The 58,458-nt window shown below is 54.9% G+C and overlaps 2 protein-coding genes across 10 annotated transcripts in view; both read left to right on the forward strand.

The window, feature by feature from the left end:
- Positions 1 to 9,092: 9,092 nt before the first annotated feature.
- Positions 9,093 to 27,231, forward strand: PCBP3 (poly(rC) binding protein 3; the record flags this gene model as incomplete). Of its 9 annotated transcripts, none has more annotated exons than XM_082763958.1 (13): positions 9,093 to 9,164; positions 9,270 to 9,293; positions 10,025 to 10,057; positions 10,748 to 10,864; positions 11,204 to 11,335; positions 11,644 to 11,772; positions 14,374 to 14,448; positions 16,867 to 16,908; positions 19,550 to 19,628; positions 20,306 to 20,365; positions 22,947 to 22,999; positions 25,483 to 25,652; positions 27,076 to 27,231. In XM_082763958.1, the coding sequence occupies 13 exons, from the start codon at positions 9,096 to 9,098 to the stop codon at positions 27,110 to 27,112; spliced, it is 1,020 nt and encodes a 339-aa protein (XP_082620084.1). In that variant the 3' UTR covers positions 27,113 to 27,231. The 9 variants fall into 9 exon arrangements, with proteins under 9 accessions (XP_082620084.1, XP_082620081.1, XP_082620082.1 ...); XM_082763955.1 differs by having other exon boundaries at positions 9,096 to 9,164; positions 11,644 to 11,793; positions 14,374 to 14,517; XM_082763956.1 differs by having other exon boundaries at positions 9,096 to 9,164; positions 14,374 to 14,517.
- Positions 27,232 to 38,722: 11,491 nt separating this feature from the next.
- Positions 38,723 to 58,458, forward strand: part of COL6A1 (collagen type VI alpha 1 chain) — a 19,979-nt gene continuing 243 nt past the window's right edge. Inside the window, exons 1-34 of the mRNA XM_082763375.1 lie at positions 38,723 to 38,927; positions 39,610 to 39,739; positions 40,546 to 40,746; positions 40,991 to 41,150; positions 41,333 to 41,455; positions 41,547 to 41,567; positions 41,716 to 41,736; positions 41,829 to 41,873; positions 42,121 to 42,174; positions 43,104 to 43,148; positions 43,247 to 43,273; positions 43,610 to 43,636; positions 43,741 to 43,785; positions 43,987 to 44,040; positions 44,337 to 44,399; positions 44,941 to 45,003; positions 45,124 to 45,213; positions 45,334 to 45,396; positions 46,555 to 46,617; positions 48,940 to 49,002; positions 49,212 to 49,274; positions 49,764 to 49,814; positions 49,899 to 49,934; positions 50,355 to 50,417; positions 50,914 to 50,979; positions 51,350 to 51,385; positions 52,000 to 52,036; positions 52,500 to 52,508; positions 53,348 to 53,481; positions 54,369 to 54,478; positions 54,761 to 54,944; positions 55,146 to 55,320; positions 55,835 to 55,864; positions 56,638 to 58,458. The exon at positions 56,638 to 58,458 is cut by the window's right edge and continues 243 nt beyond it. Coding sequence (XP_082619501.1) covers positions 38,822 to 38,927; positions 39,610 to 39,739; positions 40,546 to 40,746; positions 40,991 to 41,150; positions 41,333 to 41,455; positions 41,547 to 41,567; positions 41,716 to 41,736; positions 41,829 to 41,873; positions 42,121 to 42,174; positions 43,104 to 43,148; positions 43,247 to 43,273; positions 43,610 to 43,636; positions 43,741 to 43,785; positions 43,987 to 44,040; positions 44,337 to 44,399; positions 44,941 to 45,003; positions 45,124 to 45,213; positions 45,334 to 45,396; positions 46,555 to 46,617; positions 48,940 to 49,002; positions 49,212 to 49,274; positions 49,764 to 49,814; positions 49,899 to 49,934; positions 50,355 to 50,417; positions 50,914 to 50,979; positions 51,350 to 51,385; positions 52,000 to 52,036; positions 52,500 to 52,508; positions 53,348 to 53,481; positions 54,369 to 54,478; positions 54,761 to 54,944; positions 55,146 to 55,320; positions 55,835 to 55,864; positions 56,638 to 57,248 — 3,069 coding nt within the window. The 5' untranslated portion in view covers positions 38,723 to 38,821 and the 3' untranslated portion in view covers positions 57,249 to 58,458. The remainder of the gene's footprint in view (positions 38,928 to 39,609; positions 39,740 to 40,545; positions 40,747 to 40,990; positions 41,151 to 41,332; positions 41,456 to 41,546; positions 41,568 to 41,715; positions 41,737 to 41,828; positions 41,874 to 42,120; positions 42,175 to 43,103; positions 43,149 to 43,246; positions 43,274 to 43,609; positions 43,637 to 43,740; positions 43,786 to 43,986; positions 44,041 to 44,336; positions 44,400 to 44,940; positions 45,004 to 45,123; positions 45,214 to 45,333; positions 45,397 to 46,554; positions 46,618 to 48,939; positions 49,003 to 49,211; positions 49,275 to 49,763; positions 49,815 to 49,898; positions 49,935 to 50,354; positions 50,418 to 50,913; positions 50,980 to 51,349; positions 51,386 to 51,999; positions 52,037 to 52,499; positions 52,509 to 53,347; positions 53,482 to 54,368; positions 54,479 to 54,760; positions 54,945 to 55,145; positions 55,321 to 55,834; positions 55,865 to 56,637) is intronic.

The raw sequence follows: 58,458 nt of genomic DNA on the forward strand, positions 1-58,458 counted from the left end.
TTAAGTTGATTTAAGATTATTTTATTATCTGTATCTGCCCTTCAATATGTCTTAAAGAGTCCGCGGGATTTTGGTGAGGAGGACCAGAAAATGTGAACACTGCCGCTATCAGCAGTGCTCTTTGTGTGGATCAGACCTAGCAGACCCTGTCCTCTGCTGCGTGCGGAGATTTGGGGTGGAAGCGGAGGGGTTCTGGGTGCCTGTACAGATAAACAGCACTGACACCTTGCAGGAAGCTCCACCGGGTGGTCACCACCAACACTTCTCGTCCTGGTGGTCCTCATCTGTCCCATGGTGGAGATGAGGGACCACTATTGAGGCAATGAGATAATTTTTTCCTCCCTTTTGCTTTTTTGCCTCTCACTGAATGCACCCGTCCTAGTGCTTGTAATCATGCACGCGCTCACTTCTGTCTTAATTTATGTTATTCAGGCTTTGCTAAATGAGTAAATGGTAAGGTGCAGGGCACCAGCCCTGCCACGCCAGGGCCAGGGAGGGACACTTTGGGGACAGGGTGGTCGTGGCCCCCTCCCCAGCAGCCCTGCTCCCCAGCCTATCCAATGCACCGGCTTCCTCAATGTTTGGACCCGAGGTTACAGAGGACCTAGCACGGGGAGAAGGAGAGAGGAAAACACGGCTCTCCTTGATCATAATCGAGGCTGAGGTTTAGCTGAAGTGAAAACAGATCGGGAGTGACAGTTTTGGAGCCTGCTGTCAGGGTCTGAGCACGGCGCGGCAGCGATCCACCCCCGGCTGCCCAGGGCCACCCTCCTCCCTTTCCTCCTCCTCCTCCTCCTCACCGGCGAGCGCAGGATGGAGCCGTGCTGCCGGGCTGCATCCACCACAGTCACGGGCACATCTCATGCCCAGGGCTGGTGGCATGGCTGCCGGCTTTGTCGCATGCCAGGGCAGTGCTGGGTGGGCCCCACACTGAGCACAGCCACGTTCTGCAGCCCCGTGCAAATTGGTGCGGGGGAAAGGATGGGTTCGGGGCTGTGCTGCTTCACCAAGGGCAAGGAGAGAGACTGAGGGCTCTCTGCCCACTCCCAAAGAGCATCTCCTTTGGCCACAAGTCCAGTTCCTTGCCCGGAGGCCAGAGCATCTCTGGCCACCATGGAGGACGTGTGTTTGGGTTTGCTGAGAGCCAGCACCATGGAGGAATTGAAGCTCTGGATTCAGCCCTGACCGTGGTCAGTATGGTCAACATAATCAGCTCCCTGCCTGTGTTGAGCTGCTGCCTCCTGCCACCCCGTGTATTGCAGGTCAGTCTGACTGTCCATCCGTCAGCGCCTGGACAGACAGACCCCTCCAGGGCAGCCCTCGTGCCACAAGCTCTGTCCCTATTTCCAGGGATTAGGGAGAGAAATGGAGCTGGGATGAGATGAGGCAGTAGATTGCTGTGCTAGCAGGATGAAGAGATTTGTGGGCTGCCCCCAGATCAGTAGATTGAAAACGGAGAGAAATTATTGGGATGATGCTGCCTGTGGGATTAAAGCCAGCACGGCCAGCAGGCTGTGGCAGAGGGGAGTGAGGGGAGGCACGGATCAGGGTTGCAGGATGCCTGCTGCTCTGTGTGCAGCTGGGAGCTGCGGGGAGATGCTGCATCATCATCTCTCAGAGGATGCACGGGAAGCAGATGCACCCCATCCCCAATTTTCTGGGATTTTCAGCCCAGCACAGTGGGCTGAGATGGAGAGAGGGGGACAGGAGGTCCCCCTCCTTCTTGGTGGCTAGATCCAGAGAAACACATGATGGGCTTTACTGCGGCTCTGCAGCAGCGGTGTAGAGAAGGTTTTGTGCTGGTTGAGTCCCTTCATCCCATCCAGCTTCGGACTCAGCTATCCCCTTGAGGCTACGTGCACAGCAGTGGGATGAATGTGCCTCTTGCTTTCTGCCGGTGGCTCCAGAGGTGGTCTCCTCTCAGCTGCCCCCATTTGCCTGGCTGCTGGAGGACAAGCTGTGTGTCCTCCGAGCTCTGCGCAGCACCACGTGTCCTCTCCTGATTTGCAATCACCCATCATAGGCCTATGGCCATGAGTGTCCTCTTTTGAGTGTCCCTTGGCCTTCTCCTGAAAAAAAGGCATGTAGAAGATGGCACACAGGGGACTGCAATTTAATAACCTTGCCCTGCAGTCTTTGGATGGTTGCATTTCCAATGTTGGCTGCTCTGGCATCCTTTGTTGAGGAAGGGGCCCTCCCAGAGCATCGCTGTGGTGTCTGCACTGGGCAGCTCTCCTGCATGGAGAAGGAGTGTGCTTGACTGAAGTGAAGTGTGTCCAAAAGCATTGCCATGAATGCCTGCTTCCTAGCATCGCACTGAACATAACCACTAAAATATGCTGTTCTGGGCTGATTTCTGCTTGATGGAGCATAGGCACGAGACAACTCATTCTCCTTGATTGTGAATGTTGACCATATCATCTGTGGGGCAGTGGGGCCCGGTGCAAGGCCCCTGTGGGATGTGTGTGTTGGAGGGACCCTCCAGGATGGGTCAGGTGGATCAAATTGTGTGGCCACTCTCCACAGACCACTATGTAGCCTGGTAATAGCATCTCCCAGCGTGAGGTGGCATCTCCTTGCTTCCTTTCCTTAGCTGGGGCCAAAAAATAGGCTAAATAAGATGCATTTCTGCAGCATGACTCCCTTCCCAGTGGCTCCATCCATGCACCAGTGCAGACGGTCACCTTCCTTATCGCAGGAGATGTTATTTTCTCAGTGTGTGGGGTCTCAAGCCCACCCAGCACCCAGAAGTCTCACAGGATGCTCTTGGTCACTGGGCAGTAATAAAGCCAGCTGGGTAGTGCAAAGAGCCCTGGCTCATCTCCCCATGGGCTGAAATCTCTGGTGTACTTAACAGTTTAACCTTCACCAGAAGTACTTTTTTTTTTTTTTTTTCCTTCTGGCAAATCATTCCAAAAGCAACTACCAGGGGGAATTAGAAGTGACAGAACTAAAGTGCGTTACTCCCACCCACCCACTCCCCCCAGGCTGACAGAGGGCTTTCATTTTGGTCCAAATGAAATGAATTCATCAAAGACCCATTATCATATCATCTCCCAGCTTGTTGAGATGGTGGTTTCACAGGTTCAAGTCTAGCATTTTGCACAGGGCCGCACTATCAATGAGCCCTGAAACCACTGGGGCGTTCTGTGCTGCACGGACACCTCTGGTAGCCTGCTCCCACTACACTGAATTCCCTTCACTGGTGTGTGTCTGGCCTCTGCTTGCAATGCAGGAGCAGCTCACGTGAGTGAATGGAGCTTCTTTATCTTATAGGTGTCTCTGGATAGATTTAAGTTGCTGTACCTGAGTTATTTTCCCTAAAACTGGTAATTCACTTAAACCTGTAAGTTTTATGTCTTCTGTGGATGCATCCAGGCAAAAGGCAGGTGCTACAGTCCTTCTGGCCTGTCGCATGGGATGAAATTATTGTTTCCTCATTTCATGCACGATTTTCATCCTGGGGTGACTGGCAGGGAAAAGCTGATGCTTCCTTCACTGTCCTTCACACCAAAGGTTACTGTAATGGCATAGGCATTGCAGCCAAACCAGTACTTCTCTTTGGATCAGGCTTGCATCAGAGACCATGGATATTAACTCCAACTAGCATGAGGGGGGCCAGTTCTGCTTTTATGTGTGACTTCACATCCACGCACCACCCATGCCAGGGTTACACTTCTGTGGGAAGCTGCTGCTGGTGTGTGTTAACTGCTGAGGTCTGGTGGGGCAGGATGAAGCAGATGGTGTCCAGCAGATAAGCAAGGAGTCCTCCTGGATGTCCCTGCCCAGGTTTCCACTGCCCAATGGCAGGAGCTAGGGTTTGGTGCTGCTCTTAGTGGCAGAGACTCACCAGCTTTCCTCACCTGGGACAGGTCTCTGCTGGGATGTGTGTGGTGCTGCATTCATCTTCCTCTTGGTTTACCAATCAGGTCAGAAATCACTCTGAAATGCATGAAATTTAGAGTAAGAATCATTACAAAAGAGAGGTGATGTGAGCATCCCTGGGGCGGGTTTGCACGTTGTACAGACCGTCTCTTCTATTTCCTTCTCAAAAAAATGGAGGAGGTGGTGTTCAAGAGTCAAGCTCTGCCCCAGGAGCAGGCTCAGCAACACCACCAAAAACATACAGTTTAATGTGGGTTCAGCAGGAGGGAACGCACACGCAGTATAAACAGCCTTGGGGCTGGTCTGAGAGCAGAGAAGTGCCTTTGGTTGGGATGCAGCTGAGCCCACAGCGGGGCTGGGGCCATGGCCATCACCCAGGGGTGTCTGCACCAGATGGTTCTGGGCTTTGGCTAACGCCAATGTCTAGAGGCAATATCTACCCCTGGAGGGTCACCCGGTGCGAACAGCCAGCCCTGCTCTCTAGAGGGTGAAGGATATGGGGAGCAAGCTGTGCTGGCTTGAAGGGAGGTAAGAAGTGGTTAGGAAATGGAGAGGAGCTCCCCAGAGTTACAGCTAGCAAAGAATTCGGCGGCAGGAGCAGGAGTTAGAAAGCAACCAGAGGCACTGAGGCTGCAGGAGAAGCTGTTTGCAGTGATGGTGTGGCACCAAATTGACGGGCAGAGGAGCCAGAAGAGGGCAGGGAGCAGTGGGTGCAGAGGAAGGAACATTTGCTTCACTGCAGTAGCAATTGAGGTAATCGACGTAGAGGTGAGTAAGGCTGGAAGAACCCCGTGGTGCACATGTGCAGGGAGGGGAAGGCAGGTTGTAATTGCTCATCAGCAGCCAACGAGTAACACCGTGGGCTGTGAGAAGGCACACATCGCCTGGAGCAGAGCAAGGGAATGAGAGCAGGTGACCAAGAATGAAGTGTCCAGAAATGCCTGCTGTGAGCAGGGAGATTCATCTCCTGTAATGCTCGGTAAGACCAAGGGCAGGTGAGAAGCTGGGAAACTATGGCTGATGTACCAAGCCACAGTGGCAGCATCTTTTTTTTTTCTTCTTTTTTTGGTTAAAATTTTCTAACATAATTTCACTGGAGCTGGTGAGTGGAAGAAACATTAATCAAAATGACTCCTGTTTGTGAAAACTGGCAGCAGCTGTGAATGCAGCTGTACTGCAAACCAATGCCAGTAGCTGATGCATTTACCTTTGGAGCCTGGGTTCAACTGAGTACTAGACTTTGGTTTTCTCCCACATCAATTTTTATCCTTGCTCCTTCCATCCCCAGTCTGATCCGGCCAGACTGTATTGTCGTCATAATCCCAAATTCGCTGCATCGCGCTGCCCCCAGCTGCTAAAACGCAATGCTGAAAATCACCGGATTAGGTCTTAATGGGAGGATCAAGCTGCAGGGAGATGAGTGGGGAGAAAGCTCCTGCTTAAGCAAGTGGACAAGCAGATCTCAGGAAAGCAAGCTAGAAAGCATAAAATGTCAGAAAAACAGCGTATTTCCTGGGCTCCCTTCTGCCTGCTTTTCTCTACAAGTAGGGCTTGGCTTTCAGTTCTCAGGTGTCAGAAAATGCTGCGCTGAGTTTTAGGAAACAGGTATTGAGAATTCAGAGTTCTTTTTAAACATTTCCTCTCTCATGCTGGAAAATGTATTTGAGTTACAGACTTTCTGGCCAAGATGTTAATTCCCAACGTGAAATTTGGCCAGTGCATTGGAAATACGGGCTTTGATGTAGATTATGGTGGTGTGCTGAAGGGCCCTGAGTCTTTAATGCTTGGCGTCCTGTTAGTGGGACTCTTGAAGCACCAAGAGACTGTGAAACACGCTGTATGTTCTTCAGGTTGGCATTGCCTTTGAGCAACCACCAAGATGCTCTAGAGCAGGATCTCCGTGTGGTCCCTGGGCAGGTGGCACCTCTTCCACGTGCAGACCAGTGCCGTGGCCACCCCGTGCTTCGCCTGCATGCATCTGCAAAGGCTCTTGGTCAACGGGGCTCCAAGGCTTTGGAGTTTGGGTGGCAGCCAGGACTGAACAAACCCGTCAGGAAGGGGTGGTTTTCTGGAAGCCATGCAATGGGTGACGGGGATGATAGAGATTTTTTGAGTTTTACTTGGCAGTGCCTGTGAACTTTCCATCCAGACCTTTCATGGAGGGGTTGGGTTGTGCCTGTGGGATGTTTTTGCACCGAATTGTCCTCTCTGTTTGTTTTCAGACAGCTTGAGCAAAACATTGCTCTCCCTCAGAATAAACACCTAGATAAAGCTGGGAAATTTGATCTCTGTAACACTGGTGAGAATATTCCATGATGGACTCTGGAAAAGAAACTCTACCTTATGAATCTGACTTCTGGCAGGACCTGGTCCCAGAGGCACAGAAGTGACTTCAGTGCAGATTACCCGAGCATATTTTCTGTTTGTTCTGTAGTTTTCTCATCTAGCTTGTAAGATGGGTTTGAGAACAGACTTGAAAAAAAGGTGTCTGCTTAGGGCAAGGGTAGTTTTACTTCTTCATAGATCCCTAGAAAAAAAAAAAAAAGAAGAAGAAAAAAAAGAAACACTGCATCAGGGGGTTTGCAGGTGTTTTCTTTTCCCTGCTCCCTCTTTGCAGTGGTACAAAGAGGGTTACTGCTGGGGAGCACAGGCCATAGCCAGAGCAAGGACCCCTTGACCTGAAAGGCTGGGAGGAGAGCCCCCCACCCCAGCCTTGGCCCTGGGCAGCAGTGCCAGTGGCAGGTCTCCACGGGGCCCAGTTTGTGAGAGCCAAATCCACCCCCTCCGACAGGCCGGCTGCTGCTCCTGCACCCCAGGAACAGGGTGCTGCCAGGGGGAGCTGCCCCAGCGCCGGCAGCAGGGGCCAGCTCCCTCTTGGAAGCAGGCTGGAGAATAAATAAAGCCCAGCCCAGGGCTCAGCCACCCCCCCATTCTGCTTCACATGCTGTGTCTGTCCTGCAAGGAGGGCTGGGACGTGAAGCAACCATGAAAAAGGTCGTGGTTCTTAATTAATTAAATTAAATAATTACATTAATACACAGCGTTCAGACTTTTCATAATAATTAGATTTTGCTCGATCTTGAAGAACATCTCTATATTTGCTAGGTATATCAGCAAGCATGAAGGCAAGAACACTAAATTAGGCAATTGATCTGACCTCCAAAAAAACTAGCACGGAGAAAAGTGAGATTGTATCAGGGGGGTGGGCAGGAGGCTTCCTGCTGCTTTAGGCTTCCATTTTCATCCTTTTCTTGCTTGGTCACTGGTGCATGGGCTGTTTTTCAGCCAATGAGAATTCCTGATAGGTTAATAAAAATGCCTGGAATTTAGTAGATTTATTTTCAAAACCAAAGGAGGGGCGAAGGACGAGGTTGTTCCGAGTGTCGATGATGTCTTCTCCAAGCCCTCTTCCAAAACGCAGATGGATTTAAAAACCCTTATTTCATTCTGCAATAGGGTCATCCTTTAGAAAAATGTTCAGGGACAGATCAGCGTTGGGTGTGTCTTCCATTTTGGGGCCAAACTCTGCTCTTTGGTCTCATGGTGCCATGTCCTTGACCCCTGCAGGACTGCACCTACTGTGCGCAGGGCTAGGGCTGGGCTCTTTGTCTGCTTCATCCACCAGGCTGCATGTAATGGTGTCCTCAGGGCTTTTGGGTGGAAGGACAAAGAAACAATTTTGAAGAAATTCTGCCATGAACTAGGCAGAGCTTGTTGGCCCTGTGAAGAGGAAGGGTCCTAGGAGATGAGTCTCTTTGGACTGAGAATACTCTGAAATGCTCAAAATGGCGTTAGGGGGAGATTTTTTTCTCAGCACTTTGTCCATGAAGAATGAATAACGTTGTGGGGGCAAGAAGGGGGGACACACGTACACAATAAATGCCTCTGCTTTATTGTTCCCATCATTTCTACTGCATTTATGAACTCACATATAAAAGACTTACCTTTCACTAGTATGATTAAGAAAAGGCCAATGTAGCTTTCCTGCTCGCTGGAGCATGAAGCGTGTTTAATTTAATAATGCTGATAAATCTTAAAGCCAGGAGCATTTGGCTAACACATGACCCACTTTTTCAATCAATTGGAAACATTTACATAACAGCCAGCTTCGGGGTCCCTCATGTGAGCAAAGGATGGGGAGCAAGGGGCGGCAGACGCAGCAGCAGTAAGTGGCTATGCTGCAGGGCATTTGGTGAAGGCAAAGGGACACGTAAGGGACACTTTTTTGGCCAAATAAGTCCCTGCATGAGCAAAGGAAAATGCCAGATGCTTGTGACAGGGATGAAAAATCTCCCATCTGACATGTACTAAGGGATTAAATAACATGGAGGAGAATTGCTATGAATCTCACAGCATTGCACGTAGGAGGATGCTGGGACTTTCCTCTGACACAGGACCAGTCTCCCCATGCAGTAGGCTGAGGAGACATTTCATGTGCCTGGTCCTTGTGCAGGGATGCCACTGAGGAGCTGTCAGGAAAGGAGAGGGAGGATTTGTTGCCATGCTGTGATTTATTGTCCCCTGCCTCCAAAATTCCAGTGGCATTTTTCCCTCTAGAGGGCAGAGGAGGAAAAGGAGAGAATGTAAGGGGAAAGGAACATGCCAGTGCCTGGGAAACTGGCAGAGGTTTTGTTAGATACATGAAAGGCATGTGTGGCTGGAAATGACACGTATTCCTCAGACACAGTGCCACCCCACAGACCTGGATGTTAAAAGAGAATTTTGGTAATCAAGGCACCATCGTGGTCCTTTCTTCTCCATGCTCTTGGGATCTGATGGGCGTTTCCCAGTAACTGAAGAGCTGGCTTTTACAAAACCCACTGGTCCAGATTTTCTGAGTGTCCATTCATGCTTGGAATGGTGAATTTTGTTTTGCTGGGTTGGTGTCCTGGGTCTTTTAAAGTCCCAACTCTGCAGTTGGTCTTTGGCCAGGCTGCTCCATCGTGGGCCGGGCTGCAGGAGCTCCCTGCTCCTGCATCCACAGGCTCAGCTTCCTTTTAGGCATCTGGCAATGCCACTTCAGTCACTTGGGTCTTTGATCCTGCCATGGCTTTTGTGTGAAGGTGGTGGCGAAGCTGTGAGGAAGGACAGGCCTGTCTGAGCCATACCCATCCTTCCCCCTCTGCCCCCAGGTGATACGGCTGTGCTGCTGCCTCCTCCTGCGCCGGGGCTCCCCTCCCGCTAACGCCGTCTCCTGTCCCCGGTAGGAAATGGAGTCAAAGGTCTCCGAAGGCGGCCTGAACGTCACCCTCACCATCCGGCTGCTGATGCACGGCAAGGTAACAGCTCCCAGGAGGGGTGGCATCCTGCCTTCCTCTCCTGCCCGGGTTATCTTTACATCTTGCAGCGTCATTTATGCCGTGTTTGTTGTTTTTCTTTTGTAGGAAGTCGGAAGCATCATTGGAAAGGTAAGGACACGTTTTAAACATGTATTTAGACACTCTCTGAATTACCTGCAGCATTCACTGCCTCTGACGGGGTATATGCCAGTCACCTCATCCTCTAATGTCCCTTAAACATTGGGTCAGCGTGAAATGCATTTGTATGACAGCAACGGCGAGATACCCACAGAGAGGTCAAAGACTGCTCCCCAAAAAAGGCAGCTTGTCTAGTACAACTCCTGGCTGCTTCACTCTGGTGACGAATAGGTGCTTGTCATCATGTTGCTTGGAAATGTAAATGGAATAGATTCATTAAGGAATGTTAAGAAATTTGATGCAGTTTAAATTTTTCCCTCTGAGGCTTTCCTGTGCAGAAAGCTTCATGAGGTGCTCTGCATCGTGGTGCTTGACATGGTGGTTTGTAAAGTCCTGGCTATGTGGGATGGCTTTCTGGCCAGTTCCTGAGCGTTTCCTTGCAGTTTTCCTCCTAAAAGAAAACGCAGAAAGGAAGGTGGAAGTTGCAGTTGTGCTATTTTGTCTGATTCGTGCCTTACAGACATGAGAGCAGGGCTACGAAGGGGTGGATGTACCTGGAGCATCAGCTCTTCAGCCCACCCATCACATGGGGATGGAGCTCCACAGAGCTGCCCAAATATTTGTGCTGCTGTGTATTTGAGAGATGCGTGTTTGGAAAGGTTGTTTTGAAGGTGAAAGTCATGAATTGCCATGATGACCTGTGTCTCTGCTTCTTGTTTCAGAAAGGAGAGACCGTGAAGAAGATGCGTGAGGAGGTGAGCAGCACGGATCCATAAAATAATTTGTAATGGAGGGATGAGGAGTGGGGAGGGCCAGAGCTGTCCCAAAGGCTCATTGCCCTGTGAGAGACGTGTGGCTGTGACTCCACATTCAGCCTTCTTGCAAGGACACCCAAGCTGGCTGTCCCCTTAAGCTCTTTTGTCCAGCTTTATCCTTCCATACTCAAGCTCCCATCACATTTAATGGGAACTTTCCAGAGCCTAGAGCTTGCTGTCCATGAAACAGTGAAATATAGTCTCTTGTGAGATTCAGTTTATCTAAGGTCTTTGTGCCTTTAGCTACCAAAGAGTCACCAGGTCTGTAAGCAGCACTCCTCTTTTTACAAGCAGTGATGCCACGAGCCAGGCTTGCCTTGATGGTATGGGTTTGTGTTGCTGTAAAAGACCCAAGGTGGGTGCTCAGAAGCCCTTTCTGAGGGTCAGGGTGAGGCAGGGCTGGAAGCACTGTGTCAGGGCATGGGGAGGACTTTCTAAGGTTAGACGGGATGTCTTCAGGTGGTGACCAGGGACCAAGTGAGTCATTACTCCTGGGGCTCTCTGAGTTCCTACGGTTGTGTGCTGAGCAGTGCAGGCAGGGTACAACCCAAAGAAAGGGCCGTGCCTCCAGCACATCCCCCCCAATTTTCCTGGCTGTGGCTGCTCCAGGGCTGCCCTTCTTTTTTGCAGAGCGGGGCAAGAATCAACATCTCGGAGGGAAACTGCCCTGAGCGAATTGTGACCATCACCGGCCCCACCGATGCCATCTTCAAGGCTTTCGCCATGATCGCCTACAAATTTGAGGAGGTGAGAAATGTGAGCCCCTTGCCTCGGGAGGGCAGAGAACAAGGTCCTGCGTCCAGCCGTGGTGACCCACTGGGCAAGCAGAGCCCAGGCGTGCCCACTGCTGGGGCCAGCGGTGCAGCTGGGTACCTCCAACCCACGCTGGACTTGCTCAGCTGGTGCACAGCCTGGTCCCAAAGCCTTTCGGCTGGTCCAGGCAGCTCTAAATGGGCAAGAACTGGGATCAGCCTGGGTCTGGGGGACGTGACCCCTCTTTACTGGCTCAGAGCGTTTGGGTTGGGCTGGATGGCAGGCATCTGGTTGGGGAACAAGGGCTGATGCGTTGTGCTCTTCCTTCCCAAGGACATAACCAACTCAATGAGCAACAGCACTGCTACCAGTAAACCTCCAGTGACGCTGCGACTGGTCGTGCCAGCTAGTCAGTGCGGCTCGCTGATTGGCAAAGGAGGCTCCAAGATCAAGGAAATCAGGGAGGTAAATCAGACCTGCCTTAGTTCCTGCATGTAACCGCAGCTCCTCGGCGCCCATCTGCAGCCAAGGGGGAATGGGAGCAGCCTTGGAAAAAGGGATCCTCATGCTGGCATCGTGTGCCAGGCACTTCCCAGGATGGTCCAGCTGGCACAGGAGCAGCAGCATGGCTTTTGTCCCTCGGGACTTGCCACATCCCCGCTTGCACAGGGCAGCTGCAGCTCTCTGGGGGTGCGTGGCATCGGAGCTGGAGCTGGCTGCAGGGAGAGGGGTTCAGCATCGGGATTGCTCCTTCTCTCTCTTTCTGTCTCCAGTCCACAGGTGCTCAGGTTCAAGTGGCGGGGGACATGCTGCCCAACTCCACGGAGCGGGCAGTGACAATCTCGGGGACACCCGACGCAATTATCCAGTGTGTCAAACAGATCTGTGTGGTGATGCTGGAGGTACAGTCTGTAACAAAGGGGGTAAAGTATATAGGATAAAACCCGACCAGCACCACAACAGCGCTGCCAGCTGTGGAGCGTGTCCTTGTCACTGTTCACCACGCATTAGCAGACCACTCTCATCTCCTGGTACCTTCGTCTGAAACCCACCCAGTGTGTTTTCCCCACCGTGTTCACATGTTATTTCTAGAGTGCCAAGCTGGAAACCAGTTGGGTGCTCGAAGGAGATGGTTTGTGCCACAGCACCAGCTGGTTTCAGGAGAGAGGGCTGCTGGAGGATACCAGGCAGGCTGGGAGGAGGTGGCCAGCGCATCTCCCACACTGGGCAGCTGAGGGGGTGCAGAGGGAAGGGAGCTGTGGGCACGCCTGCCAGCCTGAGCTCCAGTGAGGCAGAGGGGAGGAGGTAGTGAGGAAGGCTGGTGGAGAGCAGGGACCACAGAGCACATGGCCATGTGGTCAGGGTGCAGTTTTCTGGCAGAAATTCTCCTCAAATACTTTCTGCTGTGGAGCTATGCTGCCATACAGATGGCTTACCGGTGGGACTGACTGCAGCCACGTGCCCCACATCCACGCCTGCAGCCTTGGAGAAGCTCCAGGAGGAGCCCACCGCAGCCACAGCACCGTGACAGCCCCGCTCCCGGTGCCTCCGAGCAGCAGACAGGCACAGGCCATCAGCTTTGCTGGGCATCTCACAGACCCATCATGGCAAGGAGGAGCCTGTTTCAAAGAATGCCAGACTGGTTGAGATGAGGAGGGACCACACCCGCCCCAGCCCTGCTCCAGCAGGGCCACCCTGAGCAGGGTGCCCAGCCCCAGGTCCCGGCGCCTCCTGAAGCTCCCCAAGGAGGAGCCCCCCCAGGCTCTGGGCAGCCTGTGCCAGGGCTGCAGCACCCACCCAGCACAGCAGTGCTGCCTGGTGCTCAGAGGGAGCCTCCTGGGCTCCAGGCTGTGCCCAGGGCCTCTCAGCCTGGCTCTGGGTCGTGTTTGCTGCTGCAGGAGTTTCACACGAAGACACCAAGGTCTGGCGGAGACAAGGCAATGCCAAACACAGGCAGCTTCAGTTCAAGAGCAGCAATGGCCATGAGCATGTTACCAACCACTGCTGGTACTGATGCTCTCACGGACACGCTGTGCTGTTAGGGGAGCGTGGGTTTAGCTATGCAGTGGCTACAGGTTATTGTGGTAGAGGTGGGCTCAAGGTGATGCTCTCGGTGTGTGTTGTATGGTCTTGGGTGGCTGCTGTTTTCACCAACCAAAAACAAGGGTTGCAGCTCCTCTACCTGGCTCAGCAATGTGAAAGAGAAAAAAAGCATTTTTTTTTCTTGCAGTCCAAAGTCTGGCAAGTCCCCCAGCTTTAACAGTTTGCAGATATGCTCCTTGTAATGTTTATGTCTTAAGTTATCTTACCACAAGAAATTCTTGCTCATCCCCTCCAAGATTTGTAGTGCGGTAAAAGAAAAAGCAGGTCTGTGGTTATACACTCTGTGCTTTGATCACGCAGCTTTCCTGCAGAATAGGACTGAGCGTGAAGATTTAAATATGATGCTTGGCTACAGATAGACGTACAGAAGAATGTAGAGGAAAATGATGAATTTTCTGCAAGATAGTGTAATTTATATTGCCTTTCCTTACATATTAGTAGCAACTGAGCCATTTCACATGTGGTAGAATCAGAAAGCTTTGATCTGAAATCTCTCATGATCCCCAGAAATCTCCCAAGGTCTCCTCTGTGGACTGTTAGCTGTGTTTAAGAGTAAACCAACGTCGAGAGAACCGTGGTCAGGAGATTCCACGTGTCGTGCCGAGGTCAGCGTGTGGGCTTCACCTGCTGCCCATACTGATGGGGCACAGGTCTTGATCACGATGACAGCGCTCTGCAGTGCCTGCTGCACAGCCAGCCCGGGCAGTGAGAAACCAAAGCAAGCCCTGAAGCAAGAAACACAAGAGGGGTCGGACAGCATCATCTGGGTGGGATGCTCGGTCCCAGCATGCTCACGAGCCATGCTCACGGTGGCACGCAGCAGCTCCAGGTGTCTCGTGGGGCTGGTCAGGCTGCTGATACAAGCATGGAGTTGGACTCAACAGCCCTCCTGGGTCCCTTCAACTTGAGATGTTCTCACCTGTTCATACTCAAAGCATGGAGGAGGCTCGTGGCATCCGGAGACAGAAAGCCCAGCCCTCGTGCGCCTGGCATTGCAGTGACACGCCGTGTTTCTCCCCATCTCCCTGCGTCTTGAGGGTCGTGGTGGGGGATCTGAGGAGGATGTCGCAGACTGGCGTCAGCCTAGACCAGGAGGCTCGGTCTGCGGAGAGCAGAGCAAAGGCGGGGGACGCAGCAGAGGTCCAGGAAGTGTTTGAGAGTGCTGTGCATCAGCAGGGAACTCCCCAGGGTGTCCTCCTCCTCCCATTTAAATGCCCATTTCCCCCATGTCTTCCTGTACAGAAATGCTGTTTGCCTGGTGCGGGTGTTGCTGGCCGTGGCCCCGGAGGCACGGGGCGGAGGCCCGTGCTCCGTCGGGTGCTTTCTAACTCTCTTTTTGCCGCTGTTTCAGGAAAAGCTGTTCTAATGTTCTCTCTCCCTCTCCTTGTCCCTTTTCCTAGTCCCCACCAAAAGGTGCCACCATTCCCTACCGCCCAAAGCCCGCCTCCACCCCTGTCATTTTTGCAGGTGGTCAGGTAAGAGCCGACCCGCTTGCAGCCTCCACTGCCAACCTCAGCCTTTTACTGCAGCACCAGCCGCTGCCCGTTAGTGCACTCAGGTTTCTTGCCTTCTGACTTGCATGGTGTCATCCCATCCGTGTCACGCCACGGCAGCTGGACCAAAAGCTTTCTGCAGGCATGCTGGGGATGGGGATGGGCCAGAGCGTCCTGTTTTCTGGCCTCTCCAGTCAAATTAAAGTGGCTTTGCACGGTGCAAATCACTCCCAGGTGGGCTGGGCTCCTCCCAGCCTCTCCAGGGCAGCCTCCAGGGAGGGTCGTCCCCATTGCTGCCACACGGCTGATCTGGTGCCACCAGCAGGGAACCCATACTGCAAGGACAGGGCTCATCAATGTCCACTGGAGAGTCTGTATTGTGTTGCCTTTGGAGATGTCATGCCATGGTAAACCTGGCTAAATCAGGGCTTGTGGTGGAGATGTGATATTTCTAGCAACCCTTGGAGGTGACAGCAGGTTTCAGTTTGCTCAGTAGCCATCAGCTCCTACGGCACATATGTGCGATATGTGCCGTAAGTCTACATGCAGCACGTCTTCCTGGTTGCTGATGTGTTTCTCAGTTAAGGTAACGAGCATTTAACTTCCTTAAAATGAGTCAGGAATGAGCTTAAATCCTGAAGAGCACCCTCAGGTTGGCCAGTTATCTGACCTGTGTCACCTGGTGCCAGCCATGGTCATCTCCTCCACCTGGCGGCCACCTTTAGTCCAGGAGAGGACTCGAGATGTGCTCGGTGCCTCCAGCCTGCACCCCCTAGCAAGAGAAGTGTGCAAACTGTGTGTGTGAGACAGCACCAACACATTGTTCACTGATCTCCCTATCTCCAGGCACATCTGGCTCCAGCTCTTTCTGCCTGGCTTGGGACCCCCCAGATTTGCTCCCTCTCCCCCACGCCCAAGTACTCTGAGTGCAGACATTGCAGCACTTTTCTCTGCATGAGCTACAGCTGGTGTGCTCTGAGCAGTGCCATGCAAGCTATTTCATGTCCTCCCCATCTGCAATAAGTAGCAGAAGGGCAAGCGCAAAGCAGCGTGCTGAATTAGCATCTCATAGTCACTGGGACGGGTCTCGTGTGGCCTGAGCAGCCACCCAGGGAAAGAGCTTTGGGTCCAGCTGCCTGTGAGTGGTATCCTCTGAAAAGGGAGAGTAAGGGGGCAGCGCCTCTCCTGCTGCTGGGGCTTGGTGTCTCACACAGAGGCGATGCTGCAAGAGGCAGCGAGTGCCTCGGGAAGCAGAGCTCTTCCCTGCCCACCCTGGGCGAGCCCCATGCGTCCTCTGAGCCCTGGCAGCTCCTCATGGTTGGGGCTGGAGTGAGACGCTTGAGATGCATCTGCCGAAGATACCTCCCTGCCTTTTAATTCACTGCTTCTAATCAAGTTTTCTAATCAAAACCTAAAGGCCTAAATGAACTGCCAGGAAGCGCTGAGCTTCCCAGAGCCCCTCTGCCCATCACCATGGGAGTGCCGGTGCCATCCCACAGGGAAGCTGGCTCTGCGCACAGGGCTCTGCCTCCCTCCTCCTCTGGGCTTTTGGGGCTGTTCCTGGCACTAAACACTTCTTTTTTTGCAAAACAATGCAGAAAATTTTCATGAGGTGCAGGGATTTTTTTTTTCTTTTTGTCTTTTTCCTGGCTGTCTTTACTCTCCCTTTATAAAGTGCTGTCCATCTCTTACACCATTTCTTTCAGAATTGTATGAATAATGGGTCAACTAGTGGGATGCACCTTGCTAGCTGGTTAAGTCCTAAACATTGGGTGCTCTCGTGGCTCTTACCCACAGTGGTGCTTACTTTCAGGTTGCTTACAAAAGAGGAGGGATTGCTACAAGCAGTGGTAAAACCAGTGAGCAGTCAGCCTAGCCAGCACCCGCGTGGATCTGCGCATTGCCTTCAGCAGAGTGCTGGAGGAGGTGGGGAGATGGAGAACCCGCTGGGAGCAGTGCACCTTGAAATAGGGCGAGGCTCCCTTCACCGACCTGCTTATTAGGATGCCAAAGTCACGTTTAGGTGCAAAGGGCAGTGGTGAAGCTATTGTGCACCCCTCGCACAGACAGCTCCGACTGATGAGCAGCTTTTGCACAGCGAAGCCTGCCAGAGCCTTGGCTTCCTCCTTGACACAGACCTGGGACCTTTGAAGATTTGTTTGCTTCTTGTGGAAGAGCCAGACCTCTTCCTCAGGGCTGGCCAGGGGAAGGGGGAACGCTCTTTCCTCCCCCCCTCCAGCCCCAGATCCAGCCTGCATTGCTGGTGGCTGCTGACAGCAGCGTGTGCTCTGCGTGCAAGCAGCATTTGCCCCCCGTCAGACAAGGAGCAAAGCCCAGGGCAGGCAGGGCTTCGCCACCACCTCCTTCCAGCTCTACTAACGTCTTGTTTTTCTCTTGCAGGCCTACACAATTCAGGGACAATATGCTATTCCACACCCGGATGTGAGTTTTACCCTCATTTTTCTTACACCCTTTTATGTCACCTGCATGCTACTGTTAATTCACATAATATTAATATTAGACAATAATATTAATAGCATATTCTCGAAGTAACTGGCAGTGTGTAGTATCTGTAATACCTTCAGGAGCCTTTTAACCTGTTAGCACTAAACTTTATCAATTCTGAGGACTTGGCCTGATGCTAAATTGTTTGCAACGTTCAGTGCTATCCCTTTGTTATGAGACAAAACGCACTCTATGCATTTTGTGCCTCAAAATGATCAAAACTAGCAAGGAAAGGAAAAAAAAAAAAAAAACAAAAACAAAAACAAACAAACAAAACATTAAGAGTTTCCCTTCCATTCCCTCCTTGTCCTTAAAACATTGGTCATCCAATGGCTTACGGAGGTGTCTCGGTGGGATGGGGAAAAAGTGAGAGCTCTGTCAGTGCATGGTGGGCAGGGACGTGTGCTTTTTGGGGGGAGTCTTCACTTGGGTGACTCAGTGCCAGGGTTGGGTTTTGCTCGTGCCAAAACCCCCTGCTTACAGCCTGCTCTGGTGCCCTGCGTTTGCTGGGGCACACGTAGGGAAGGGTTGCTGGCACCTCCGCGCGTACAGATAGAAGGTGCAGGTTGGCTGGGCTGGGTCTGACGCGGCTCGGTGTTCCTCCAGCTGGCAGCAGAGTTGGGTCTCGAGTTGGTGCAGTGCTTCTGGCACAGCTGGGCAAGAGGCAGGGCAGGCAGGCTCCGTGCACGCGCGCTCCCCTTGGTGTCGGGGAGTGACTTGGCGCTGCTTTTGCTCTGCAGGCTGGGTTTTGTTCGCAGGAGCGAGGGTTGCACCTGCTCCTAGTGGAGGAGCATGGGTCTTGTCTGGTTTTGATGGAGGGCAGGTTGGCTTTCCACGTGATGCCAGAATACGCATACTTTGAATATCCCCTTGTAACTGTTGCTCAGAAATCCTCTCAATCATGTGCATTTCACTTTATCTTCCAAGCACAGAAGATAAATACAGATGCATATTGCAAGGGTAGCTCACTATATTCCTTGTCCCAGTTTTCCTTTGCAAACAGCAAGCATTTTCCTTGTTATTATACCCCTCTGTTTGACAGGATTAGAAAACCTAATAGTGAACATAGTGCTTTGAAAATATTTAGGCTTTAATCAGCACTGGAAAAACAGTGTCTGTGCTTTGCTGACTGTTCTCTGCCCTGCTCCCGGCAGATTTGCTGAGACTTGGAAAAAGTCGTGCGTGCAAGGGCCGTGCTCACCATCCTTCCTCTTGTAGCCCTCTCGCGAGGATCTGTCATTTTAAATACTTGCTCTGCAAAGAAACTGCTCTTGACTGTGGTTCCAGGGCATTGCCTTTGCTCTCACAGGTCTCTGTGTTTAGTGGCCCCCTTTTGCAGACCCGTGGCAGCATTTCAAATGCCAAAGCTAAAATGTGAGCTCCTGCCTCAATCTTCTCCCTCTGGCAAAACCCACCTGGGTCAGTGGGAGTTTTGCCTCCTGAAGGGCTTCAGCACTGCCCAGGGTACTCACTTGCTAAGCACCACTATCAGCACTATTTCTCAGAAAAGTGCTGCTTCAATTATAGGAAGGATTTGTGTGTCTCTGTCCCAGTAAGGGGAGACGTGACGGGCTCTCCCAGAGCTCCCCAGCACACTCCTCCTCACCCAGTATCAGGAGGGTGGCAAAGACGCAGGAGGTTCCCTGTGGTGTCCTGTCAGGTGGACTCGTTGCAATGAAGAGCTCCACCTGGGTTTAATTTTGCAGAGAATGTGATATTTCTTTAATTAAACAGCAGCGAGTGTGGAAGTGAAACCAGCAAGCGGGAGGTGATGAAGACTGCTCCCTGCTAAAACTGACCTGTTCACCTCCACCCCCTTAGTTTTCTATTGTTTTAAGTTTTGGAGCAGCGAAGCAGAGCACAAAATGTATTCCAGCCAAAATCCCCTATGCAGCCGCTTCCTGGTGGGGCTCAAAAAGATACCCAGCACAACAAGGGATGCAGGGATCTGAAATACCTACTGGCCATGGCTGAAGCCCGCATTTCCCTGTGCTGCTAAGGGCTTGTGCTCGCAGGGCACATCTCCCAGCCAGCATGGAGCCAGATGGTTTGTCCATCTCCTGCGGATGTTCCCCACCAGTAGGGCAGCACCAGAGCGCTGGCTGCTGGGGAGGTGTTCACGGTGCGGCACTGCCAGCGGGGCTCCGTGCTGCTGGCACACGGGCAGTGCCTCCAAGGTGCCCCCTCTGCTCCAAAGCCACGCAGCGGTGAGCAGCAGCTGGCAAAAGCCAGCACGGGAAGGTGGAGGCTGGAAATGCTTTGCACAAAAGCCCCGCCGCTGCTTTAGCAGCTCGTCGTGCGGCAAGGGAACCAAAATGTCTGATGAGCTAAGAATGGGCTTCCTGCTGGTATTGTACTTCAGACCCTGACCAAGCACTTCTGCAAAAGATTTGGGCTCTATTGCGTTTTACCCAGGCCAAGTCCTTCTGTTAGTGTTGTTTTTGCCATGTCTCAACATGGCTTCCTGGTTTCTTTTTTTTTTTTTTTTCCATTATAATTTTGTTCTTGATTTCTGGTGTGACTTGTTGTACTCTATGACAATAACCTTCTTAGCTCTAATGTCCCTCCTACCCCTCAGCAGTTGACCAAGCTCCACCAGTTGGCTATGCAGCAAACCCCCTTTACTCCCCTTGGACAGACCACCCCCGCTTTCCCTGGTACGTACCCACATGCCCTTTCTAGATATCCTTCTCTTCTTACCTGTAGAGTTTCTCTCTCTTTCTGAACTCATTGTATCTAATGGAAACAAATAGGACCAGTAAAACTGCAATGTCCACAGGGATAGGTTAGCAGGGAGACTAGGTGGAAGTGCAGGGCTTGCAGTCCTCACGGGCACGCTGAGCGCGTAACTGTGCACACCAGCTCTGCTTCCAGCCTTGCTGGCTTTCTGAGCAGCAGGATGAGTGCCAGCACCGCTCTTCCCCACCCGGAGGAGGCAGCATCCCTCGCCGTGTGCCCGTCCAGACCCCTGGGACATCCCCACAGCGCCGGCGGGGGATGCTGCCCTCGTGCCCATGGGATGGAGCAGGGCAGGACGGCACTGGGGAGAGCAGTGGGAAGGCGATGCAGTGACAGGAGGACAGCCAGAGCTGGCGTGGCTCACCAGCCTGGCCTGCAAATCCTGCGCTGTGTCCCGTGGTCAGCTAGGAAGCAGATAGAGCACAGGGGATGGCGATGCTGAAAGCGCCTTCATTTGCTCAGTGGTCGAGGTGCCAAATGGAAATGCCTTTTCTGACAGTAAATGTTCATCATATTTTGAGCTTCCTAGATGAAGTGACATTGCTTATCTCCTCGAAGGCAAAAGCATTAAATCTGTTTCTTCTTTGCTCTTCAGGAGAAAAGCTGCCCTTACATTCCTCCGAAGAAGCTCAAAATCTGATGGGCCAATCATCAGGTAAAACACAAAGCTACAGGGAAATCAGTAGGCGGCTGTTGAAAAGTACTTCTGAAGTAGGACTGTGCCGTTGTTGTGATCCTGGATAAATCGTCTTGTTTGTGGAGAAGTGAGCATGCTTTCTGGTGGGCAGGTAGAGACCAGGCAGCACCGTGCCTGCCATCTCCCTCCGTGCAGCACGCCCGAAGAAAAGCACCTCTAGTTCCTTACCTGGTTTTTGATGTTTGTCTATGGCTGCCATCTCCGTAATGGAAAGACATCAGGGTCACCGCCCTTATTCTTCCATTTAATTTTGCATAAACCTCGCCCAGAAACAGTAGAAAAAATGCTTGTGGGAATGGAAATAGCATTTTAGCTGTCTCTCAGCCGTTCAAGGAGAGCTGCATTTTTAGTGGAACAGGACCCCAAGGAGACGAAGCATGGCCATAATCTTGGAAAAATTTCCATTTCAAATGTCCCTGGCAGCTGCACATTCATCCGTATGTGCTGAACATGCTTTTATACCCCGCTGTTGCTCAGGGGGATGATCCAGAGACCTGCAGGCTCGTGAGCGAGGGGAGCCAGACCTCCCGAACATGCCGGGGTGCGCTTCCTGCCTGCCTCGAAAGCATCTAGGGGCATCGCCCAACCGTGAAAGCAAGCATAGACCATGGAAATAGACCCCACCAGGTGGTAGCAAAAACAGATTTCTTGTTGTCTCTGCGCAGCCTTGTTCTCTGTGTGCCCTACTTTACCCCTTGCAATCACCCATGGCATTAATCCTGACCTGGCCGAACACGGTGATTCCCCATGTTGCATCCAGAGGGGTTAGATGTGCATGTCAGAGGCGAGTATCCCAGTATCCCAAAAGGAGCAATCCCCCAGTAACGGAGAAGGATGTTACGGCTGTGGTGACGCAGGGGTTGATGTGATGCCCCAAAATGCAGCTGGGAGAGGCAGTGGGGGGCTGGGGTGGGAAATAGGTGTGGAGGTGACAGCACATGCGTGGAGGACACTGAACATCTGTGGAGGGCTCCAGGGAGCAGGGGGAAGGAGTTTTTCCAGGCTGTGGCTTGGGAACTGGTTCTGCAGGAGCACGTGGAAAGGCTTGGCCCTTTCTGCTCGCTCTGTGCATGAGCACTGCAGAGGGAGGATGAGGCACTGGTGAAGTGCCCCTTCCTGTGCTCTGCAGCCAGCGCTGAGCACTGCCTGCTGCGTGAAATGCAGGCAGGAGCTATTTTGTGCAGGCTTTGGCGCCAGCACGGCAGGTAGGGCTGGGCTTGTGTCCCCATCCCCTGCTTTTCCTTGTGTTCCTGACAAGAAATAGGTCCAAGAGACCTCCTGCGAGGGGTCTGGTGTGCAGCCTGCATGCCAAGGCGCAGTGCTTGGGAACGCGCGGCCGCCAGCAGACACCTTCTGGGGCAGGTCCAGTACCCAGGCAGGCATCGGTTCGCACCCACTGGGTGTCAAACCCAAGGCTGTTGTTGCTCTCAGAACTGATCGGAGCCCCTCTTGTGTAGTGCAGAGGGAAGCACAGACTGCAAAACCCGGCAGTGGCTTGCAGTAGATGCTTGGTGCTCCCAGGGGTTCACAAGCCCCTTGGGGCTTTTGTGAGCAGGGACTTAGTGCAGCTGAGTTATTCCACAGCAGCACAGCAGTTCCAGTCTCCTGCTGCTTTTTTTTTCTCTGCACCCCCTTTATTCCTCCTCTCTTTGCTCAAACACACATTGCAGTCTTTTGGACTCCAGCGCACATTGCTCTTAAAAGTTTATGTTACACAGATAAGGTTTTTCTTGGTAGTTTATGTTATACAGATAAGGTTTTTCTGCTGAGGCTGCAAATTCCTATTAGCTACCAGACAGCTTCTGTCCTACAGATTTGGAATAGGATGTCCCTACTTGAGCAATGAGGTGATTTAATATGGAAACCAGTGGGAAAAGCAGGCTTAAACCCGGCTAGGAGTGCTGTGCCATGCTCTCACGTGGAGCTGCATGTGTGTGATGGTCTGCAGCCTTTCCCACCATGAAGGAGGGAGAAGCTGGGAAGAAACACCCTGCTGCATTCACTCCTTGCTGCTGGCAGTGTGCTTCCACATGGTTTTGTAGGGAAGCAGGCTCTCCACCGGCATGTTGTTTGCCTTGCACTAAGAGGGACCGTCGGTCCCAAGTCCAGTCAGCATGCGTATCTTAGCAAGATCTGGCTTAAGCTCAGCATTTCAGCTGCTGGGCTGCTTTCCTAAGAATGATGTGCTCAGGGAGGGCTGGAGGGTGTGTGGAAACCCTGCCTCCAGGGTTTCTTCCTTCTCCCACCCCCGCCAGCCCTCCGGGGGAGGCTGCAGCCTTGTGCTGCGCAGACCTCCCCAGAGCCAGTCTCACATGGGGACCGAGGGTCGAGGGGCACAGGGGAAGGTGGCAGCCCACTGCAGATGAGGCAGGTAGCAACCGTCTCCCTCCTCCTTGTACCAGAGTGTGTGATCCCCTTCCCCTCCCGGCCCCGGAGCAGGATGCAGCCTTTGCAATGTCGACTGCTGCGGGGAAGTGCCAGCAACCTGCTGCTGCGCTGCTGCTGCAAGCTGTAACCATTTTCCCTTGCATATGCCCAGGTCTGGATGCCAGTCCCCCGGCCAGTACTCATGAACTCACCATTCCCAATGATGTAAGTACAGTGGCGATTCCTCTGCCTGTGTGTCTATGTGTATGCACATATATATACATACACGTATATATATGTACTCTACAAATGTATGAGCTCGTTAAATACATTTAGAGATACCCCTTCACCGGGTTCACTCATGCCTTTTGTGCAGCTCCTCAGTCTGGTTGTCTGGGGTCACGAAGCACCTGCTGGTCTCTACCCTCTTGGTGGCTTTCCTAGGGGGAATCCTCCTCAGTGCTCCGTTTTCCTTCCCAAGTGAACTTAGTGCTCACGAAAGATGCCCACTTGACAGCGATCAGCAGCGGAGGGAGCTCCCAAGCCAGCCCCAGTATAACGGCCTGATACACCACTGGCAGGTCTGAGATGTTTCGGATCTGTCCTTTTGAAAGGCAGCGCGTGGCGTTTGGGTTCTGGTGGCAGTCAGCAGTTGGGTCCTGCAAGCGGAGGCATTGCGGTGAGGTGGATATCGGACTCAGACTTTTGTCAGAAGGAGGCTGGAGGTGTCATGGTCACAGAGAGGGGCAAGGAGAGAGGCTGCTCAGGGTGCTTAGATGGGAGGAGGTGGGATGCAGAGCCCTGGCAGACAGCACCCAGACCCAAGGTCTCACTTCTGGAGTGGCCTTGTGGTCTCCATGGGTTGATAGCCAGCCTGTGCCCGAACCAGGAGCAGGGCGAGTGGAGAAACGGCTCCCAGGCTCCATCTCCACTACCGGCACCCTCAGCCCACCCTTCTCGGGGGGTTCTGGATTGGGTCTGGTGCCTGTTTCCTCTTCTTCCTCCTGTTTACCCAGCTTTTGTTGGCCCAGTGAGGAAGCCCCCCTGGGAGACCACCGGGAGTCCTGCAGGTGCTTCTCAGCTTGCAATGGCCATGGCTGGCCAGCCTGGGGGACCTGGCAGCAATGAGGGCATCTTTGGGAGTGTTGGGGGACCCCTCGAAAGGGGTCTCTCCTGCCTTTTAGCGTGTTGAATGACCTGCCACAGGACACAGGAGTACTGGGAGCATTCACTCGCCAAAAACCTGGCTCACATCAGACCTGCGCTATATTAAATGTCACTGCTTGCGTCTTTTTTTCTGCCTGCTGAAAATACCTCCTGTTGTTTTGAAGGCTCTGAAATTGCCACTGTCACCTTCCCTGGAAAGAGAGCACAGGCTTGGGTGTCTTAAAGGAGGTTTTAGCAGTGCAGAGCAGACCGTGGTCGCACTGCAGAGAAAGGAGAGTTCAAGGAAACCCGGTGGTGAAATCCAGCTTGTCACTTCTGTGACTGTCGGGAGAAACTTGAATGCCGTGCAGAGACACTCAGAAGCCTCTGAATAGGTTTGGCTCCTCTTCTCCCCCGAGCAGGCTCCCAGATGTATGTATTTTTGTTCGCTGAAGCACCTCCAGCCTCTTCAAGCCATTTCTGCTCTGCGAGAACCAGGATGGGTGGCTGTTGGGCTGAACGTCGTGCTGCAGCCCCAGAGATAGTTGATACCTTCCCATTGCTGCAGCGGATGCACATTCGGGTCCTTCAGCCTGCGCTCCAGGCAGGTGAAGGATAAGGTGATGAGATGGACATGGCTGGGACTGGCTCTGGCTTTGTGCAACCAAGAAACCTTCACCGGGGGCTGTCAGTGAAGCTTCCCTTAAGGCTTACAGAGGCACAGCATTGTGCACAACAGCATCGTCATTCCTCTGCTCTTCCTAACCCTCTGCTTTGTTGGGAGCTCTGGTGGCCTAGCAGAGAGAGTTGCAATGAAGAAGTCTACCCAGAAACACGTTGCCATCTGACGTTACGATCTAAGCACCACGTGGGACACAGCACTAAGGCAGCTGTGATCTGACAGCAGGAGGAGTGGCCGTTGGGAGCGGTCTGCACCTCGATGGATAGCGGCAGAAGCCCAGCAGCTGACGAGATGAATGAATATACTGGGTACAAAATTCTCAGTTGTAACCTTGGAAAGGCGCTCAAACGGCCAAGCAGGACATGCAGAAAGACCTCGTACCTGTGCTGGAAATGTTGCTCACCTTCCTGTGCCTCACCCAGCTGTAGTGGTGCGTAAGGGAACTGCAGTCTGATGTATGAATGGGTGACAGCAAAGATCAAGACACCCTCAGGGACCACTGAGGAAATTCACGCCTCTAAGGAAAACTAATTTTTTCAAGAGGGCAAAAGGTGTTTTTCAGTAAAATTCTCCTTTCCTGCCACAGCCTGGACCCTCCTCCCAGGGCAGTGAGGGAGACGCTGGGGGGCAGCAGGGCAGGACGGGGCGAGCGATGTGAAGCTGTTAGCGGCGAGTGTCTGCAGCTGCTGGGGGGCACCTGGGGCCAGGCTGACCCCAGGGAGCCCTGGGCCGTGTTCAGGCGGGATCTCCTGGTTTCGTGAGCACTGAGGTCACGGTCACTCCAGGGCAGGGCGAGGAAGGCTCCGGCCTCGCGGTCGTGCTCGTGTCCCTGAGCCGCGCTTTACGCCGTCCCCCCCCCCTCCCCGCGCTTTCTTTCTAGCTAATAGGCTGCATAATCGGACGCCAAGGGACCAAAATCAATGAAATTCGGCAGATGTCTGGAGCACAGATCAAAATCGCCAACGCCACGGAAGGGTCATCAGAGCGCCAAATCACCATCACGGGAACCCCTGCCAACATCAGCCTCGCTCAGTACCTCATCAACGCCAGGTGAGACCCGGCGGCGGGGCCGCCCGCCGCCCTCACTTCAGGAGGGTTTTGCTTGTAGCCAGGCAAAATCGCTGTCTTCCCCCCGCCGAGGAGGTTGCACTGGGGCAGGGCACGGAGACGGATCTGGTCTGGTGGCAGGAAGGCGTAACTTGGGACCTTGCCGCGCAACCGGCCCTCTCTCGCTGCCTCCTCAGAGCCTCTCCCGCGTGCTTCCAGGCCTCCAAAAATCCTTCCCTCCCACCGAATGAAGTCAACCAAGCAGTCCAATAAACAGCAGACATGGGAACGGCCTGATCGCGTCCTTTTCGTCTCCCGGCGGCGCGTGCCGGGCTCGGGGATGCTGCAAGCCGGGCCGCGCAGCGCCGGCACCACCATGGGGCCATGGGTGCAGGCGGGTGGGCGAGCGGGCAAGCAGCCCAGGGGGAAGGAGGGGAGGGTGGGGGGTCGTCTCACTGGCTTCACGCTGCAAGGCCGTCCGTCTGTCCGTCCGTCCATCCGTCCGTCCGTCCATCCATCCGTGCCAGCGCTGGCAAGAAGGAAGGGGTGAGGGAGCAGCGGCAAGGTGTGCGCGGTCTCTCCCCCCCTAACCCCCCTGCCTTGCACCCGACCCCCTTCTGCCCCAACCTGCAGCCGTCTCTGCCACCCTGCCCTCCCCACTGCCTGGCCCCACGGCACCTCCCCACCACCTTCTGAGGAAGGAGAGAAAAGAAAACCGAGCGGCTCTGTTACCAGGAAGGGCTGGCCAAGCCACAGGCAGAGATGGAGGGTGGCCCAGCACCGGGGTGGATGGGGCACGGCTCAGCCTCTCCCTTGCTTTGGAAAGGCAGAGCAGGACGGGGGAGCTGGGGCAGCTTGCAGGTGACAGGGCAACGGGGCTGGTGGCAAGGACACTGGGAATGCAGCTTGCCCCCCGTAGGAGGGATGCTGGTAGGGGTGAGACCATGTGCTGGGACATCACCCCTTGTGTGTGGCATCTCTGCCAGGAGCAGGCACTAGCTGGCATCATTGAGGGTCTTCAGGTCCACACTTTAGCCCCCTGCACCCTCTACGGGGACCCCCAAGCCCCATGTGCTCAGGCCACCAGGCATCGGGCTGGTGACCCTCTGCCATAAGCTGTGCCCTACCCGAACCTCCTGAGCACCCCTAGTGGGCCAAACGCAGGTGCTGGAGGAACCCGGTGAGACATCGAGATCTGGGGAAAGAAAACGAGCACGTTCCCCCAGTTCAGGATAGATCAGGATAGGTTCAGGACATGGGGAGAGGGGGGATCCATCTGCACAACACCGAGCCTGCAGGTGCATCCTGTGGGACGTAGGCAGGAGGAGCAGCGCTGCCCTGGAGGATCTACGTTTTCTTTTCTTCTCCGTTTATTAAGCGCTTGTTTTTGTCTTCCCCCCCCTCTCTCTGCCCCTGTCTATTCTAGGCTGACGTCTGAGGTCACTGGAATGGGCGCACTCTAATTTCCACCCACCATCCTCCACTCCGCACCACCCGACCCTCTCCAGCCAAGGGCACTCCACCCAGCCTGTACAACCTGTACATTTACCGTCTTCCCCTTACCTCCACAGATACTCTTTTCTTTACTAACAGATATATATATATATATATAAATACACACACATATGCACCCACCGGGACGTTTCTTTATGACCTCCTTACTGTGCTCCTGAGACCGCTCCCGAACTCTTTGGTTATGGTCCTTGTTTTCAGCGTACGGTGTTATTACTCCTTCTGCTTTTGGGGATGGGGGGGAGGGGGGTTTCCACTTGTGAGACTCGAGACGACGAGGACGGGTCTCTAGTGTCAGCCTAGCGTAGCTACCTAAGGGTTTGCGTTGAGCCCGGCGGCTCTCGCTGTAACCTATGGCATGGTGACACCACCCAGAGCTGTGCTCACTTTCCTCCCCGCAGTCCTCCCCCCCCCCCCAGTGCTCCCACTCTGCTCGCTTCGCCCCTCCTGGCTCCCCTCTGCCCCCTCTCCCCCCTGCCCTGAGGATAAGGCGTAGTTTTTTACCCCTGTGTTATTTTGGAAGCCGAACGTGCAGGAGCCAAGCCTACGTGCATGCATGGGTTCACGCACAGACGTCTCTCTTTGCAACATGGCAGGGTCCAGACAAGCCATTTTTAATACTCAAGGAAGGGAATCTCCCTCTCTCTCTCTCACACACACACACTTACACACACACAACCCCCCCTTTTTTAACTAACAAGCAACTGGAAGCGGGAAGAATTCAGCTGTATGGGATTCACACCCCCAGGGGCCCATGAGAGCACTCTGACAATCCCCACGAGCAACCTTTGGACAATAGCTCAGGAAGCTCTGCGAGCCGGCTGTGTTCGTCAGTGTTTGTGTTCAATAAATGTCTGTGCAGCTCTGCTACCACCGGGCTCCGACTGTTCTTCTTCTGGGCCACCCCACTGCCTCCTCCACACCCTTCTCCATCCTAGCAGCTCGGAGGGAAGGTGGGGTGTATGTGCCAAACCTTTCCTTTATTATAATTTTATTTTGGGAAGGGTACCGGTTGGCGACAATGCACTTCCTGAGTGATTCTAGGCTTTCTTTTTTTGCCAGGGAGTGTACTTGGCTTGCACGAGGTGTGGTTTTCCCAAATATTAGTATACAGCCTATGGTAGGACAACAAATAGCTCTCACAACCCCCTTGTCTGGACAGATCTGCCATGTCTGTGCCCCAAGCCCTTCCCCTGCCTTCTGCTTCCAGGCTTTGCATCTCTCTCCTGCCTCTCAAGAGAGGAAACAAATATATTTTCCCTCTGCTAACCTATACCTTACAAAATGTCTGGCACACATTTTCCCTGTACTCCAACCACCGCAAGACATTTCTGCACCCTAAAACATGGGAAATATATTGCCCTTCCCAGTGAGCCCCTGGACTGGATGCCGTTTCCCTCTGTCCCTCCTGCAGAGCTTCCCCCAGTGCAGGGGCAGTCGCAGCGGGTGCGTGTCCCAGTCCCAGCAGTGGCCTGGGGGTAGAGGCAGAAGGAGATGTCCTTGGGGAGGGATGCTTCCCCCTGCCCAGACCTTCCCCGTCAGAAGCCCTGATCTGCCAAAAGTCTGCTCTTTGCTCTGCTACAGGCTGCTTTTTTGTTTTAGCCATCGAGAGAGCACTCACAATGGAAAAAGCCACCTGAGCAACTCCAGCTGGGAAATGCCAGCCGTCCTGCAAATGAAGCCAAGGGGGGTGTTCTCAAGCCGGTCATGCAGAAAGTGATAAACCCAGGCTGGGGCTCTGCAAAGCAAAGGCTTGTCTGCCAGGGACCCATCAGTGCCGGAGAGGGGCACAGCCCCATCCACTGCCCCCTGCACATGCAGGCAAGAGAGAGAAAGTGGGAAGGGGGCTGAGCCCTTCCGAGGTTAGTGTGCAAAGAAAACAAAACAAAACAAAAAAAAAACACCACCACAGTAGAAAAAAAAAATTCAAACCAAAAATCCAGTGGTATGTGGGAATCTACCAATTTATCCATCACTGTCTGGGATTGAACGAGGCCTGGAGGGAGAGCTGATTAAGCAATCACTGCAGTACCTGCTGGGAACATGCTGATGACAGCAACGATAGCAACAAAATCACAAGGAACGTGCCAAATTCAGCTTTGACTTCCCTGGTGCAACTCAGAAGGAGATGGCATGAAGACTGGCAGCTTTCTTTGGAAGAAGCCGTAATGTTTTGCTTTTACTCGTGGTATGTCTTGGTTTTGCATTTAATGTGAGCTAAAAATGCTCCAGCAATGCATCCACAGCCATGTCCCTGGGAGAAATACAAGTACATCTTTAACACAGCAGAGAGTAGTCAAGACAACACGGATGTCACAGTTAATCAACAGAAGAGCTTCAATACGTTGCTTTTCTCTATCAAAGCGATGAATTTTATCCAGAGTGATTCAACATTTTTGGACGTCACTGACTGAGTATTACTCAAACTCTTTGGGAATGGGTTATTTTGTGGGAAAATGGGGTTTTGGCAAGAATTAGTTGGTGCAAAGCCTCAGTCTGCCCCTGTTTGTGGGGTGTGGTGGGGCTGAGGACCACTCTTTGCCCCTTGCACCTCCACTGAAGGTCTCCACTCCCCTCATATCTGTCCCAGGTCATGCTCCCAAAACTGAGTGCTGGGATTATCGCTACGTGCATTTTTTCCTAGGCTGTGTTTAGAGAAAAAAAAAAAAAAAAAAAAAAAAAAAAAAAAAAAAAAAGGCTTTTTAGCAAAAGTGCTACGTAAGTGGTGTTGAAAAAAAATAGGTTGTTTCCCCTACGGGAAAGTGACTTTCACCGGAGAGACTTTAAATTTAAATGCTCTCATTTAGTTGTAATTCAGGGTGTTTTTTTGTTTTTGTTTTTGTTTTTGTTTTCTTCTGCTGTTTTGGCTTTTTTCGTTTGTTTGTTTTAAATATGTAACGTGCCCATGCTAGTCACTTTTAATTATGCTAATTTCAGGCTCACGGCCCATCAGAAAGGCTAATTCCCCGCTCGGGGCCGCAGAGGCAGGATCCCCAGGGCTAGGGCGAGCCCCCGGCCCCCTGTCGCTCCCTCCGCAGTCACTAGATGTCCCCATCGCCCTTCGCAACCCCCTCCCGTCCCCAGCTCCCTCCAAACCCAGCGCCTTGCCCCGCCCTGTGCTGGCCCCGTCCGTCTGTCCATCCCTCCATCCGTCCGTCCGTCCGTCCATGCATTCGATGGGCTGTGCTCGGGGAGTTTTGGGGTACCCTAAACCGGCGAGGAGAGGGTACCCCAAAACCCGAGGCGCGGGCAATGTTTGGGTGTTTCAAGGGGCAATGGTTTTAGACTAAAAAGGGTAGATTCAGGTTACAAATCAGCAAGAAATGATACATTATGTGGGTGGTGAAGCCCTGTCCCAGGCTGCCCCGAGGAGCTGTGGGTGCCCCATCCCTGGCAGTGCCCAAGGCCAGGCTGGGTGGCACTTTGAGTCTGCAGATGCCTTGCAGGAGCCCAGCACCGCGTCCCACTGCAGGGTTGGGTTGTCCCACCAGCATCAAGACCTTCTCGGAGACACCCTGGCCCATTTGGGCACTCGTGCATGGCCAGGCTGGCTACCAGACCCCTGGACCCCTGCCCTCGGTCCCACCACATGCTCTGGTTATGCTGCTTGCACCCGGGGAGGAGGGTCCCAGCACAGCCCAGGCTCAGGCTGCAGCTGGCCTGACCCAGCACATTTGATTGTGCTGGGCTGGCGTTTCGCAACAGGAGGATGTTTTCCAGGGAAAGTCCCCGGTGGCCTCAGACCTCTCCAGTGGCAGCTGGCGCCCGTGCAGAGCTTGGGGTGGAAGGATTTGCAGGAAGGTCAGGGTCTGGGTGCAATTCCCCTGCTCCCTTGTTCAACAGCAGAGCTCTGCTGAGAGGGTTATTTTTGCTTCCACTTCAAAAAGAAAAAAAAAAAAAAAAGGAAAGGAAAGGAAAGAAAAGAAAAGAAGAAGAAGAAAAAAAAAAAAAAGCAGCTGTGGATCTTAATTCACTGTGCTATGCATCAAGCCTGAGGCCTCCATCTGAAGGGTAACGTGGCAGTGACTTTTAGGAAGTACTGAATGTACCAGATGTGCAACTCCTCCAGATCCAGATGTGCGCCCTCCCCCCCACCTCAGCCCCGCGCAGAGGAACAAGCGGCACCGAATCACTCCGAAAGCATCCCGCAGACTAAACCTAGCCAAGTGCGAAACCCGGATGGCTCAGGATTCCCACACCAGTGTTTACGCAGCACAGCCACAGGGATGTCTCTTCCCAGAAAAAGCCCTGGCGTCGGCTCCCCGCGCGGCGAGCGGACCCAGCTGGGTGAAGCGGGACGGGCCTGGTGCTGGCTCCGTGGCTGCGCTGAGAGCTGATCCCCATGCTGAACCTCGGGCTGTTGCTGATTTAAAACCCACATGCTGTTTCTATAAGGAGCTGCTTTGATCCCGAAAGGGAAAGCCGGGCTGCATATGAGGGCTGGAGCACTTGAAACCCTCCCCACGTGCTGCGCTGCGTCTCCCTGCAGGCAGCGTCTCAGCGGCGTTGTTTGTTCCTGGAGGACAGCCTGTGTCTGAGAGCATTTGTGTCTGCACCAACAAGCCAGATAGCTGTGGGGGCAGGGATTTGTGCCACTCAGCTCTGAAGCCCCTGTGGGTTTCAGCCCTCCAGATGAGACCTGGGGTGCAGGATGCTCCGGGGGAATGCAGACATCGTGCCCCAAAGGAGTGGGCTGGAGGGCTGGAGCAGCCATCCCTTGCAGCGGTGCCCAAATCCAGGGCTGCGCCAACTGCTGTGGGTCAAAGCGAGATGGAAATCCAACAGGATTTCCAGGGCGAAGGGGAGCAGGGCAGCTTTCACGATGTGCTCACCCAAAATTTTTCGTTCAGTGGGCTGCTGTTTTTTTTGGGGGGATGGGGTGGAGGGGTCCTTCGTGGAAGAGCTCGCAGCCAGATGCTGCTGTGCTCTTGGAGGCTGCCCCGAGCAGTGCCCTGACACAACCCAGGGCTGCTGCAGCAGGAGGTGCTGTGTCCGCCTGGGGACATCTGTGTGGAGCCGTGCACCTGAGCCCCCCGTGGGAGTGCTGCAGGGGAGCACTGCGCTGTCCAAAGCCAGTTAAAATGGCAAACCTTACACCGCTCAAAAAAAATTACAATCCCTGTTTAAAAAAAGAGATTTAGTTGCATGCAAATGCTGCTACTTCTGTCTGAAATAGCTTTATATTCCAGACTGAAATGCCGTGATTTCAAGACATGCAGGACAGCACAGGGCACCTCTAAATGCAGCAATGCACCCGGGCAGCTGGAGGCCACGTGCACGTGGCTCCTTGCGGTGGGGTGTGCGACACTGAGCACAGAACTGATTCCCCTGTGCCCCTGCTCGAGCTCACCGTTTGGCAACGCCAGCAACAAGCATCAAATGATGCGAAAGATGCGATTGCTGCCTCTTGGGCCGTGGAGAGAGGGGAGATGCTCTGCACGGCGCGTGGCTGGGGAGCGGGGATTTGTGGCAGTGGGGAGAGGTGCGTGTTGGTGCTGCAGCCCCGTGGTGCCGAGCACAGCCCTAGGGGTGCGGGTGTTTTGGCAGGGAGCTGGAGCTGCTCAGGGCGTTGTGTGGAGCTGTGTGTCCATATAGTGTGGCTGGGGAGGGTCTGGGTGGAGGAGATGGCAGCTTGGGACCTTAGCTGAGCTCTCACCATTTCCTTTGGTTGACCCCCAGCTCTCCAGACCCAGAGACCCACGGGAGGAGCACCTTCCCTGCATGACCGGACACAGCAGCTCGCAGCCAGCACCCACGGCACCCCAGCGGTACCTGCTTCTGCAGACCAGCCTTCCTCCTCCACCCTTCGGGCTCCTGCTGCTTTACAATGCATTTCGTGGCTTTTCTGTGTAAACGCAATAAAAGCTCTTGCTGTCAGACCACAGCGAGCGGGTCCCTCCCGGCCGCCTGGCACGGCTGTGGCATTTTGGCAGGAGGATGCCGTGGGGGCAGTGGGGTTCTGTGGGAGGACCTGCAGCCCCTGGAAGGGTTAAGGTGGAAAGTCATCCCACGCAGCCCGCCAGTCAGCCTCAGCCTGCTGGAAAAAGCAGCTCAGCGCCCTGGCTGCGCTCGGCATCAGGAAACAATCACGCGCAGGAGCCGGGCTGCCAGGAGGGGAAGGGGAGTGGGATGAGGAGAAGGGGGGGGGAGTGCCGTGAAGAAAATCCAGAGCCCTCCCAAAAGGCAGCAAAGGCCGGGATTCATTACCCGCCGGGAGATGTGTTTATAGCAAATGTGAGTCAGTGCCCGGGGACGGGCGATTGGGACGGGTGCGTGCTGCCCATCCGGCCCCGCACAATGGCAGCTCTCAAACCCGCCGCCCCGCGCCACGCGCCAGCCCCGGACCTTGGAGCAGCCCCAGCGCTATTTTGGGGCATGCCTCTGCTCCAGGGCGTTCCATTTCTCCACCGAGGGGCCGTGCCAGAGCGCTGCCGCTCCCTGCCTTGCTGGCTGCTGGCCCCAGGGGCCAACCGTGCCCCTTTGGGAAGAGGACACTGCCCATGGGGCGGCTGGCCGGGTCCCCCATGCATTGCCCCAATGCAGTCGGGGTCTCGGCTCCAGCAGGTCCCTGAAACGTGGCCAGCAGAGTCAGCACTGGGGATGGGGAAACAAGGACAAAATGCCTATTCTGACCTTTTCTTGTGCTTGTGGGTGGGAAGCATTCACCCCTTTTGCTGGGGTCCAGCCCCACAGCACATCCCGCCAGCCCCAGAGATTGCCGCCAGCCTGCAGGTCAGCCCAGGGGTCTCAGTCACTTGCAGCCAGCACCACAGGGTGCCCATTCCCAACCCTCCTGCCATCTGAACCCCACAGCATCCCCCTGCCCGGGCTGCCCACCACCAGCGCAGCACCATGCCACCTCCCCGGCCCTCCCAGCCCAAAATGGGTGATCCGGCTGTGGCAAAGCTCCCGGCCCATGGCCACCCTGGGAGGAAAAGCCACCCATGCCAGCTTGTAGAAAACCAGGGAACTTCTGTGGTAAGGAGTCAGCTGGTGCCATCCTTAAAACCACATTTATCTGGCCCAAGGTGGGCATTTGCCTAGAAAAACATCACTCTGCACCTGCTCTCCTCCACAGCCCTCTTTATTTTGGATGAGGTGAGACGGGAAAGCCAACACTTGCCAGGGGCTGGTGATGCACGCTGCTTGCTCTGCCCGGGGCATCTCTGTGCTTCCTGCTTTGAGCCAGGTTTTGGGGCTCCTGTGGGGGGTGATGGCCCAGCAGGAGGGCAGCAACTGAAGCACAAGGCCCCCAGAGGCACCCCCAGCCCCGTGCTGAGGGCTTGCTCCCTCCAGAGCAGGCTGACAGCAGGGTGAGTGTTTGGGGATTGGAAACAGCCTGCTTAAATTCTGCTGTTCCTCTTAAAAATAATAATTAAAAAAAGGCAGTGAAGATGCTTATCTTTATGACCCGCTGGGATTTCCCTGGCTGCAGTGTGTGCTGGTGGCCTCTGGTCTGCTGTCTGCTCCGTAACCCTCTCCGCTCTGGGCTGGAGCTGCTCAGCCTCCCCCAGAGGCTGCTGCCTTCTTGCCTCCCGTTCGGCATCACTGCAGCCACGGCTGAACAGGGAGCAGGGGAAGCGGGAGTGAGGACAGCAAAATGGTTGGATGTTGCACATTTGCTCTTCGTTGTCTGCGTGAGAGCCAAGGACGATGCTTGGCACCTCGCTGGGAAGCCAGCCCTGCCAGGAAGGGTAGCTGCCTTGTTTCGCACTTCTAGGAAAAGGCTGCAGGCTGGATGCTGCTCCGCGGTACGGAGAGCTCAGCTGCAAACCCTGCTGCAAGCAAGGCTTGCTCCCAAAGGGCCCAGCCACCCAGTGGGCTGGGGTGAATAAACACCCCAGGAATTCCCAGGAACAGCCTGGGAATGGGCGTGCAGGGACACAGGAGTCGGACAAGGATCCCTGCGGCAGCACGGCACGGGTCAGGCCGGCTCCAAGGGGTGCTGCAATGTGAACCCAGCCCAGGGAGATCACAGGGGGGGTCTGGGTGTGAAAGCAAGGGAGAGCTCCGTGCCTCTCAGGGCTGGCTGCCCAAGCAGAGGGAAAATGAAGCCATGCTTGGGAGCGTGGGGGCACTCAAAAGCAGGCAGCAAGGAAAGCAGGGGTGAGCTGCTGGCTCCCTGGGAGAGGTGAGACGTGAGGCAGGGGGCTCGCACAGCCTCGGTGAGGGCAGGCTCGGTAGCTCTGTGCCTCAGAGGATGGATCCAGCCCTGTGGAAGTGCCCTTGAGGGACAGCAGTCCCTGGGATGGCCCCTGCGGGGACCGCGTGCGGCTGTGCCCAGGGCACATGGGTGGCTGAGGGGGCCGGAGGCGCGATCCCCTCTCCTCCAGCTCCCACGCCGTGTCCAGCGCCTCCCTTCTTGCTCTTCTCTCTGAAGAAACCCAGCCAAGCTTTCCCGCAGGCTCAGACAGCTATGAGAGAAATATGATTACCAGATGGTTTGTTTTTCCATAGGACCAGAGGCCAGCGTGAGGTAACAGGGAAAAAGTTAACCCGCCCCAAGCCAGCTCGGATGCGGGGCCGTGGCTTTGCTGACGGGGCCGTGCCGTGGCACCAGGGGTCTGCACAGCGTGGCGATGGGGGGCACTCACACCCCGTGCTGGAATCCCCCCGCTGCCAGCCCCCAGCCCTATGGGATGGCCTGGAAAGCCCGCGGTGGGGATGCTCGCCAACAGGCGTGGGCAGTGGAGGACCTCGGAGAATTCACGGAAAGGGGAAGGATTCTCAGAGCTGCGTGCCCAAAGGTTGCTGTGCGTGCTGGGTGCCACCGTCCCTGCTGGAAGGGGAGGTCCCAATCCCTGTGCTGGAAGGGAGGGCAGGGTCCCCCAGGCTGGCTCCAGCCCACGCTGCGAGGAGCAAAGCCCAGCTGGCAAACGGCACGTGGAGGAGTTCGCCTCGGGTCAGGGGAGGCAGTGGCTCAGGCAGAGGGGGAGCACTGTGCTCGGGCTGTCCTGTCCCATACAGCAAGGAGAAGCTGTAAGGGGTGCTCAGGAGGTGCCACACAGCAGGGGCTGGCTCTTCCCTGACCCTCTCTGCACAGCAGGAGTGTGAGACCCTTCCCGGTGTCACCGTGTGGCTCTGTGCCTGCCGGGAGATGCTGGCAGGGTGGCTTCGCCCTCCAAGGGCTCTGTCACTGCTGGAGCCACCGCTGCCACCCTGCTCCCAGGGCTTCTCCTCCTGCAGAGATCCTCTGTGGGAAGCTAAATCACCACGTGTGGAAACACCACAGACCACACGCTTTTCGTAGGGGTTTGTGGTTGGCACCGTGCTCGGCTTGGACCGCAGCTGAGCATAGAGGTGGGACATCGGCACGGGCACAGCTGACCCCTGGGCACGCTGGCTCCTGCAGCCCTGCACCTCCAGGGGCTGGGGTCTTACAGCCACCCGGGGGAGATGCAGCCTGCGACCACCCCGTGGTGACCAGAGCAGAGGAAAATCTCTCCCAGCAGACACCACCACCCAAACCCTTAGCACATCCTTTGGGCATTAATGTCCCCATTAGCCAGGGGAAGGTGACACAGCCAGCTGGGTATCAGTGTGCTTCATGTGGTTGCAGGAGGGGCAATTTCAGCCAATTCTGGCCTCTCCCAGAACTGTGCAAATGGGCAAAGCAGCCCCAGCTGAGGCACATGGAGCTGGTACTCAGCTGTTCCCCACTTTCCAAATGAACCCTTTGGCTATAAGAGCACCAGTGGGGGTGCTGCTAGCTTTTCCTAGGGGGAATTCATGTGAGTCTGCTTTCATATCTCTTTTGGAAAGGGTATTTTACATTTGTTAGTGGGCTTGATTAATGGGAATAAAAGGTTGTGTGAAGGAAGTATTAGCAGGAAAAAAAAAATAGAGCAGCCTGATTATTTTCTCAGAAGAAGAAGAAAAAAATCCAATTACATTCATTTTTCGCACCCTATTTTGGTCTGGAATGGGACCAAGAGTTTGTGATTTGCTTGCTGTGCTCTCACTGGGCTGTGGCAGCCTGAAACCCAGTTGGGTGGCTTGTCCTATGGACAGGAGTGCTGCTCCATGTGGAGGGGGCATTTTGGAGGGGGCTGCACCACGGGGGTGGGTGAGAAGGGTCCCTTTCCTGGGTGGAGAGAGCTGAAGGGCACAGCTCCCCAGCCTCATCTGGAGAAGGGAGCAAAGAGAAACTAGATGTCTTTCACTGGCACGTGTCTGTAGTTTTGGGACGTGACAGCATACTCTTAGGCTCAATGATTGCAACACGCCTTGGGTCAGCTTGCAAGCTGCTGCTCAGCCATCAGCTGGATTCCTGAAAAATTAGCCTGAAGTTTTCCAAGGAAACAGCCGCTCGATGCCCCGGGGACCCCCCTGGCCACTATCCCTGCTTTAGGACTGCGGACCTAGAAAAGGAAAGGGGTTAAAATGCTTCTGAAGTTGGATGCAGATCCAAGCCCATGGCTGGGTCAGGCAGCAGGGGGGGTGCATTTGGGACTTTGGGCAGGGCCCCCCCCCCCGTATTCCCTGGCAGGGTGTGATGGGCTGCAGCTGTGCAGAGCCTTGTGGAGAGGAAAGGGGCTGGGTGGTGCTGGAGGAGGACAGATGAGGTGATGCTGAGGGGAAGGACATGGTCCCAGAGTGGGTCTCCACGTGGTGGGGCAGGAGGAAGAGGATGGCCCTGAACACATGGGCAGAGGGTCCTGGGGAGTGACCTCCAGCACATGCAGGAGCTCCTCTGGAAAGGCTGCCTGGGGGGAGAAGCACACCCCAGATGTGTAAGCAGGAGCGCAAACAGTGCCTTTTGGAAGTCCTTTGTGCACAGATCAGTGGTGCAGGCTGGGTTTGTGCTGGTGACCCTTTGGTGGAGCCTTCCTGTTCCTGAGTGCTTCCACAGGGTGCTCTGGCCCAGATTATGCCCCTCTCTCTGGGTTTCTGTCCACCTTCCAAAGGCAAGGAGCTCCCTTAGCCTGCATAACCTCTTAATTTGCTATTTAATGACAGCTTTTGGTCCCCTCCCGTACCATGGCAGGGTGCAAGTGCCCTGTGGGAGCAGGTTACAGCCAGAGCCAGATATGCCCTACAGCGTTTCACCTGTCTCTCCCCTGTGGCAATTAACACTGCTCTGTGATGAGGTTTTGGCAGCAGCAGCTCCCGCAGCAGTGCTGAGAGCAATGCCATCACCCGGGGGGCAGTGTGGGAGGGCACCCATCACCAGGCACCCCGAAGGGCTTCAGCCCCCATCAGCAGAGTACACCTTGGGGGGGTCTCACCTCACCCCTTGGGGTCCTGACTGGGATGAGCTGAAAGCCCTGACAGCCACAGAAGAAAGTGTTTTTTCCCAAACCGAGCCTGGTGCCCCACGGTGGGTCCCCTCCTTAGCAGGGGGATGCTGGTGGGCACCAAGGACCCCCAGCTCCGGCAGCTGGGGAGCGCTCTGAGGAGGACAGAGCACTCTGCAGAGCCCAAAGAGGGGCCAGGAGAAATGTCTGCTCGCTTCTGAGTCACACTGCTGGCAGCTGCTGGTCCCTCCTCCAGCTGCAGAAGTCTCCTCCTCGCACTTGCCCTCCCTCCTGCTCTTCCTTCGCCGGGACCCAAGCGCTGAAACCACCTCTGGAGCCTGGCCTTTCCCGGCTGCTGACGGCTCCTTGCCTTTCTCTGCCTCCCCCTCGCCCCCAGCTCGATGGGAATCTGAACCCAGCAAGATGAGGCTGCACGACTTGCTCCTCGCGCTGCTGCTGCTGCACGCCTGCCTCCTCCGGGGGGGCTCCTGGGCGCAAGACATCTCCTCCCGGCTCCACAGGGCTCAAGGTAAGCGGGAGCCAAAGTCCCTGGTGCTCCCCCTGTGGTAGTGGAGATGTTTGGGGGCCTCCAGCTTCCCCACAGCCAGCAGATTTTGGAAAGAGTCACGCTCACGGAGCAGGGCAGCCTGTGCCAGGAGAGCACCCACCAGGCGTGCCCACTTGTAGTGTTCATTTTGGGCTGTTTCTCCTCGGCCAGGTGCCATCGGGGAGGGGGGCTCGGGGCAGCTTTGTGCAGGACGTGGGGCTGGGCACTGGCTGCTGAGGCTCGGTTTTAGTTTTGCTCTCCTCCGCGATGATATTTGTGCCGGGACGTGTTGGAAAAGCATTCATTTCTTGTCGTGGTAGTTGCTGTGAGGTCTTGTTTGTTTGCTTGTTTGTTTTGAAATACTTGGGGCAGCCGCTGGTTGTTTTAAACAATAACTAATCCTGGTATTGCATGTTTGAATGCAAATGGAGGGGGGGAAAGAATGCACAAACTGACGTTTTCCGGATACGTGCTCATTTGCAGTCCAGCTCAGCATTAATGCCAAAGCAGAAATGCTGAGGAAAAATGACCGTACCCATACATGCATGCTCATGTGTCTCGTGTGGGGTTAGCACAGCTACACCGTGCTCCCAGGGCACGTCCTGCAGGTGTGCTGGGGGGTAGGGAGGGCAATGCCAAACCACACCGCTCTGCCTGCCCCCAGACTGCCCCGTGGATCTGTTCTTCGTCCTGGACACCTCTGAGAGCGTTGCCCTAAGGGTGAAGCCCTTCGGGGACCTCGTGGCCCAAGTGAAAGATTTCACCAACCGCTTCATCGACAAGCTGACCGAGAGGTACCCAGCAGCTATGAGCTCTCAGGGCTGTGCCAAGCAGAGGGGGCTGGGGATGCTGCAAGTGCTGCAGAGGCAGCAGGGCTGCAGGGGGGGGACGGGGACACCCCAGGGCAGGGGGCTCAGCCCCAGCCCTAGCCCCACCATCAGGTTATTTTGCAGGGCCAGAGCAATTCTCAGAGCCAGGACAATGTGGTCATAGGGCACCCACTGTGCTAAACCTGGCACCTGCAGAGCTCACCCCCTTGCAGCCTCTTTGCATCCCCCAGGTGTTGAACACAGTTTTGGGGGCTCCCTGTGGGGTGCCCCATCTCCACCCCTCTGCCCAGCCCTTTGCCTGGCTCCTCACCCACCAGGCTGCTCTCAGCCCACACCCTCGCAGCCACCAGCCCTTGATCTAACCCTGATTTCCCCAGGGTGAGGGCACCTGGGGGTACACCTACCCCAGAGCAGCAGGGGGCCAGGAAGGGCCACCCCACGTCAGCACCATGTGAACAGGAGCCTTGTGCTTGTGCACATCCTATCGATGCAGCCTGGCTCCTAAACGAGGCTTTGTCCTGAGACCCCCTTCAAGCACACGGATGGATGGATGGGGCTTCCCACGACCCCCAGCATCTCTGTGCCCACCTTGCTGCTCCCTGCAGGGGCAACCCCCTGTGAGCCACCAACCTGCCCATGGTGCCACCAGGTGGTGTGGTGGGCTGGGATGGAGAGGACAGAGATGTTCAGGAGTCCTGGGGAGAGGCCCTCATGGGCAGGGAGAAGATGTCTGAAGGCATGTGTCCCAGTGTCCCCATGTCCCCACGCAGGTACTTTCGCTGCGACCGCTTCCTGGTGTGGAATGCCGGGGCGCTGCACTACAGCGACTCCGTGGTGCTCATCAAGGACCTGACGGCCATGCCCAGCGGCAGGGCCGAGCTGAAGGACAGCGTGTCGGCCATCAGCTACATCGGGAAGGGCACCCACACCGACTGCGCCATAAAGCAGGGCATCGAGCGCCTGCTCATCGGGTACGGCGGCGGGGCTGAGGGCGGTGGCACCGTGGTAGGTGGTGGCTGGGGACGTCCCCGTGCATCCTGTGGAGCTGTCCCCAGCATGGGGGAGGAGGTCACCCGGGCACAAAGCAGGTGTTGGGGTGGCAGGTTGCTATCAGCCTGGCTGTGCTGGGGTGAGGCTCCACCAAATCTGTGGTGGAGGGCGCTCCAGCCCAATCTGTGCAACCCTGCACTGACCCCGGTGTTTAAACCTTTGCAGTGGCTCCCATCTCAAGGAGAATAAATACCTGATCGTGGTGACAGATGGACACCCCTTGGAGGGGTACAAAGAGCCCTGTGGTGGCCTGGATGATGCTGCCAATGAAGCCAAACATTTGGGGATCAAAGTGTTCTCCGTCGCCATCTCTCCCAACCACCTGGTAGGGACCACACAGCAGGGATGCTCCCTGCAGCTGCCCTGGGGATGGGGTCTGGGACAGACAGCGGGCTGGAGGGCTGATGCAGGTCCCCAGGGTGGCCAGTGGACACCTGTCCCCAGCATGTCCCCTGGGCACATCCTACAGGAGTGCCCACAGGTCTTGCTCTGCCCCCCAACCCCTAGGACCAGCGGCTCAACATCATCGCCACGGACCATGCCTACCGCCGCAACTTCACCGCCACCAGCCTGAAGCCGACCCGGGACCTCGATGTTGAGGAGACCATCAACACCATCATCGACATGATTGTGAGCACCGCCTGTCCCCCTGCCCAGCCTGCCCCCACCGTGGGCCCTCTCCTCCCTCACAACCCCCCTCTCTTCACTTTTTGCCTTGCAGAAAGCCAACATGGAGCAGTCGGTGAGTGTTCCCCCGTGTCCCGTGCCCGTCCCCATGCAGCCACCCCCAGCCACACGGGGGCTTGGTGGCACTGCTCTGCCCAGCCTCGGGGCTCCCCCCGAGCCCAGCACAGTGCTGCCACTGACTGTTTTCTCCTTCCCTTGGGCAGTGCTGCTCTTTCGAGTGCCAGGTGAGTCGGGTTTTTGAGGCCTCCACTCCTTCCCCCCATGCTCCCACGCTGTGCCTCAGTGGCTCGGTCTAACCCGTGAATCTCTCCCGCAGCCTCCCCGAGGGCTCCCTGGACCTCCCGGCGATCCAGGCCATGAGGTGAGGGGTCAGCCCCCAGACGCAGGGGGACGGGCTCCGTGGGGATGCTCGGGGACCAGAGGGACACTTGCCTGCTGGGCAAGGTGGTGCAAACCGCTGTCCCACGCAGCCTCTGCCCTCTGCTCCCTGCAGCCATGGGGAACTGCTGCTACCACCCTCCTGCTCTCCTTGCAGTCCTGTTTCACTCCTGGGGGGGGGAGATCAGCTCACTTTGATCCACTAACTGTATTTCTGTCCTGTATTTCAGGGAGAAAGAGGCAAGCCAGGTCTTCCCGGTCCAAAAGGAGATGCTGGAGAGCCCGTAAGTAAAGGACCGGACTTGGTGGCTCCGCTCAGGGGCTTTTTATTGACTTTCAGGCAGAGCTCTCAGGCACATCCTCACTGGCAGGGTAATGGGGACCTGTACCCGATGCCAGCCCCCAGCTTTGCACTCCCCATCCCCACACCATCCCCGATGTCACACTGGGGTCCCGGCCAGCTGTCCCCGGGGAGATGGTGACACAGGGCCATCCCCTTGCATCGGCCAGGGCTCCCAGTGGGCAGTGTCATGGGCAGCACGGGGCAGCCCCTTCTCCTCTGGCACTACAAGGCCTCCTTGTTCCTTGCCCAAAGCAGCTGCCCCTCCTTCAGGACACCTCTCTGACTCACAGGGTGTACCCCGGGCTCCCTCCTGTGTCCAACAACACAAGCACCGCAGTGTTATGGGGAAACCTCCAGTAAATAAGAAGCTAATAGCATAAGGAAACTATTTTCCTCCTCCTCCTCCCTTTTTTACTAGGTACGTTTATTTTGGGAGATGTTTCTCCCACACACATGAGTGTGCAGTTACTCAGCATGTGCATGCCTGGTTTGGAAACCTCATGGCATGCACATGTTTTTTCCTTTCCCAAGGATTTTCTGCCCTTCACCTTCATCCCAAATGACGTGGCCCCAAGCACACTGGGAAGGGCTGGGGATGCTGGAGGTGCCCTGCAGGCATCCCATGCCACCAGACTAGGCAAAGGAGGAGGAGGTCGGGGGTGAGGGCTGGAGGAGGGGGCAGCTTGGCCTTTGGGGCCAAGAAGCACCTCCCATAAGGGGGTCTTGCCAAGAGGTCTTACAAAATCTTGTTTTAAGTGTTGGCGAGTGTGTATGGGACAAGGTGGGTCTGGCCCTGGGTGGAGAGCCCAGGGGAACTGGCCCCCTTGCTGATAGCTTGTGCCTCCATAACTCCATGTTTCTGTCCTCCAGGGCAGGCCAGGGGACATGGGACCTGTTGGCTACCAAGGAATGAAGGTATGTGGGGCTGCAGGTTGGTGGGCATGGCTTCTGGATGGGCCACGTGCTGCCAGCATCTTCATCCTCTGTTTTTTTCTCTCTTCTTTCATTGCTAGGGTGACAAAGGAAGTCGAGGAGAAAAGGTGAGTGCAGCAAGGACATGGGGGGGCTCAGTGCCCCCCTCCTCATCTGGCTGTGCACTGGGGCTGCCTGGCATTGGGGCTGGGTGTGCAACCATGTCCGTGCATCCATGCATCCCCCCTGGAAGCGCCAGTATCCAGCCAAGACAACCGGTTTGAGGCTGATGTGACTGTGGGGGGCAGGCAAGCACCATGCCTGTCGGGCACAACGGGGGCACCGGTGGTGTGCGGGGGTGTAGGAACACCCACACCTGGGGCCGAGCCAGCATGGGGGTGGCAGCGTGGTGAGGGGACGGATGTGCTCCACGTGGGGTCTGACCTCTCTCCTTCCTTTTGCAGGGATCAAGAGGAGCCAAAGGAGCCAAGGTCAGATTTTGCACTGCTTATTCTTCCCCGTTAATGCTTGCTGTGTTGGGGGGAGGAAGGGTCTTTGCAAATCGCTTCTTCACGGTTTCCTATCTGCATTTTAGGGTGAGAAGGGCAAGCGTGGGATCGACGGCATCGATGGCATGAAGGTAAACGTCCCCTCGGGGCCCCTTGCTCAGCCTGAGGACCCTGGGTTTTGCCCAGACACCTCCCAAAACCACTGTGGGGGCCAGGAATGAAGGCAGCTCCCCATATGGGGCTCATCCCTTGCAGCGCTGTCCCTGCCCGGGATGCTCAGGGGCATCCTGCAGGCACCACTCACAGCAGCACTTGCTTTGTCTGTCCCACAGGGAGAAGCTGGATACCCCGGGCTACCTGGCTGCAAAGGCTCTCCTGGATTCGATGTATGTACCCCGCGGGTGCCCCTTGCTTGGAAATACTCGGAAACGCACCTCTGCATGTGCAGCCATCCCTGTGCTCTGCTGTGGTCCAGCAACCACCTTTTCTGCCTTTTTCCTCAGTTCTGCAGCGTTTCCCCAAAGCAGCCACTGTCTGACGCAGCCACCCCCCTGTCACGGCGAGCACCTGTACCCCCCATGCTCCCCACCGAGGGGCTGGGGGCCAGGCTCTCTCCGTGCCATTTCCTGCAGGTAGTGCTGCTGGATTCATTTTCAGTGACGCTGTTCTTTGCTTTCAACAGGGAATTCAAGGCCCACCTGGACCAAAGGGTGATCCTGGTGCTTACGGACCCAAGGGAGGAAAGGTGAGCCCGTGGCACCTAGCCGGGAGGGCCATGGGGCTGCCCTTGCTGTGCCCAGCCGGGTGCGGGAGGAGCGGTGCTGGGCAGGCTCCCACCTTCAAGAAGAAGAAAAATTCCCTTTCTGGAGATAGGGAAAAACCCGTGGGTTTGTCCAGAAGAGGCAGATGCCCAGGTTTAGCCAAGAGAGGCAGTGACGGACCCATTGCTGACCTCCTCATGCTGCTTGGGGGCGAGGCCCTGCTGGAGGATGCTGCCCCTCGCCCTCGGTGAGGCCAGGCTGGCAAGATGTGAGCTGTGCATGGCATACTCTGGGCTGCTCCTGCGGGTGCCTGCGAGCCTGCCACAAGCAGCCTGGAAGTGCTGGGGGGCTGCTCTGAAATGGTGGCTCACACCTGGAGGGGGGCACGGAGGCACCTGCTGGGCTTGGGGCCCTCCGTGAGCTGTGGAGGATAGGGGTGCTCAAGCTTCCTCAGCATGGGGCTGAAACCCACCTGCTGGTACTGATGTGTCCTTGTTCACCCTGTCTTGTTGTGTCCTTGTGAAGGGGGAGCCTGGGGAAGATGGAAAGCCCGGCCGGCAGGGGATCCCCGGCAGCCCTGGAGAGAAGGTCGGTGCAAGGTCCCCGCTCCACTCTTGGCCCCAGAGCTGAGCTTGCCCCTGGCCCCGCTGGCACATGGGGCTTTGCTCCAAAACCCACTGATTTGTCTGGTCTTGCTTGCTCTTGCAGGGTGCTCCTGGCAACAGGGGTGAGCCTGGACCCACAGGGGAGATGGGGGATGAGGGCTCCCCAGGCCAGGACGGTCCTCCTGGAGAGCGGGTGAGCACGGGAAGGGGCTGGGACCTGCCGAGGAAGAGGAGGGCTGGGGCAGGCGATGAAGGTGGGGTTTGCAGGACCAGGAGTGGGTCCTGAACCCGTGTTCCCACCATCTCCTTGCAGGGCAGCAATGGAGAAAGAGGCCCCCCAGGCTCGCCAGGAGACCGCGGTCCACGAGGAGATCCCGTAAGTGCTGCCGGGGGGTGGCTGTGGATGTCTGTGTGAAGAGGGGGGAACCAGGGCAGCCAGGGCTGAAATAGGTGGCCAGTGGCTGCCTGGGCCAGCCTGTGGGCCAGTGGGCAAGCTTGGTGCATGCACCTGTCAGCCTGGTGGGGACCTGATGCCATCCCCAGCAATTGTCCCTTCATGCTGGTAGCTGAGCAGCAAACAGCCAAAATCCAGAGCGTGCCCAGAGAGCCAAGAGCAGGTGTGGAGCAGCTGATGGAGAGCAAAGCAGCAAGGTTGTCCTCAGGGGGTGTGCAGGCACCGGGGACTCAGCAAGGGGGGCACAGGGTACCTGGGTGAGGACAGGACACCCCTGCCAAGGGTGAGCACTGTTGTAGCCGGGGGGGAGTCACTGGGAAAATATTTGTTGTGCCTGCCGGGGCTGAGTCACCCACTGTGAGTGTGGGAAGGATGAGCAGGAGCCCTGAGTGGGACAGGACAGATGAAAAAAAACATGTGGCAAATGTCAGAGGTGCCACCACTGCGTGGGGCAGCAGGGCCGGGGCTGGCGGCCAGCCCTGCCCTAGCATTGCTGGGAGAAAGGGGACGGGGCTGCTTGGGGTGGGGATGTATGAAGCCAAAGGAGTCAGGAGTTGGGAGCCTCCCCTTCCCTGCTTCTGCTCAGGGAACCACGGCAGCATCACTGTGCAGGGCAGATGTGCGTGGGAGATGAAGGCACGCCAGTGTCCTGGAGTTAAATGGTTCAGCAGACGGTGGGCTGCTTCAGTCCAAGTCTTAACTCAAGCACGAGGTTCAGCAACCTAGCCAGAAACGTCTCCACCAGCATCCAGGGCCCTTTGGAAGTTATTTTGTATTTACCGTTTGGCTTAGGCAGATGGGAGCTTCTAGCTTGCAAAGGAGAGCTTTGGGTTGCCGAGATTTCTGCCTCTTTCCTCAGTGTTTTAAGTCAGGTGCGACCTTCCCAGGAAGTTTCTGAACACCTCCCTTCCCAGCGGGGCTGCAGGCAGAGCAGTGCCTTGCACCAAGATGCTTGTCTTGCAGCTCATGCTGCAGAAACACCCACGGCCAGGTTTTCCACTGCTGCCCACCGTGTGCAGGTCCCATCACACCCTACACGTGCCCCTCTCTGTTTCTCATGCCCTCTGTGTGTGTTTTCAGGGAGAGCCTGGGCCACCTGGCGACCAAGGTCGGGAAGGACCCCTCGGACCACCCGGTGACCAGGTAAGGCTCTGGATTAGCCTTCTGGATCCCCTGTGGGAGTGCAGACTGGGTTTAACTGGTGCCGCAGCATCCTGGGGCAAGGTCTTGGCACCTTCCAGGCCAGGCAGCAAAGCCAGCACAGAGGGGCCGGGATCTCTAAGAGAACGTGAACAGAGCTAGAAAATGGAGACTTGGTTGCTAGGCTGGGGACAGAGAAACCTCTAGGTCATTTCCCAGTTCTGTGGAAACAGATGTCAACACATCTGACAGGCAGATTTGGAAGCTGGCAAGTGTGAGCTGCGGCAGCACACCAAGTATTCAGGTCTGGGGCCAGATGCTGCTGGCCTTGGCCATGCGAGTTGATAAGGTATCACATGTGAGCAGGGACAGCCCAGCAGGGCCTTCACAGTGTCACCAGCACCCTTCATATCTGCAAACGATCTGTTCCAAAGCCGCTTGCTCCCCAGGTCTGCTCACCTTGAGGTCTAGCCCTCCTGCTCTGGGGTCCACTTGTCCTTGTGCACCCCAAGAACCCGCTGGCTTTCTGCAGAGCAGAGCTGGCTACCTCCAGCCTAAGAAGGGCGGAAAAGGGTTTTTGACCAACTGTTGAAGAGCCCTGAAGTAGATCTGTAGCATGGGGCTGCTGTTGGGTTCATGCTGTCCCCAGCACGGCAGAGCTGCCTTCGAGCCTGCCTTGTGCTCGTGAAGAGCACTGAACTCACCCAGAATTGCCCAGATCCTTCTGTCCTTAGCCCAACTAAGTTCTTCCACAACCAAAGAGTGCAAGGCAGCACTCAGCTCGGGTGCTGAGGCAGGAGATGGTGCTGGCTGGAAGGCAGCTGCTGGGTGTGTGCATGCCATGGGCTGGCACCAGTGGAGGAGGGAGGCTCATCCCCAGTTTGAGGCAGAAGAAACCAGAGTTCAGGTGAAGATTTTACACAAGCCTGGGTGCCAAAGCGATGTGAGCATGCTGGGGCACCAGGCTGGGCAAAATCCTGCCTCCAGCCCACTGTCACTGGCAGGGAGGAGGGGAAGGAGGCTGCTACCCAGCCTCCGTGGCAGCAGAGCGGGTGCCTTCCCTAGAACTGAGGCCGCCCCAGCACCCCTCTCACTCCAGGGAGATTGCAAGATTTCAAAAGCAGTTGCAAAGCAAATATGTTGTTTTCCCGTAAACCAAGGAAAAAATATTTTTGCTTGGCCAAATTAAAAATGAATGTGTAATTGGACTTGGGCAAGGGAAGGACTTTGGCAAATGTGAGTGTTTTTCATGCCATGTTATCTGCAAACTCTGGCTCTCTATAAGGAAATCATTTCACTTGGCAAGGATAAAGGGCTCCCACTAACCTGTGGCCCTGTTTCACCCCCCTTCTGTCTGTGAGAGAAGCTAAAGGTCTGTGCTCTCATCCCTGACCTTCTGGGTGGGTTTGGTGGTCCACCTCCTCCTGGTTGTGGTGCCCATTCCTGCTGCAGTTCTTGTTGCACCCACAAGGAAAGTGATCAGGGAGCTGTTAAAGACTTTCCAACCCTAAGTCCTCTGTCTTTACAAACCCCTACAGGGCTGCAAGGGGTTTGAACTTGTTTGCTACACAGGCCACCTACAGCCAATGCGAGCCAAGTTTGTCTGGGATCCAGCTTTGGCTGGTGTGAATGGTCATGAGCTCCCACCCCTCCTTCCTAGCTTTCCCCCTTTGGGGCTTTTGTGCAGATAAAAGGGTCATGTGCCTTTAGGCAGCCTCATGCTCTGCACTGCGCTACGTAATTTTGAAGTCCTCTGTGTGCTGTTCCTTGGAAGAGCAGTGTGAAGAGGAGCAGGAGGGGCAGCTGGATGGGACTTGTGCTTCTTCAGCTTCTGGGTGGTGAGAGACAGCGGCTGCAAAGCTGGGCTGCACTGAATAACGTGTAAAGACAGCATCCTGCTCCCCAAAAACCTCAGCAGTAAGGAACATCTCTTCTGCCTCCACCAGCTGTGGACTGGCCACACACCAGCTCCACATGGGGCTGCTCGGGCACTGGGAGCTGCATGGCTACCCAGCCGTGCCTTGCCATCACTGCCAATCTCCTGGCAAGTAAACCATGCAGAGCACTGAGGACACTGGGCAAAAAGTGAGGGGCCTCCCCTGGGCATCTTTTGGCAAAAAAAAATAAAAAAAAAAAAATTCTCTCCCTGCCTTCTTTCCTCACACCTCTTGTCTCTGCATGTCTCTGGCCAGCCCTGCAGCTGGTGGACAGGCAGGGGGTGGCAGCTCTCACCCACCACGCTTGGAAATGAGAAGTCCAACCCTTCCCAGCACGGGCAATGTCAAGGGCAAAGCCCTGTGGTGAGAGCTCTCTGTGTTCTCCTAGGGTGAACCTGGACCACCAGGACCCAAGGGTTACAGGGGAGACGACGGCCCCCGCGGCAATGAGGTCAGTGTTGCTTCATCATCTCATCTTCTCGGGAGGAGGGAATTAAGGGGAAAGCAGGAGATGCTGCCTGTTAGGGCTATCCCCAGCTCTCCCAGGCCTTAGGAACCCTTTGTGGTTACAAAGCTAGGTGCTAGCTTCCTGACAGACACCTCAAGGGATTGCCCAAGGGATGGTGGGCAATGCTTGACTGCTCCTTTTGCTCCTTCCAGGGCCCAAAGGGATTGCCTGGAGCACCTGGGTTGCCTGGAGATCCTGGCCTGATGGGAGAAAGGGTGAGTGGAGTTTGTTTGGGGTGACTGCACGCAGCATGGAAAAGGTCTACAACTGGCTGGTTGCACATAGAATGGTCCTGGTCAGAGAGGAAAGAAATAGCACTCCAACACAGCTAAGATGTGTTCAGAAAAGTTGCAGGCAACTTCCTTTGAACACATGTGGTGCACATCTACAAGTTCAAAGAGCTGTGACTTGGATGTACTTTCCAGCAGTGGCCCTCGTCCTGCCCAGTGTTCCCAGCCTGTGATCATATCCTGTTCTCTGAGAGGCACCGTGTCACCCCCAGAGCTTCTGGGGCTTCCCTTTCTCCCTGCCCCAGCTCGCTCTTCTCCTTTTTCCTTTAAAATAAAGAACAAGACTTAGTCTTCAGGAGATGTACTGGCAGTTTGTGTCCCAGTTCCCCCTTCTGCTGTGCTATCCAAGGGGTCTGCTTGTGTGGTGGTTTTACCACTTCACGTTGTCTCAGCTATTTCTCTCTTCCTTCACAGGGGGAGGATGGCCCTCCTGGTAATGGCACGATTGGATTCCCAGGCGCCCCTGTGAGTTTCATGTGCTGCTTTGAAACCACAATACCATTATTTCTGCCTCCCTGACCTAACATACATCCTTTTCTTCATTCCCAGGGGCAGCAAGGAGACAGAGGGGACCCTGGCATTAACGTAAGTGTGATGCTTCCTCCTGCACCTAACAGAGATCATCCTGGCCAGTGTCCTCTGGTGGTTGGCTTGTAGAGCCTCTCCGCCTGCTGCATGGTGAAATGGGCTCCCTGAAGCAGCCTGCTCACCCAGAACCTTGTTTATCTTATGTCCATCTATCCCTGCAGTGGATGCTTCCCATGGAAATGTCCTGCCTTGGTGCGCTGGTCATAACACCCAAGGACAGCAGCTGGGGCTGGAAGTAGCTATGACAGTAGATATGACAGTGAATGCCACCTAAGGAGGCCTCTCATTTGATAACACTGAAATTTGATGCTAGAGAGCCTACAGATAGCTCTCTGCCTCCTCCCCAAGCCAGCTCTCACAAGGTCCCTGCACCAATCTGACTGCTTTCCATACAGGAGCTTCTTTGTTATTTTTCAGGGAACAAAAGGCTACGTTGGCCCTAAAGGTGATGAAGGAGAAGCTGGAGACCCTGGCAACGATGTGAGTAATCTTTATAAAGCTGTATGACTTTTCTATGTGAGCACAGTGTAGGAGTTTGGGGCTGGATCTAGAGCTACCTTGCCTGTGGGTAAGAGCCCATCAGATTTTGTAAGACCGCAAGTGCCCTTTGCTGCTGCGCAGTGTCTGATGGCAAGTGGGGCTCTCTCTAGATGTTCGCTTTGCATCCTACAGCTTATTGCCAGTGAACCTACAGGTCTGTTAGGCTGAGGCGGGTGTCATCTGCACTTGGTGTTGCATGCTTCCAGATAGCGCTGATGTTTGCTTTCTGCTGCACCATTGTCCCATGGAGAGAGATTTTCCTAGTGCCTATCCCAGCCCTCTCAAGTCTTAACTTGCTTGCTTGGGCACAGCATTCTCAGCTAACTTTTCCATGGTAATATTGCTAAGTAGGGTTCAGCAGGCATCTGGAAGGGGAAGGTTCTGGACCTCACCCTGAGACATGAATTTGTGAATTTTGTTTCTGTTTTAAATCCAGAACCTAACCCCTGGCCCCAGGGGCAGCAAAGGAGCGAAAGGCCACAGGGGTCCTGAAGGCCTCCCGGTAAGTAAGCATCCTGGAAGAGCTTGCACTGACCAGCACAGCATATATATGTGGCTGAAGGAGATAGACTTGCTGTCTCCTCATCACCCATCAGCTGGGTACCCAGGTGCTGGGTACCAGGCACCCATCAGCTGGGTGCTGTGGGGGCAATGCATAGCTGAGCAGACACACTGTGTGTGTGTGCACTGCCCGCGGTGAGGCAGATTGCCTTCTCTGTGAGCAAGCAGATGTACCTGCCCAAAGTTCAGGATCTGGGAAGCCAAGCAATGTTTCCAGCCTCTGCATTGCTTGGCAAGATATTGTTACCTCTCGCTGAAGATAGGACTGCCTGCTCTTGTAAATGCTCTAACTCAATGCTTCTGTTTGACAGGGGCCACCCGGACCTATGGGACCTCCAGGACCAGATGTAAGTAGGACAAGGTTGGGGTACTGCTTGTTTTCTGGGTCAGTACTTCTGGAGACCACTGCTGGGGAGCCTTGTGCTCCCAGGCAGGGTGGTGGCTGCCCCTGTCACTGTCCTAGTGAGGCTCCCTGGCCAGATTTCCTCCTTTCTGTCACCATTGAGTCCCCTCTGCAGTGCGAAAACTTCCACTCTGACAGGAGTGGGAAGACTGGTATTATTCCCAGTTTGGCCGTTCCTCTTTGCTTTGAGTGCCGTGACATTTGCCCACCAAGCAAGGACATGCTCTGACCATGGTGTCACCAGGACTCAGGTCTCCCCACCTTGTGGTAAGCTCATAACGAGAGCAACCACTACGGATGGAGGAAAGGTCCAGCAAGCTGGGTGGTGAACCAGGACTTTCCATGCAGCTTCTTCTGCACGGGCAGTGTAATGGGTGCACTTCACTGCTGGCAAAGCCTAGCCCTTGTCTGCTCCAAGGGGACTACATCACTAGTTCCCAGACCAGGATCTATTTTGAAGCAACACACAGCAACAGCAGGGGCAGTGGGCAGCAGCACTTGTGGGGCAGGCAGCTGTCCCTGCCAATACACTAAGAGTTTCTTCATCTCTGTTTTCAGGAATGTGAAATCTTGGACATCATCATGAAGATGTGCTGTGAGTATCCCTGTGCTGCTCCCCCTGCCCTGCTTGGCTCCTCGCTGGGTGAGGGGTGGCACCCAAGCACCCCGAGGTCCCCGTGTCCTGCCTTGGGGGAGCTGCAGCAGGTCCCAGCCCTCAGCCAGTCATGAAGTGCTGGAACAGCACAGGGTGCTTAGGGGACTGGATGTGAGCTCTACATGCAAACAATTTACTCAGTCCCTCCGGGATTTGTTTAAGTAAGAATACAGCTGTGTGTGTGCAGAAACAGCTCTGCCTTGTGCAGTGGTTTGGGTCAGGCATCATGATCTGGAACAGGAGACAGATCTGGGCATGCCAAACAGGAGGGAAACCTCCACAAACAAGTAGGAGCCTGGATAATCTGTGTTGCAGAAACACAGACCTGCAGTCTGCATTAGTCTATGAAAAATCTTCATCTGCAATGTTTTAATGGTCTCTCTTTCTCTCCCTTCTCCTCTAGCTTGCTGTGGTGAGTGTTACTTGGCAAAGTTGTTCTGCAAATGTTTGCTTGCGCTTCTCCTTGCTTCCTCCTCTCCATTTCCCTTGCCTTTTCCCTTTTCCTTGCCTTGCGCTGTGGAGGGATGGTGGAAGCCCAGGAGGACTGAGCAGGAGGGAGGCAGGGGAAGACAGTAAGTCCCCCTCCAAAATCAGCTGTGGCTGGTCCTACAGTCATGGAAAATGGCTGTGGAGGTGCCCTGTGCCAGCAAGGCGGCAGGCAGGCAGATGCTCTCCACCCTTTCTGCAATGGGGAGGAAAGTCAGTTCAGGGCATGGTGTGTATCCAGCTTTGTTGCTTTCTCCCAAATCCCACGCTGGTCTGCAGAGAAATGTGCCTTTTTTTTTTTACACGATACTGTCTGCATGGGTAGGGTTTGCAAGCCAAAAGCTTGAAGCAAGGTTCCAGGGTGCGTGATGTCCTTCAGCCACAGGCAAGAGGGGAGAGCAAGCTGAGTCAGCCTCCTCCAGCCCACCAGTGTCACCTCTGTCCTCCTGGGCTGGGCAAGTGGAAGGAGTGAGGAGGCTTCTGAGGAAACGGGTTTTGGAAATAGTTACTGGGCAGTTTATGGGTACTCACAGCTTGGCAGTGTTACGTGTCTTACAACCGGTACTGAGAAAAAGTAAATGGAAAAACTACTAAACTGGCTCTCATCGCTCCTATGCAGCTATTTTGCCACTTGATTTTGCACTGGGTTTTGGTGGGTCCACTCAGGACTAACAGGCATCAGCTTCTTGCTTGGGCGTGCCTCCTTGCTCTGAGAGCAGCTCAGAGAGGAACCACAAGCCCTCCCATGCCTGTGCTTTGCTGCAGAGTGCACATGTGGTCCCGTCGACCTCCTCTTTGTGTTGGATAGCTCAGAGAGCATTGGCCTGCAGAATTTCCAGATTGCCAAGGACTTCATCATCAAAGTCATTGACCGCCTAAGCAAGGATGAACGCGTGAAGGTGAGGTTTCCTCCGAGCGCTAGGATGCATTTATTTTTCACTGTATTTGGAAAAACAGGGAGATGCCTCCACTCCACAAGAGCCTCCACAAGGCTCAGCTTCAAGCACATAACCAGGGTGGGTCTCAATTCCTCCCAGATTTGTAGGAGGAGTTTGCAGAATTTGTTGTCCCAAAATACATGTGTGTCACCCTCTCCGGGCAGCAAGACTCTGTGGTAGTTATGAATTATTCCTCTGTGCCCTGGAACAGACAGCTCGCTGTTTGCCCAATCAATCAGTTTTTTGGTCTCTTCCTTGTCCTGATGAGCGTTTCAGGTGTCTGGAGTGGATCACACACGAGGTGTTGTAGCCCCCAGGCAGCCTTGCCTGCCCCCAGGGTTTCAATTAAGGTTTCCAGTTAAGTACATTAGTAAAAGGTATCTTTGCAGCCCAGAAGAGTGATCCATAGCACAAGGGCTGTAAATATATGATGACCTGCTCTCGGACGTTGTCTTTGGGTGCACGCGGGTCTCTGGCTGGTAAAGAACTAATAAAAAGCCTGAAAGATTAGCGCTGGGCAGAAAAACTACTATTGAAGAAGAAAAACATGTTTGCTTGTTTTTGTTTGCTTGTTGTTTTTGTTTAAGAAAAAATTAAATTCCTAGCCAGCCAGCATAGCCAATGGCTTGTGTTGAGACCACTGAGATGGGAAACCTCTTTTTGGGTCTTGTTTCACTGGGCTGCATCTGCTCCTGTAGGGGCTCCTGTCTGGAATAAGTAGTGCCCCTGAGGAGCAGCAGCAGTGCCCACCGTGAGGACATTGAGCATGAAACTCTCAGAATGTTTCTGATCCCTCCAGGGCCCCTGGAGGTACCTGGCCCTAAATGGCTTCTGTTTCTCTCCAACAGTTTGAGCCCGGGGAGTCCCGAGTGGGCGTTGTGCAGTACAGCCACAACAACACGCAGGAGCTGGTGGCCATGGGGGATGCCAACATAGACAACATCGGGGCACTCAAACAGTGAGTCTGTAGGGTCTTGGCACACCGTGCTCACATCCCATCCTCCATCTTCAGGCCAGCACTGCCTGCAAATGCAAAGATGCTGAATGTTCCAGTGGATGGTGGCTTTGTAGGTTGTGCTGAGGCTAAGGAGCTTGCCAGTTACCTGCCCAAAGCCCTGTGCAGGCAGGATTTTGCCCTGCCTTGCAAGCACATTGGTGTGTCAGCGAGATGCGTGTTCCTAGCTGTCCCCATGATATCCACAGGGTGTGATGGCAGGCTCACTGGTGTCTCTGCTTGCAGGGCAGTCAAGAACCTGAAATGGATAGCTGGGGGCACCCACACGGGAGAAGCCCTGCAGTTCAGCAAGGACAACCTGCTGCGGAGGTTCACCTCCAACAACAATGTGGCCATCGTCATCACGGACGGACGCTCAGACACGCTGCGGGACCGTACCCCACTGACCTCCCTGTGTGAGGTCACCCCGGTAAGGGCACGGTGGCACGGGGGGCTGGCAGGGAACAGGCCGTGCATCAGAGTAGTGCAGGTTCCCTGGGGGTCTCCATGCCTCTGCTACCTAAGGCAGGGCAGGGAGGACACGTGTCACTAGAAGCTGTCTCATGCAGTGACAGGCACTCAGGATTATGGATGCATTAGGCGCCAGTGGTAGACTCTAACTTTCCTGCAGGTGGTTTCCCTTGGGATAGGCGACATTTTCCGGAACAACCCGAACCCAGATCAGCTGAACGACATCGCTTGTTTAGGCATGCCTACAAGACAAGGACTGTCCATTCAGAGGGACAACTACGCTGAGCTCCTGGATGACTCCTTCTTGCAGAACATCACCTCATACGTCTGTCGAGGTGAGTGAAAACCTCGTGCGGGGGCAGCTGGGTGTGTGGGATGCCATGGCCCCAGGCTGTTGTCTTGCTCCTCAGCCCTAGAAAGCTGCAGAAGCAGTAGGCCTCTGGCTGGGGACAATAAGGACCATAGTGAGGGTTGTGGAAGCCAAAGAGTGAGGGATGAAAGCTGATTTCCCTGCTTTCCCCTGGTCATGCTCTCAAATTGTACTCAGGTATTGAGGGAAGAGAGTGATATTCAAGGTTTAGTTAATGAGCAGCAAGGATGATGTCTCATGTCTCAGAACGCTTCACAGCCACATCCAAGTCCTCACCTGCTGCAGGACATCTCTGTCCACAGCATCTTTCAAGCACGCACTCTCTGGTGCACACAACCTTTGCACAATACCTTGCACAATGTGACCACAACCGAGACGAGCATTTTTCCCTACTCTGGCTCTGTGGGAAGCTGAGCTACAGAAGAAGCAGTTTTCCTAGGTGAGCTGCTAACATTACTCTTTTTAATTTTTCTTAACAGAGAAGAAATGTCCGGACTACACCTGCCCAAGTGAGTACCTGCTCTTCATGCCATAAAGCACACAAAGGGATCGTGGGTGCTGTGGTGTGGGGATTGGCAGCTGGTGTGTGTAGGAACACAGGGTCTGGGCTCTGCTGCAGGAGCACACATTGCCAGGCACACAGAGGGTCTCTTGTGGACACCCCAGCCCAAACACCTGAGGGACAGGGGTGAAAAAAGCTTGGACAATGGCTTCTCTGCTGCCTCAGGCCTGGACAGGAGCCCATGCCAGATTTAGACCTTGCAAGCTTTAGATGAGGCAAGTAATGAGATCTGTTGCAATACAGCGGGAGGAGCACACAGGAAAATCAGCACTGTGGCAGGATATTTGGGAAAGGTGGTTGAAAAGGGAGGAATGTAGACAGATACATCTCAAAGTCAGAAGCATATACAATCCTTAGACTCATCATGGAAACAGGCCAGCCTTGATAGAGGATATGGTTCTCCAAGAAGGGACAGTGTAAGTCAAGGAAAACATCCGCTGAATTAAATAACAAGAGTCACCAGATTGTCTAAGCCAGATAAGTACCTGGGAATGCAGCCTGCCATAAACCAAATAAAAGAAAGAATGAAGGGGTAAAAGGACAAGAGAGGGACAGCATTGGGGTAGGGGAAACCAAGGCAGCAAATCCCCACAGGCTGGGGATTTCCTAAGTCTAGCAAAGCAGGAAGCGCGCGAGACAGCTGGTGACCACACCGGCTTCCCACGGGAAGAGGTAGGAGGAGAAGAGCAGTGTAATGAGCCCTGGTCTGTCCCTATGCAGTCACCTTCACCAACCAGGCGGACATCATGCTGCTGGTGGACAGCTCCACCAGCGTGGGGAGCAAGAACTTCGAGACCACCAAGAGTTTCGTGAAGCGGCTGGCGGAGCGGTTCCTGGAGGCCAGCAAGCCGTCCGAAGACTCCGTGCGTGTTGCGGTGGTCCAGTACAGCGGGAAAAACCAGCAGAAGGTCGAAGTCCCGTTTCAGCGTAACTACACAGTCATCGCCAAAGCCATCGACAACATGGAGTTCATGAACGACGCCACAGATGTCAACGCTGCTCTGGAGTACATCATGAGCGTGTACCAGCGCTCCTCCCGTCCTGGGGCAAAGAAGAAGGTGCTGGTGTTTTCTGATGGCAACTCGCAGGGGATCACCGCGAAGGCCATCGAGAGGACTGTGCAGGGGGTTCAGCGGGCCGGTATCGAGATCTACGTGCTGGCCGTGGGCAGCCAAGTCAACGAGCCCAATGTCCGTGTCCTGGTCACAGGGAAGAGCGCAGACTACGACGTTGTCTACGGGGAGCGCCACCTGTTCCGCGTGCCCGACTACACCTCCCTGCTGCGTGGCGTCTTCTACCAAACTGTCTCCAGGAAGATCGCTGTTAACTGAGCAGCCGCACGGGTTTCTACCAGGGCCGTGCCTGCTTCTCTCTCACCTAAACATGAAAAACAACAAAAGCAAAAAGATTAACAGTATTCTTGACCCACCTGAGGAACTCATGTCTATACAGATAGCTGTTGTGCCGCAGTCTGTCTGTGCAGTCCCCTTCCTTCTTCACCTGCTTCTTCATCTGCACTTCTTCCTCTTAGCCTCAAGCTGCCTCCCTGCCCTGTGACTGCCCGTGCCTTGCTCCCTGCAGCCGGCAAACACCAGTACACCTAGCAATAAGCCCCACCAAAAGCAACCTCATCCCACTGTTTTTTTTTTTTTTGCCAAGAAAGAACCAGGATGAGGGATGTTGCACCACTAAGGACTTGCTTGGTCTTGCAAGGTTGATTATGCCCTTTTTAGATATTTTTTTTCTTCATTTGCCTCTTTCATCCATATGTAAGCTGAGCGCTTGCCCAGCTCACAATGGTCCTAACCAAGGCCGTGCTTCAGCACTTCAGCAGGCTTTGAGAGAGGATCATTGTCCCAGCTGGCCAGCGTGATTCACATCTCCCCTGTGGGTGGGAAGGGCTGGACTTCATTACCTGAGCCACCCACGCACTAGGTGGTGTTGGAAGCATCTCCAAGCACCTCCTGTGCCATGGGATGGGACACAGACCCCCAGGGATGAGCTGGAGAGGAGTGGTGGAGCCCACCTCAGCCCTGACAGTCCTACCCAGAGCAGGGGCCTGGGCACCGGCTGAGAGAAAGGTGCTCAGCAGCCACTGGGGAGGGGGAACCCACGAAGAAGCTACAGAACCGCGCTCCTTCACTAACCAGTTTCATGGTCCTACAGTGAAACCAGGAACCTCATAAGTAACCTGATGACTTGCCTTATGGTCCAAACTCCATGCTGGAAAATCTCTCTGAGCCCAGTTAGTGGGATTTTTATTTTTATTTTTATTTTTCAAAAGTGCCAAGCTGTCTAATTCCCAGCGAGCTCCCTGGGGGAAGGTTTTTGCAGGACCATCTAGGAGTTAGACACCTAGGCCCTAGGGAAACCCACTAGCTGCACTATATATTGAATTAGGGCCTATTCCACAGCCCAGCTGAGTCAAAGGAAAGGCTGCCATTATCTGCCAGGGGCTTTGAATCACACCCTACAGATATACTGACAAAGGTGCTATCACTACATGGGTGATGTGGGCCCTTGGTGTTTACACAGTTGTTT

The sequence above is a fragment of the Aythya marila genome (genome assembly GCF_965140915.1).
Source record: "Aythya marila genome assembly, chromosome: 6".
In the NCBI taxonomy this organism is placed as follows: Eukaryota; Metazoa; Chordata; class Aves; order Anseriformes; family Anatidae; genus Aythya; species Aythya marila.